The sequence below is a fragment of the Tiliqua scincoides genome, chromosome 2 (assembly GCF_035046505.1).
Source record: "Tiliqua scincoides isolate rTilSci1 chromosome 2, rTilSci1.hap2, whole genome shotgun sequence".
Taxonomy (NCBI): Eukaryota; Metazoa; Chordata; class Lepidosauria; order Squamata; family Scincidae; genus Tiliqua; species Tiliqua scincoides.
The window spans coordinates 130,323,552-130,376,979 of NC_089822.1; the positions used below are offsets into that span (position 1 = coordinate 130,323,552).

General features: G+C 46.5%; 1 protein-coding gene across 1 annotated transcript; it reads left to right on the forward strand.

Moving 5' to 3' along the window:
* Positions 1 to 2,953: 2,953 nt before the first annotated feature.
* MARCHF9 (membrane associated ring-CH-type finger 9) lies at positions 2,954 to 46,086 on the forward strand. Its single transcript, XM_066617706.1, has 4 exons — positions 2,954 to 3,337; positions 31,067 to 31,222; positions 32,751 to 32,943; positions 45,758 to 46,086. The coding sequence occupies exons 1-4, from the start codon at positions 2,954 to 2,956 to the stop codon at positions 46,084 to 46,086; spliced, it is 1,062 nt and encodes a 353-aa protein (XP_066473803.1).
* The last annotated feature ends 7,342 nt before the right edge of the window (positions 46,087 to 53,428 follow it).

Genomic DNA, 53,428 nt, shown 5'->3' on the forward strand with positions numbered 1-53,428 from the left:
GTCCACCAATGATTCACTTAATTAAAAAAAAAATCAAAAGCTTTTTTTTGTGTGATCATAAACATCAAGGCTACAATCCTGAGACTGCTGTAGTCAAATCCTATTCAAATCGATATGGCACAACTGATCACAATTCATTTGTCCCATTGATTCCAAGTGGAGTTTTCTCTGGATTGGACCCAAATGTTAGATCACGTCATCCTTATTAGGTCCAAATAACGTCAGTGATTTATCAGATGCTTCAGCTTTCTAATGAGTGCTGAAACTATTTAGGAAAGGCTAATTGTCAAATAATGAATGAGCCAGATATGTAAAAATCTTTTAAATGTCATGAAATAAAGTTTTGGTTCCAAGGCAGTCACGAGTTACAGCCAGGTAGAGGGCGGTCCCAGATCATCACACATTAAATCTGTGTCAGGGTGGAAAACAAATAGAGTCATTTTAAATGTCTTTGTTTTTAAACACCACACCCTCATCCACAGAGCTCCCTATGTGCTGTGATGCACGCATGGAGCTTCAGCACTGCACTGGCTGGTTTTCTCATTCAGCAGAATCTGCAGGATCTCAAAAAGACTTTTAGGTCAGGATGCAAATATTACGAGACCCTGCATCCTGATGCAGAAGAGAGAAATGTGACACTGATCTCTGTGGGCTCTTCTCTGGGCTCCATCATTCTAAGTGCAGAGGCTAGATGGGAGAACAATGGTCAAATGTCTGAGGGCTCAATCCAACTTTCCATCATTGTGCAGCCACAATGAAGCCCGGAGGGTTGTTCCCATACCTTGAGGAGGCCTCTGTGCCTGCCTCCCCAACATAGGAAGCAGTGCATACCCCCTTGGCACAGCAGCACCAGCACTGGAAAACTGGATAGGATTGAGCCCCCAATCCATTTCAAGTTTTCAGCACCAGTGCAGCCGCAATATGACCCAGAGGTAAGAGAACAAATGTTCCCTAACATTGAGGAGGCCTCTGTGACTGCCTCCCCACCAAAGGATGCAGCACACAGCCCACTGTCATGGCTGCACCAGCCCTGGAAAATTGGATAAGAATAGGCCCTAATGCTCCAATCCTATCCACACTTACGTAGGAGTAAGCGGCATTGACTACAATGGGATTTACTTCTGAGTGGATATGGATAGGATTGGGGCCTGAGGCGGCAATCCTATCCACACTTACTTAGGAGTAAGCCCCATTGACTACAATGGGATTACTTCTGAGTAGATAGGATTGGGCTCTCAGTGTCCCATATTTTGAATCCATGAGAAGTATGATTTTAGTATATATTTCAGAAATATGATTCTAGTGTAGAAATATGATTTTAGGATCAGTGCTAGATGGACATCAGTGCTGTGATCTCATTTCGTATCAGTGCTAGATTTATGTGATCTCATTCAATAAGACACATTTTTTTAAAAAAAATGGCTTCTCCCCACCCATCCCCAACCCCACCTAAGATCCGTGTCTGGATGGCGGGAAGGCGAGGGGGCACTTTTCACATTTCCCGGGGACTCTTCTGCTGCCCCCCCCCCGCTCCACGTGGTCGAGGTGGCTCCTGGACAGCCCAGAGTGGCGCAGCGGTTGCGCACCAGCCCCTCGCTCCCTGCCCGCCTCCGAGTGCCCGGGTCCCTCCCCATTCAGACGTGCACCCGCTCCGTTCTTCCTCTCCTCGCGAAATGTTTTATTTAACATGCTGTACCGGAAGGAGAAGCCATATTCCCTCTCCCCAGCCCTGAGTCTCCGCCGCCGCCGCCGCCGCCAGCCAGCCGTGCGCCCAGCCCCCGGACCCCGGGGGTGGCTGGAGGAGAGAGCGCAGGAGGGCGCGTAGGGGGCGCTGGCAGCCCCGCCAGGTGGTGGGGGGCGCCCGGGGACAAAGCCCTGTTGCATGCCGGGGCTGGCGGCATAAAGAGCCGGGCTGAAGAGGGGAGGCACAGGAGACCCACCGGCGCCCCTCCCCAGCACACAGACACCCGATCCAGGCGCGGGGAGGTCGGAGCGGCGGGCAGCCTGCCTGCGGGAGAGCGACCCAGCGAGCGCGGATGGGGCTGCTCCAGGCCCGGCGGCGTGGCTGCGGCTGCGGCTGCAGGAGGGAGCGGACCTGCCCGTAGCTCTGCAGACAAAAGAGCCGCCTGCGATTGCAGCTGCCCACCCAGCCAGCCAGCCGCCCGAGGGAGGGAGGCAGAGAGGGGCCCTGCCGCCGCCGCCGCAGGTCCCGGAGTGCAGAAGCCGCCTCCCCGCTGTCCCTGCGGCCGGCAGAAGGAGAAGACCCGGAGGAGGAGAGGCGCCGCAGCTCTCGCTCTTGCAGCGCGCCGGCTGGATTCTCCATCCCGCTCCTTCCTTCCCTCCCTCCCTTCGCCGCCGGAGGAGAGGCACCTCCCGCCTGCTCGCTCGCTCTGCCATGGCCCCGGGGAATCGAGGCGCGGGCTGTCCGCTGGGGGTCCGGGAGGGTCCCATGGAACGCGCAGCATCCTAGAGGAGCTACCTGGGGAGGAGGAGAGGGGGCAGCGCTTCTCCCCCACAGCCTCTGGGGCGCCTGCTCGTGCTCCCCGCCGCAGCATCACCTGAGCCCCCCATCACCCAGGTCCCTCGCCCTCCCCACCCTAAAGGGGGCAGCCTCTCCTTGTGTGGCTCCCTCACCCCAGAGGCCTCCCTTGCCTTCTCGCTCCCCCACCGCGGCCCCCTCCCCATTGCGGCCCCCTCCCCACACGCACACGTGTAAACACGCCGCTTGCAGCCAGGAGGACCGACCCCCCCACACACACCTTTTGTGCCCGAGATGTGCGGGGTCCCAGCAGGTCCTGCGCCCCTCTGCGGTCCCCGGGCCTCCCCCTGGCAGCCCCCGTCCCCCGGTGCGGGGCAGGGGCGCAGATAAGCGGCCCCCACCTCGCCCCTTCGCCGCCCCCCAGCCCAGCTCTGCCGCCGTGGTCGCCTCTGCTGCCGCCGCCGGGGGAGGTAAATGATGTTCAAGTACCGGATCCGCATGTTCTTCAACGAGCTGAAGCTGCTGGTGTTGATGCGGCGGGGCCGCCCGGAGCCCGAGCCTGGAGCCGGGGGAAGCCGGGGAGCGCTGGGAGGCAGCGGCTGCGGGTGGCCCCCCTTCGCCGACTGCTCCTCTCGGCAGGACGACGAGGCTGAATACTATGGCGGGGGCGGCGCCGACACCCGGCCCCGCAGCCTGGCCCTGGAGGAGAAGGACCTCCGACCGCAGCCCCCCGGGCAGCAGCTGGGGCAGCAGCAGCCCGGGGCCGGGGGAGCTTTGGACTCGGTGTCGCTCAGCAGCAGCTTGGACAGTGGCATGAGAACCCCCCAGTGCCGGATCTGCTTCCAGGGACCCGAGCAGGTCAGTGGACAGCGTCAGTGCCTGCCAGGTGCAGGGAAGGGCTGGAGGGTGGGTTGGGTGTGGTGGGACTGGATACTATGGGGGGACCTCTTGCACCTGGCAGCATGGCTGGGCATGGCAGGCACGTCAAGGTGTAGGCCTGACAGCAGGATCCCAGGTGATCTGGGTGCTAGGAGGAGGCATCACCCTCAGCAAATCGCCAACTTGGCCCGTGGTGCCAAGGTGTGGACTCCTGGGAGTCACATCTCAGTTGATCTGGGTACTAGAGAAGATGAGGCTGGGTTGTCGGATGTCATGACATGATCAAAGAGTTACCAAGGTGTGGACAAGGCTACCAAGGTGTGGACAAGGCTGTCGTCTTGCAGGTCATGGGAGGAGGACTTTGGTGTTGGGATATATACCTATGTGCTGGGAAGCATCTTGACCAGGTGGTGCTGAAGGGGCCAGGGCAGGCCACCATCTTTTCCTATGCGGTCTGCCAGGCTGTTAAGATCTCTGACCAATAGGAAATGGCTGGGGTCAGTTGGTACCTCAGCCACTTAGGACTAGGACCAAGGTGTAGGCCAGGCCATCTGCTTGAAACTTAGCTTCCAAATTGCCTGGCCTTTTGAGACAGTATTCCGTGGCATAGATGGGGTGATATGTGTCAAGACTTGTCCAAGTTGTTTTGTTTTTGAGAAATCAGTGGAATGGGTGGGACAGTGGCAAGAATAGTGTTGCAGTAGACTTGACCAGAGAGTTAACTGTCCGGATGGTGTTCCATGCTCATAAGATACTCCGTATGCCCAGGTGACAGTGGTCTTTGGACACTGATTCTCAGTACAATATATAGGAAAACTGTATTTATGTAGAAGTTTTCAATTCTCTTGCCACCTCCCCAATCCTGGAGGTATGCCTTCTTGCATTGTTTTGTTGTTGTTTTTAAAAAGGGAAACTCTTTTATAGGCTAGTATAGAGTATTCTTTGGGCTAGATTATCTAATCAGGGTGATAAGGAATTGGAGGATATGTCCACCTTGTTAGAGGACCAGGGAGAGCATGCCACCTGTGGAGACAGGCTGTGTAGGTGCATGGGGAGTAGAGGGTATTTGTGAAGTGATCCCCAAGGCCTCAGAGTACGTGAGCCTCTAGGTCACTGCTTCTGGGAGGTGCTTGCAAAGATTGCATCTCAGAGCAGGTAGGGACCAGAGCTCGAATCCTTTCTCCTTACATGGTGAACCATGAACCTTCTGTGGTGCTGTGTGCGCTGATGCTAAGATGATCTCTCCAGGAATTTCTCCTCCCTCCTTACCCCTCCCCTCCCTCCCCTAGACAGCCTTCAGGAATGTGGTGTGATGATAAGGCTTTATGCCATAAGACAAAAACCGGAGTCTTCTCCCTTGAATGTCATGCAAGGAGGGGTTCAAAGCAAGGGGGGCCTATTCTAAAAAAGACAGATTTCTATTAAGCTGTTGGACAAAGTATGATGGAGAATATGGGGGTTCTGGCAGACAAAAAGCAGTGGGGTGTTTAAAAGCTGGCACAGGGCCTCTGAGTTGTATATGTCAATGGAGAGAAGGCCACACCTCTAGGAGCAGTCTGGTTGGCTTTTATTGATCTCAGTTGCCACCTCTTGTAGCAGAGTGGTGTGTTTTCCTGCAATAACTGGGTTCTTTCAAGACATTTCAGCTCTGGTCACCAGTGGCCTGGGCTGGAGCTTTGAAATACACAGGCAAAACATCCATTTGCCAAGGGACAGGTTGTGTGTGCCTTCTGTTTCTTTCCCCTGTGCACAAGGTATTGTAGTACAGACAATGTGAGCACCTTCCTAAGGGTCTTAGTGCCCTAGTTAGAGGGGCTACAATCTATGAAGCTGACGCAGCCAATAGTCGCTTCACAGGTTGAAAGGAAGATGAGCATTGTTTACCTTAAAATCCTTTGGGTGGGTTTGAGGATATGTGAGGCAGGACCCTATCCTTATGCTGGGTTGCTTCATCCTTTCCTCATGGGGGGGACTCATTTAAACACAGACACTGGAGTGGAGATTAATTTTTGTGTGTGTGGTGGAATCCGTAATTAATCATGTTCTTAGAGATCAAGCAGCCAGTGTATTTAATTTTGGCAATTCCCCTTGCAGACTGTCTCTAGAACAAGGAAGGTGTGTTCAGATTCTACCTTTACTGCTTCATTTGAGAAGTTGGCCTGTAATTTGGGGTCTTATGTGTTTGGAAATTTTGATTTTATTTATTTATAGAATTTTTGAACACTCCTTGCAAGGCAAAGCTTCTCAGACTGGCTCTCAATGTAGAAGTACCCATTGACAATAAATAAAATCATATGAAACAGTGTCACAACAAAAGCAAAATCGGCAGGTATTCAACACGCACCAATAAAACAATATGTTGATGCCAGTGGCGGAGGTAAAATTCTTTTTTATTATTACAATTGCTATTAAATATATTTACTTGCCATGTTTCAGCTAAGAAGTTTGCAATATGGTTTATGAAAGACCAAAGAGATAGTCGACTTCACACACAGTAGCTTTTTGAACCAGAGGTGAGATCTGTATTGGGAAAATACTGTGTTGTGAAGTGGCGCTCAGATATCCAGAAACAAGTATAACATAAAATGTTGTACCTAAGGTGAGATGGTCTCTTTCAGGAAAGGAGCAAGGGGTGATAGAGAGATTTGCACCTTCTAAACTTCAGATTATTTAATCTGGTAGCTCCATTGCGCCGTGAACCACGTGGCTCATGGTTGCAAATGTAGGTTAGAATCACTATCCATCTCAAGCAGGCTTTGAAAGGGTTGATGCGTGTGAGTGTGTATCCAGCCTCATGTGTGAGTACAAGAGGATAGCTGAAGTGTGCTAAAGAGTTACTAATAGCAGGAAGTGCTTTGTGAATGTGAGGGAGGCGGGGTGGATATGGAAGCTCAGCAGGTGATGGGCTTGGTGGTGTGTGCTGAAGAAAGGCAGAGGAGTCTCCTTTATGGGGAACCCTTATTTACATTTTGCAACTGTGATGGAGGGAGAAGTTGGGGTTGTGGTGCATGCAGAAAATCTATTTCCACATCCAGACCCTTGCATAGCTATGCTAGGTCTAGATGCACTTTGAGGAAGGGACTCTGTTGTGGGGAAGACGATGCTGTTTGTGTCCATCAGCATATTGAATCAATGGGAACAACAGAAGCCCAGATGACAGTGCTGGTGTGTGTGCAGGGTGTGGTTGGCTTTTGTGTTTCCATAGCTGTGCAAGCTTGTATATGTGTGCCCATGTGTGAACAACTCTATGTGTGCATTGTTTGTATGCAGAGTACTGCATGAGCCTTTATAAACACATGCTCACATGTGGACATACCTTTGTACGTTGACTCAGAAGAAGTGTTTGTGAGACTGTGCTTGTGCAGCTGGGCAAATGTTTTCCTTTGTGCATTTTACATTTAGAGTTGGGAAATATTGGAATCTTTCACATCTGTTTTTGTGCTCATGGGGGTGTTGACACATGTCTGTTTATGTGCATGTTTACATGCACACTGGTACATACTTGTACTTCTGACCATTGCTCCTGGTTCTCAGCCATGGGTTGCATGTTCTCTCAGGTTGATTGCTATGTGTGTCCATACTTGTGTATGTGGTTGAGATCACATTACCAGTGTGCACTCCCATTCCCATATATTATTTGTATAAAAACAGACCACATTTGGGGGAGTATAGATGTGCCCATATGGACAGAGCTCTTTGTTTCTGTATAATATGTGTGTACTGTCAGTTCCCTTTGTGGGTGTCCCCGCATGTGCCCATGTGATCGTACTTCTATGTCCATTCATTAATATGAGTATGCACTTATAATGTACATGATATGGGTTTGTGTTCTCTTGCTGTTGGTCTGCCATGACTAGGGGAACATCTCTGTGGTTGAATCTGAGCCCAGGATTCCTGAAACTTACCTATCCTAACTATTCTGTGCTGTGTTATGTGAAATATTAATACAGGGACAGTAGCTCAGAATATTTGGGTGCCTGAACACTGGCGTCGCTAGCAGGGTGTGGGGGGTGCAGGCAGCACCTGGTGACGCGCCGGAGGGGTGACGCGCCCTGGGGAGGACGTGCTAACATCACGGGGTTAGGAGCTACCCTTTCATGCCATACACCATTGGATGTGGAATGGTCAGCGGAGTGCGGTGCAAAAAACAGAATTGAAATAGCTCCTTTCGTTCAAAAGTTATGGCCAAAAAACCGGAAAACAAAAAATGCATGGAGCCCAATGGAAAGGCAGGCAAAGGGGAATGTGAGGACACCAGAAGTGTCCTGATCCAATGGAGCTGCTCCAGAAGGCAGCCTCCCCCTCCTAAAAAGAACAAAAAGGAGGCTTGAATGGTAAGGGGAAAGTTTTCTATTTTGCACTTGCAGAACCAGGTGGGTCTTTATTCTGATATGGCTGAAACAGAAGAACTTTAAACTGGGCACTGGGGAGGGCTAGAAATCTCACTGATTCTTTTTGGGGGGGTTATTGCAGTCAGACTATGGAGTAAGCTCCATTGACCACTATGGGACTTACTTCTGAGTAGACATGCATAGGCTTGGGCTCACAGGCTGCAATCCTACCCACACTTTCCTGAGAGTAAGCCCCATTGACCACTATGGGACTTACTTCAGAGTAGACATGCATGGGAGTGGGCTCACAGGCTGCAATCCTACCCACACTTTCCTGAGAGTAAGCCCCATTGACCACAATGGGACTTACTTCAGAGTAGATTCACTTGGTGGAACAGGACTGGCTCCCCCTTATTTAATTATTTTATTTTGATTTAATTATTTATAATTATTTATTTTAATTGCTTGATGATGTCACTTCTGGCCATGACATCACTTCCAATGGGTCCTGGACAGATTGTCATTCTAAAAAGTGGGTCCCAGTGCTCAAAGTTTGAGAACTGCTGCAATAAGGTGTTAGTAAGTTGACACGGAGTGTGTGTGTGAGAGACTCTACAAGTTTTCAAAATCATTAAAATCAGAATTTGGAGGAATAAGACCATCATGTTATAGATCAATCAATGCGTAATTTCATGCAGAATGCAATGAAACAATCCACATTGAAATATCTGGGTTCTAACAAAAGGTACAGCCAAAAAACCAGTGGGGGTGGGGCGATGGTACATCACCATGCCCACCTGGGGCGTTGCCCCACCCACTGCATGGGGTGATGCGCAGGCCTCCCACACTGGGTGACACAAATCCTAGTGACGCCACTGTGCCTCAAGGAGACAGGCACCAAATTACACTTTCCCAATCTTCTACCTCTTGTGCAGCTCCACTTCAGCTCAATAACTCTCATGCAGGAGAACTTTCAGGTAAATTGAGCCAGGTAGTTCTGACTGTCTGATTCTTGTACCTTTACTCTGAAGTCCTATTTTCTTCAGTTGGGTTCCTTCTCAAGTAAGAACGCATAGGATTCCAACCTTGCGGTGCCACCTTCTGCAGATTTACTTGGAACTAAGTTCTGAGTGAGTCCATTGGGGCTTATTCCCATATCTAGCATTGCACCCTTACTGGATTTCAGCTGCCTCACCCTGCTTCATGATGCTGTTTCTCTCAGTGGTTTTGCACATTGATTCATCTATGTGGACCTTCTTTAAGCAGCCCTTCAGTTCAAGAGTCCCAGAGCAGCATACCATTTGGAATCAAAGCAAACATAGTAAAGCTCCACAGAACACCGAAAGTGTAGAGTGCGGCTCTGAGAAACAGGTGCTTTTGTTGACTTTATTGAAGAGAGTTATGTGCTGCACTTCAGTTTAAAAATGCTCGTTGTGGCTTACAGTTTAAAAAATAAAAACAACGGCAGAACAATAAAAGACTACTGTGTAAAAGACCACTAGTTGGCATCTTTCAGTCTTGAAAGACTATGGTATTATGTTCTGAACGATGGTTCTGGAACAGAGTGTCTTCTCCAGTGCGTGAAGCCTGGATAAAGTAGATATGGAGGATAGACTGCATAAAAGACCACTGAGCCACAAATATATGTCTGCATTAACAGGGCTGTATAAATCACTGGGAAGTTCAAATGGGTCAAGCTACACAGACTCCTAGTTGCCAGATTAACAGCCCAATTCTAAAGGTGGTGGCCTTTAGGTGGTGGCCCAATCCTAAAGATGGCTGCCAGGTGCAGTGGTACCAAAGCGGCTACCATGTCATCCTGTGGCCCTGCGGCAGCCTCCATAGGTTTCCTTGGGGGAAGGGGACTTTTGTCCTCTCCCCCTGGGTAAAGCCTCAAGCCCTGCAATGGGGCTTCTCAAGTCTGCACTGGCTATTTTTCCAGCACAGACCTGAGAGACTCCGTGTTGGGCCTTTTGTCCCGACTCAGAGTTCAGGATCCGGCAGAGCAGAGCTCAGGTGGTCCCACACCCCTCCCACCCCGTTTCCTCTCCCCACATTGCCCTTCCCCCGCTCCCAATGCTCTCACCACTGCCCAGAGCTCTTACCTAGCTCAGGGCAGCATACAGCCGGCAATAGGCTCAGTGCCCACTGAGGGTATCGCAGGTGTACCTTACGGCCCATTTATAGTACCCAGCACTGGCAGTAAAGAGCTCAGAATTGGGCTCTAAGAGACATGCTTAGAAGTAGAAGTGCCTCTTCTTTCATAAGAGAAGAGCTTGGGGGGGGGAGGCTGGTCCTGATGTGAGTTGCGGGGAACACTTTCCCCTCATGCCATTTTCCCACTGACAGTTTCCATCCCAAAGTGGCTATTTGCTGCGAATGCCTGCTTCAGAAGTAAGCACCAACTGGGGAGGATTTTGGGTGGGAAAACAGTGGGGGGCTCCTTCTCTATGATCCTCAACCCAGTCAGAATCCTTCCCCCCCCCAACAATTGTTTGTGGTGAAAGAGGAACTTCTGCTTTTAAGTGCACATTTTACATAGGTGGTTAGGAGACCTTGTAGTTGATCCTAAGATGAAGTCTCTGAATGTCTTGAACAAATGAAACATATCTTCACTTGATAGCAGAAGGATGTCAATTTGGCTCTCAGAGAAATTCCAGAGCCACGACACACCATAACTGAAAACATTGTGTTGTAGACCCTCATTCTCCTCCTCTTTAAAGACAGCAAGGCCTGGAGGAGGGTCCTGAGGATGACATTAGTATTTGGGCAGGTTCATGTGGGAACAGCAGTCCTTTATATCCCTGGGCCCCCTCCCTTTTAGAACTTTAAAGGCTGAAATCTGGAATTGTGCTTGGATATGGCCTGGAAGCCAGTATAGTAAGACAGATCCTGTTTATCTGCCCTGTCCCAGTCAGGAGTCAAACTTGTGTATATTGTAGTTTTCAAGCAGGTTTAGAAACTGCTTTTGGGGGGGGGGGCAGAAGGGATATATTGATCTTTTATCTGCAAGATGTTTTTGAGTGAGGGGGAAGTGGCATCTCCTACGTGTACTACATTGAAGTAGTACAGCCAACTCTGCTACCTCATTTTGGGACCATTCCTATCCAAGTTTCTAGCAGTGATGCAGCCAACGGGGTATGCGCTGCATTCTGTGGAAGGGGACAGTCCTAGAGGCCTCCTCAAGGTAAGGGAACTTTTGCGCCCTTACCTCAGGGCTGCATTGCATTAGTGCTGGAAGTTAGTTAGGATCAGGCCCTTAGCTGCATACACAGGCCAGACCTGAGACTGTTGTCAGGGCTTGTTTATTTAATGATTGGCAGCCAAATCCTATGCACGCCTATTCAGAAGCAAGTCCCATTAGAGTCAATGGGGCTTACTCCCAGGAAAGTGTGGATAGGATTGGGCTGTCATTCCTTTACTTTGATTTCTAGCCTTCCTAGCTGTGATTTCCTTAACCCATTCCTAGTGACCAGAACTCTATGAGATGGGGGCATCCCATTTCCTAGAATGAGTCCTGAGTGTGGAAAATAGCAAAAATTGCTGATGGAGGACTTGTGTCTGGTCACTTGGGACAGATTTAGGAACTCTCAGATCTTTTTGATGCTGTCTCTGATTGCTGGGAGGAAGATTCCCTGTTGTCTCTGCCCATCCTATCCAAACTGTCCATTGTCTCCACCTGACCAGAAAGAATTCTAAAAGGATTCTGGTTAGGCTGCCTGCAAGATTTAATTCCCAGTTCCTCACCTGGTGACTACACAGCACTAGTGGAGCTGAACCCACATCTCCTAGATTCACGTCTAACATCACTTTGTTTTCAACCCAAAGAAACTGACTTCTGGCTGTAACAGGTGCAGAGAAGAGCAAGTAGAGAGATTCTAGGAATGAACAATTTCTCCCATAGGGAGAGACTAAATGAGTATGATTAAGCCAGAAGGATGTCACCTTTTAGGGAAAAAAAGGATGGCTAAAAGCATTTCCTGTGGATATAACAGAAGGGATAAGACCATAAAGGGAAAGCTCTTTATATTAAAGAAAGCTGCAAGTACAAGAGATACAATGGGTACAAAATAGACAGCAATAAATTTAGACCATTATCCAGGACAAATCCTGGCCTATCAAGGTGCCTGACTCTGTGCAGGATTTTGGCTGTATGCTGGAAATCAGATTAAGGTAGTTGTCTATTAGAAGCGTGAAGCCCTCCAAAGACTTACAGCAACAAAGAATCTCAGTTGTCTGATTTATTTGTCTTCCTTGTATTCTGCTGTTCTCCAAAGAGCTTAAAGGTGCTTAGTTTTAGTTCCCAGGCAGCATTTAGGGTCAAACTTGCTCAGCTTCTCATGTGTCCTTCAGACTATTATTTGAAAGTAGAGGCTTTAACTGTAAGTCATAAGTTGATGACTGATACCTTTTGACTTCTGTCCTGTTTCCTCTATAGAGTCACAAAGAGTCCACCTTCATTAAAAAAAAAATCCTCTCTCTCTCCCTCTGGAGTCACTGGAGAGGCGGTGGAACTTCCATGTACAGGAACAGTATACACCCATGTGCCCTGCTTGTGATCTTCCAGAGAAATGTGACTGGCTGCTGTTGGAAACAAAATACACTGGACTGGACTGAGCTAGAGGGAGCTTGGTCTGGTCCCAATTCTCATGTTCTTGTGATTGCAGTAAGAAGATACGGCATGCTGAGTAGTACAGAGTTGTTTCCCGATAAAATTACCTTGGAGTGGGGAGTGTAAGGGTCTGCAGGATCAGACCCATAACTAATGGGCCATAAGCAGTCTGGTTCTGACAGATCATCATATGAAATATTGGAAGGATTTAATAAGGAAGCCAATAAGGAAGAATTTTCCTCTTGGTTAAATTAGTTTATTTTTGCTTTGGCTCCCTAGCCCTTTCTTTGTAACATGTGGCTGAGCTCAATTGCTAGAATGATCTATTAGTATTACTATTATTAAAAATAATATTTACCACTAACACATTCACAAAGGGTTTTTCAGATAAAATTAAATAAACCCAGAGGTATTTTTACCACAATAATGTAGAATAAGGTGCAGCTGTTCTCTTTTGGCATACTCTGGGTTGAGCTAAGTTGGTGTATCAAAATGGCTAACACCACAATCCTAGGTGTGTCTACTCACAAGTAAGCATCTTTGAGTATAATGGAAGTTACCGCCCACTAAGTGTATATAGGATTGTGTGAATTGGAAAATCTCAGGTTCAATTTCCACCACAGCTGCAAACTCTAGATGAAAGGCACTGAGGGAGGGAGGGAGGGGAGGGGAGTATGTGGGCTTCTAGAGCTTGGGAACCACTGATCTAGTTCAATATCAGTGGTTCCCAAGCTCTAGAAGCCCACAGACTACGGAGGCAAAAATTGGAATCGTTGTGGACCACATGCAACTCCCCCCCAGTCCCTGCACACACAAAAAACTACAATTGCATTTGTAATAATTAGAGAAGATTTATTAGAGATTTATTCTTTATAGAGAACATTTGTGGGTTGCTACTTTTGTTGTCAGCTGCGGCTGTGGGTGGTCCGTTCTCCATCCTCTCTGGTGGTCCATGGCGGGAGTGCTGGCTCAGTGAGACACTGGAAGTGATAGAAGGTGACCTTTCCTCTGAGATCTAGTGAATCACCTGTGAACTGTGTGGTCCATGGGTTGGGAACCAGGGAACTGGAGCTTCTGGTAGCTTGTCTCCTCATCCACCAGCAGGCTCTGGTTTCTCATGAAGTCTGGCAGGCTGAATGGGTAAGGACACACTCTGGGCTTCAAGACCATCCTGAACACTGTCATCTGACCTCACAGGCTAATCCAGGCTCACCAGGCCTCATATAAAGCTTAACCTTCAACCTTCCTCCTCAGTCTGAGTGATGAGTTACTAGAGTAATCTCTTCTTGTGTCAGCTGGCTGGCTGGCTCTTTGGAAGTCAACTTTTGGCTCAGCCTAACCATGCCCCAGCCTTTTACATTGTGATCTGCTTGCTCTGACTTCAACCTTTAGACTGCACCCTTGTCTTGGCAGCCAGAAACCAAGAGCAAACCCTTGCTGCTACGTAACCTTAAGGAAGCCACTCTTTCAGCTGCTCAGATGCAGTAGGGAGATAGGAATACTTGTCTACCTTCCAGAGTGGTTTGTAAGAATTAGAGAGAGAATTCTTTTTATGTTCTTTGGAACATTCCAAAAGTTATGTAGAAACATCTTAATTTTTTTCTTTTTGTTGTATATTATCTTTTTACTGATTTATCTCTAGGCAGTTTATATTAATGGCTTACAGTCTAAGGGCACAATCCTAACCCACTTTCCAGCACTGACATAAGCGCAATGTAGCTCCAAGGAAAGGGAACAAACATTCCCTTACTTTGAGGAGGCTTCTGTGAGTGTCACTCAACTGCAGGATACAGCATACGTCCCATTGGCACAGCTATGTCAGTGCAAGAAAGTTGGTTAGGATTTGGGCCTAAGAGGCATATCAACATTTTTTTCTCTAAGGAATGGGGAAGGAAGAGAAAGATAAGCATATTCTACCTACTGTTATTGTTGAATTATTGGCTAACCTTTGCAGGGTGTAGTTTTGAGGGATGACTCTTCTTGCAGTTCTGAAGCACAGACCTTCCATGATGGATGGGGGCTGCTTTCCCTGAATGCAGGACCACAGCTAGTACCCTTGGTGTGGTAGTCGAGGAGAGGAGCTAGCATGGACTTGACTATAATTTATTTCCTGATTCATCAGCCCCCAAAATGCAGCTCCTCCAGTGGAAGTTTTGGAGGGCTAAATTTAGTGCTGAAAACTGTCTTCTATGTTTTCTTCTGTCCTGCTAATGAAGCCTACAGAATGGATATCTCTCTGTGGGATGGAACACAAAGCTGAAAGGCAGGACTCCTGGGTTCTGAGTAGGAGAGGACTAGAATGATCTTTCAAATTCTCAGAATCATATTCTCATGAGGGAGCACCAAAATGTTCAAAGACCAGGCCTTTTTCAGGGGTGAGGGGAAAAAGAAGACAGGTAAATACTGTAGATGCTGCTACTGGCAGCATCAAATTATTCAGGACCCTGGGCTACCAGCATGTCCAATGGTGTTGGGTGGAGGTGGCAGCAAACTTTCTAACATGGCCTTTCCACAGAGCCAGCTAAATGCAAAGCAACATGATCCTTACAGGTATTTCACAATGGTGGTGATTAACATATGGAATTCACTGATGCATGGTGTGGAGAGAATGACCTCCAGCTTATATGACTAGACAGATTCTATCTGTTGGTAGGTCTATCAGTGGTGATAGCCCTGTTAGTTACAGAGCTTATACAGTTTGTACAGTATAGTTTGTACAGAGTCAAGCCATGTGTTGTTACCTCTCCATACCAGACACTGAGGCAAACAACAAGGGAAAACCATTGCTTTCGTGCCCTGCTTGTATGGTCAGCTTACCTTGCTTTTTGAGATTGTATGCTTCTGGCTGGCTTCTGCTAGATACCAAACTGGGCCTTTAGTCTTATCCAACAGGCCATTCTTATGCCTTCAAATGTAAGGACCAAGGCACAGTCATGCTCCTGATACCCCACAGTCCACATGATTTCAGCCACACTTGTCACTGCTGGTCCACATTGGCTGACAGGGATTGGCAAAGGCACCACCATCCCAAGATGGTTATCCTTTGTTAATAAAAGGGCCTGTACTTGTATAAGAGACAGAACACAAACCAATTACCTCTCCATAAATGTGCTTGGGAAGAGATGAATAGGAGTGTCAGTGTGGGGCCAAAAATATGTGCATCTAGGGCACGTATCAGGTGTTGGGCTTTGTTGGACTGTGTCTGAAGGGCCCACAGCCAATCCCTGTGATAAATGAATAGATAACTAGATGGTAATATGCTTTTCTTACCTTTTTCAAATCTTGCAAAGATTTTCAGTTCGATTTAGTCCAGCACATATGTTGTTTCTCTTAATTGCCAAATCCTCGTGACTGCTTTGAGTTCACAATATGATATTAGTGCCTGATGGTTTTTAGCAGATTAGCTACTTCAGACTACTGTTGCTGAGGCTTGGGGGTGGAAGACAGGCAGGTGCCCTGATCCAATCATTTTGGTCCAGCCTATGAGAATGTGCGGAGCAGCTGTGAGCCCAGTGAGAGGGCTTTTCCTCTGCTCGCTGGCTCGCACAGGCTACCATCACCAGAGGCTTTGCAGAGAATGGAATCCAGTGGAGGAATGAGTCACTGGAGAGGCGCAGTGCACACTGAAATGTCACTTTAATTGTAGACTTGATTTACCATGCTGGCTTCAGGCAATGGGTGAGACATTTCCCACCCCATGTGGAGCAGTCCCCCTGTGGGAGGCTTAGTAAACCATCTGGACTTCCACTGATCCAGGACTTAGTCCCAGTACCTATTCTCAGAGCTGGAGCTAGCCATCCCAGAACATGTGAATACATTCTAAAGCCTTTGAGGATGTACAGAGTGGCTCATAGCCAGTCCCTGCATTTCTGGGATGGAGGGGTAAATTGCTTGCTACCAGTGTAGAGATGCAACAGGCCTGCCTCTGTTGGAGTTCATCTGGACAGGGCTAAGCCATGGGAGTTACTCCCCTCCCAATGGGTAGAGGCAACTTTGCACTAACCATTAAACAGTACTCCAGTTAACATGAAAAGGGGAGTATCCACATGTCTGTGCTGTAAACTGATAGATCCTCCTCCTCTCTGACATTTGGAGAACAGAACAAAAGAGCTTTGTTTAGACACCCCCCTTTTTTTTGATCCCATGTAATTATCTAGGAGAAGGATTTTGGTTTCTTTCTCCATCACCATTCCCAATCAACATTGTGTTTAAGGATTTTGTGATAGTAGAGATTGGATACCCTGACATATTGGATTTCATGGGTGAGTGGGGCAGACTGAAGAATCTCTGCCTGCTATTGGTTCTTTGCTGATCTGATTTTAGAAAGGGTCAGGACAGGCAGGATGATCTGAAGATGGCGGGATCGGAAGAAAATACAGCTGTACGAGGGTGTGGTGCTGATAAAGGAAGGTTACTGGGTCAAACAAATGAGGGGAAAGCTGGATAGAGGAATCTGAGAGGCGAAGAAAAACTGCAAGGGAAGCTGGCCAGGGAGGAGTTGGCAGAGAGCAGGGAAGGCTTACAGATTAGCCTTTTGAGAATTATGATGAGGATTATGAGAATCTCTGCCCCAGCATGGTGTCCCCTTCCTGTGATGTCACAGTGTGCTTTTCATTGCAGTTGACAATATAATTGTTCAAGGCGGAGGGAATGAATGAATTTATCTTTTCCGGCTAGATTGGTCCTGCCTTGACTTGCTCTGGGAGCTTGAGGGGGGGGGGCAGGAAGAGATGCCAGGAGGCCCGCTGTTAATGGTGCCCGTTAATAACAATGATGTTAATGTGTGTTAATTTCCCTCCACTGTTCCCAAGTCTTTCTCCTAACTTAGAATTGAATAATCAAGACCCACTTACTCCACAAACCCCTCAAGCTGGAACACTTGGCTTTTAAGCCAATTAGTCAGGTGAGACTTAACAGTAGCTTAAATCCAAATGCTTTTTGTTGTTGTTTCTGCTAAGTGGCTTGTGGGTCTAGCTGCTTTAGCTACAAAAGCAACCTGTCTTCACACATGCGGATCAGGGAGTTGGGGTTTCTACCGTGTCAGTATCAACAGTGCCCCTCCCATAATTCCCTGGCCTTCTTTCTCACCCACCAAAAGGGCTGATTCTTCATTAGGGTACTATTGCTTGGAGGACAGAGCTACACCTTCCAAATGAAGGCTTGCTTTACTACCATTGGACATGTATTTAGTGCTAACGGCTTGCCAAGAGCTGTACAGAACATTGGAGTGACTGTTCTTTGCTGAAGGGGCTTTCAGTCTTGAGCTTACGGGTGCACAGTTTCTATAAAAAAATCTTGATGCAGTACGTCAAGTTTTGCTGTCAGGTGGTCCAAAACAGCAGTCTGCTACGAATACTGTGGTCCCTCCGCTGTGCATTCAGCATCCGGTGCTAACCCCCTGTCCGTTGTACCACCATGCAATTGCTGCAGGGCAACTGTCTCCAAAAATGGCATCAGCATGGGCAGGGTCTGTACCATAGTGCAAAGGTCTGAAATCTGCTGAACGTGTTGTTACATAGAATCATGAACACCTACAGCCCCAGCAGCATTTGAGTTCAGTTCAGTTCCTGCCAATACTGGCACTGTGAGGCTCAGATTCTCTGTCCATCAGCGAGACATAATCCAAATTTTCAGGGCAAGATTCTGAAATAGCAGGGGCATCATCCACCCAGGTTATTTAGCACCAAGGAGCTGGTCCAGAGAGATGTTGCACTAGCAGTATCTAGCGGGTCAGCAGTTTTTATATCTTTTCGGCACCACCTCTTCCTGTGGGGCCCTCATCCAAAGGCTATTTGGATTCATTATCCTTCCTCCTGAGTAGGACTAAGAGATGGAAAGCTTCATGTGATGCACATTCTGGTTGGGGCTTCAGCTCAGACTCGTCACAATCTCTTCTGTGATTTTGGGGTTGAGTAGTGGGAGTCTAGAGTGGGAGCCTGTGACCACTCAGGCTGCATTGCACCCCCAAATTTCTTGGGAGGGGCATCTTCTAGGGTGGGTATCCTAGAGTGCCCACCAAGTTGGATTATTTCATCCTGGACCCCACAGTTACTGGGATCTATAGTGGGGTTCCATTCCTAGCTAAGACTGTGGGGCCCATACTGGGGTGCAAGTGTCCCAGTGACTGTTCTGCCTCCTCCTCTTCCTCAGATGAGTCTTCTGGATTGGTGAGGCATGATAGTATGTATTGTGCTACTGTTCAGGCTTTTCATGTGATTCACCCTAATGTTTACAGAATGTAGTGCTGTGTTGAGGGACCTGCCACACCAAAGCAGTTTTTGCTAGCTACCAGGCTTCAACAGTAACCTGAGAAGCAAATCAGTACAGTGTAATGATGGGTAGTTGGCCTCGGATGGTGACTGGGGGGGGGAAGCAAGCAGAACACATGGACAGACTAAAATCTCTGCTCCGCCAAGAGCTCACATTCGCTTTGTCTTGGTTCCATAACTGAAAAATGAAAACTATAACCACCTGCCTCGCAGGGTGATTATGAGAATGAATGGGGTAGTTACTTGAACACATGTCTAGTTCATGACACTACAGAAATATTTGTATTATTATTAAGGGCTGTGTGTATTCTGCAGTCACACCACGCTGACACAGAATTCCACATTTTGAACATTTCAGTGTAAAAGTTTGTGGTGTTTTTGTGGTATTATGTATGTTTTTTTTCTTTTTTATTCTTTTGCATAAAATAAAAATAAAGCATTTAAAAAGTTTGTTTTTATTTTTAAAGAAGTTTCTAATCCCTAAGGATGTGCAAAAATAGTTTTGGAAATATGGGTAGATTGTAAGCAATTGACAGGAGCCTGGTTTCTGTTTAGCTTGTTCAGCACTTAACCCAACACAGTGCTAGGAACTTCATAAAGAATTGTTAAGTCTGCAATCATATACACCAGTGTTTCTCAAACTGTGGGTCAGGACCAGGCTCCTGTATATGCTTTTAACAATGATAGTCAATGGGGCTTATTCCTGGGTATGTGTGAGTAGGATTGCAGCCTAGGATTGTTAAAAACTTTCCTGCTTGAAGATGTCACTTCCAGTCATGACATCACTTCCGGTGAGTCCTGACAAATTCTCAATCTAAAAAGTAGGCTCTTTTTAGATTTAAATTGTCAATCTAAAAAGTAGGCCCAATCTAAAGTGCTAAAAGTGTGAGAACGACTGGCATACACACTCTCCTGGGATTAAGCCCCATTGAACATAGTAGGAGTTACTTCTGAGTAGACATGCCTAGGCGTGGGCTCTAATAATAACAGAATTGACAGTGGGAGCAGATAATGCCAAAGGGAAATTTCAGCAACTGGAGGAGGAACTAGTCAGGATTTTTAGCAATCAGGGTGAGACTTGCAGGCCATGTTTATCTTCTGGGCATATGGGAGGTGACCCTCATTGAACTTGGTGGGGTTCATTTCCAAATAAACACACACTTGATTGCATTGCATAAGAAGCAAGCTAAATTAAGGGGAACAATATGTGCCGATCTGGCTTGCTTACTTTTGTAAGTTATACAGGTTCATTAAAATTCAGCTGTTCTTGGTGTACAACTTGAGATCCTTTGGCACAGGTTAAAAAATCTTATTTGTGTTTATTGCACTGGGCGGAATAATGACAACTTCTGGTTTTGGCTTCTTCTTCCTCATCCTGAGAAGGCTATAAATCTAGGGGTATTAATTGATCTTCAGAGTTGCTGGCGGATGGTTTTGGTGACTTGAGAGAGATGCTACAGTTTGTTCAGAGCTGTGTCTGCTGGAATATGTGAAGTGCTGCTGGAATGTTCCTGGCTGTAATTGGAATGTTTGGAGTGGGGTGGTGGTGGTGGTGGTGTGTGCTTATTTTGATAGTTTCCAAGTGTGCATTGTGGCTAGGTTTAATAGAAGAGCAAGAATAAGATACCTGGTGACCTGACCAAATAGAGGCAAGGTTGGGAAGATGGAGTTGCCTGACTGGACATCTTCTATATCAGCCCCTATACACAGCCTCTAATGTCTTCATCTGGGGAACCCATATACCAAACTCAGAATAATGTACAAAATTTTATTCTAACTATTTTGAATTTCTGCTAATATGGTAATACTTTGAGTAAGCACTAAATGGCAAAGGAGAGAGGGAGAGACATTAGCGTAGTAGGGACAGAAGAGTAGGGCTGGGTGACTAGGGACACATAGTGAAGCACAGGTTGCTCTGTAGGGCAGATTGCTGGAAGCCTCATTCAAAGGTACCCTTCGGCACCTTATTCTTCAGAAACATACCCTCCCCCCCATTTCTTTTATCTGTAATCCTAAGGACTGAAAACTCATTTGGAGGTTTTAAAAGTGAAAGCATATGTGTCATCAGCATGCCATAGATGGCCCACATAGGAAGACAAAACTCCTGAACAGGACTTGAGGAAAGAGAGGGGGGAAACTAAGAAGTTGTCCTCAGTGAAACGAAAATGGACACACACAGAGAGAGAGAGAGAGATTGGCAGGCAGTATGAAGTCTCTGGATTGGCCAGGCCTAGTATGAATACTGGGAGTCAGGCCCCATATATACTTGTGTGTGTATGTGTGTGTAAGACCACACTTCAGACTCTGCGGGCAGGAAATACAACTAGTGTGTTAGGGTCAGATGTTATTGCCCACAGTTTTCTGCTTGTAGTGAGTTTTTCACATATGAGTCAGTCAGTATTATTATCATCCCTGTACTGCAGATGTAGACCTTAGGCCTGAGGTATTCAGTCTGTGTGTCCCGCCTCCCTGGTGAGTTGTGGCTAGCCTCCAGGGGCGTCACCAGGCATGGGGGGGGGGAGAGAGGCTGGGCTGGGCTGGGCTGGGCTGCTCAGCTCAGCTGCACATGCTGCCTTGCTGCTTTTTTACAACTGTGAATGAGGTGGGTGGAGCAGTGTGAGGCTGGGAGGGTATGTGAAACATGCTGGGGGGAGGTGGGAGAGAAGGCTGGCTGGGCGGGCAGAGGTGCCTCATCTCATCATGGAGCTCTCTCCATGTGCAACCTTACCCCAAGGACTACATTTCCCAGTGTGCCCCTCGCCCTGGGCATCCTGGGATTGGTCAAGGCTGGAGGAGAGAAGAGTTCAGAGGTGCTGCATCTCATCAGCACAGGGGTGCTCCTGGCAGGCTTCAAAGCGGGAGGGAAGAGTAAGTCCTCCACTTTGGGAGCCCAGCCTGCTCTTAGTGTCCAAATGCCCCAGCCTGCATCCCTCCGTCTTGCCTGGGGGGTGTGTGTTGGGTGTGTGTGTGAGAGCAGCCCCCATCTACTTTGGGGTGAGTTGTAATCTTGCTCTGTGTGGCTGCAATCCTTTCCACACTTTCCTGGGAGTAAGCCCCATTGACTCAAATGGGACTTACTTCTGAGTAGACCTACATAGGCTTGGGGGTCTGTGTCAGCTTAACCCAGGATCCTCACCTTTCTCTTTTTCCTCCAAAAAAGAAAAAAAAGCCACTCTTGATGGCTTTGTCTCCAAAAATTGATTAAAAATAAAAGTTCCCATTTCTTTTTAGCCATCCCCTTTTTCCTCCTGCCTCCTTTTGAGGGGGGGGGGGTACTCTGTTGGCTGCTATTGTAAGACAAAAGGCACAATCCTAGCTAGGTCTACTTAGAAGTAAGTCCTATTGTGTTCAGTGGGACTTACTCCCAGGAAACTGGGGTTAGGATTCCAGCCAAACAGTCTCTGGGTCTCAGTTTGCATCAGGTTGCAATTAGCAGATGCACACAAAACAAAGTCTTCCCCTCCCCCAGCAGATTCATCACTTCCCCCCTCCCTTTCCCAAACGCTCCAGGTGTGCTGCTAACAAACTCAGGGCACAGTCCTAACCAGGTCTACTCAGAAGTAAGTCCTATTTTGTTCAATGAGGCTTACTCTCAGGTAAGTGTAGTGAAGCTTGCAGCCTCAGAGTGCTGGCAGCTGTTTTTTTGTTTCTAGTTTATAATTATAACACCTTCATCCCCATTTTGGGGGTAACTGAGGTGAGATGTTGTAATGGGGAGCTGTGGCCAATGGCCACAAGGATCAGGGGAGGCGCGAGCCAGAAAAGTTCGAGACCACTGCCTTAGGCTGAGAGAGCGCAGTTCAAGATGGCCTAGCGCAGTGGTGAGTAGGCTTCCATCCAAAGTGTGAAATGGTGCCTTGGTGTGGTTTTCCCCTCTAGGCTAGTAAGCCAGGGAGGAGGCAACCAGGCAGTGTAACCCAGGAGAGCCAGACAGGACTTATGCCTGATTCTATGCCTTAACCAGGCTAGGCCAGACCATAACATCCTCCAGCATAGCTATGTCACCTTTCTCAGTGCACCTTCCTCTGTTTGTTTACATATGCAAGTTGTCGCTTCCCTTCTCCTCCTGATCTGGTCCATTGCTTTCCCATGCAGCATGTGTTTTGGCTCACTTGGTGCTACTTCCTCAGCAGATATATTTTCTCATGTATATCTGCTCTCTACATGTGGTAATTGTGTTTGGATTGTGAAGGTGGATATCCATAGAAAATAATCCTGCCTCAAAGGGGCTTAGACAAATCTCTGGTTCCTTCCATACTCTGCAACTCTGGTAGTGACCTCACATACCCCATCCCTGGGCTCAGGGATACCCCTGAATCCACACACACAAAAATCTTCCCTCTACCCTAACTCCTGTCCCCACCCTGCCCAGCACCCATATTCCCATCCTGAGAGCTGTCCTGCTGGCCCTGTTACCATTGTGAGTGAAGCTGTAGCTTCAGAAGAGAGCACAGCAGTGTGGAAAAGAGAGATTCCACAAGGGGACCTTGTTGGAGTGTTCTTTCTTGGGGGGATGAGCTAATTGGGGCATGGCATCTTAAACTGAGATTGAGTCTAGTGTGCTGCCTAGGATTGTGTGCAGTTAGGCACAGAAGGGGAATAGGGGCATATCATACTGGCTCCTGCAATTGACAGGGAGTATGGAGCCTCTGGATTGGCCAGGCCTAATATGATACTGGGAGCCTGGTCTTCAGTCTTTGCCTAGTTAACAGAATAGTATCTTCTGCCTACTTGCACTCAGAGTTCCAGCATTCAGCTCCGATTCCCTACTCCAGTTCCAGCAATGGGCAGCAGGACCTCAGGGTTGGCAGTCTCTCTTAGCCTCAACCTCTTTCCATTTTGCAATATGGGAATTGTAAAAATACTGATCTGTGTTACAGGGTATTGCTAGGATAGCTGAAAGCTGAGGCAGATCAGATGTCATTTCATCACAAGGAAACCAATCCTTATGATGTTTTTGAACTGTGTAAATCCAGACCATCGTATAATAGTGAGTTTCCTTGGCACAACTGCCATTGGAGTGGACCAAGAGCAGAGGAAGTTACTGTGTGGATGGCCCTGATCTGCACAGTGAGCTACTGTGCTAAATGGTGAACCTGGGAGGTGGGAAATTTGCCCACTTACCCACAACCTTATGACAAAGTAACCTCTGCAGTAGCAGAGGTCACTGTGATAATCTCTGTGGAACACTTTGTATTGTTGTTACCTTCCTGACCTACCTGTCCTTTTCCCAGGTTTACATAGCTCAACTTGCTGGAGAAATTGGGTGAGCACAGGGAATAGCCATTTGGGTAGGCTTCCAGTCAAAATCCCTTTCCCCCTACATGGGGCAGCAGCAAGGAATTCAGAGCATGGAGAGCAGAGCTGAGCAGGGCTGGCAGGCAGATGCCATGGGACATGGAGAAATCCATTCTGGGAGTCCCTGACATGTTTCCACTGATGCGTCCCACATCCCATGTGCTATCAGCAGCCCTGTGACTCTGCAGGGAAAGGGGGTGTGTGTAAGCGGGGCAGCAGCAAAGGGAATTATCCAGCCATGAAAATGCTGATTACAATATCCAGCGAAGCCAGTGGCATGTTTCTGGCTTGAACCAGCAGACTGAATCACTGGTACACCTCCCCAGTGAGGTACATTGTCGCTCACCAGCTTCTGAAGAAGGCCACAGAGGTCTGGGGCTTCTACCTCTGCTGGGAGGGAATCCATTCCAGTTGGCATTTGGTGGGCAGGGGGGAGGCTGATGGCCAGGCAGACCCCTGCTTGTATGACCCTAGATTGCTGCTGCTGCTTCCACTCAGAGTTGATTGTAGTTGGCTGTGGGCCAAATCCTATCCAACTTTCCAGCCCTGGTATAGCCATGCCAATGGGGTGTGTGCTGCATCCTGTGGTAGGAGGGTAGTTTTGGAGGCCTCCAGAAGGTAAGGGAATGTTTGTTCCCTAACCTCAGGCCTGCATTGCAGCTGCACCAGCGCTGGAAATTTGGATAGGATTGGGCCCTAAGTGGGTTATGAGCCAATGGTCCGACTCAGTATAAGGCAGCTTCAGAAGATCTAGGAATTAATTTGCTCATTTTACATGAAGGGTTCTCTGGAATCGATGAATGCCCCTGTTTGTTTTCTCATTCACAGCATCTACGTGGAGCAGGTTGGCCCCTATTGAAATGCGATGAGGCGGAGGCTGCAGGGCAACATTAAATGCTACTCTGAACCAAGTCTGCTTTTTCCTCCTTCCTAAAACAGTGGAAGATACATTTGTGTCTCCTGTGGCTTTGGAGCATGCTCCTTTTAGCCCACTGCTCTTTCCAGCCCACTCCTTATGTGTCATTTCCTGCTGTGTCACTACTGTTTTCGTCCTCAACTAATTGCATCCTCCAAGTGGCCGCCCCAACCTGCTGTTTCCTGCATTGCTCAAGCATGCCCTGCACTGTAACCATGGTTCTATGCGAAAAAGAAGGCAGTGGCTTGATCTGAGGGTAAAAACCTGGGTAGCTATGGAGTCAGCCTAAGGAGGCAGTTCAGACCAGGCCCAAATTGCCCCTATCCATCTTTGTGGCATAGAGACCTGGTTTGAGGACCATGCATTGTTTTTCCTCCTAACTGGTTCTGCATTCTGCTCCAGACTTAAAGGGATTTATCATCATCATTACTAAAAATGGATGACCAGTCCAGTAGCAAATTGGTGCCCACCACCATGGGGTGGATAGGGTCAATTTTCATTTTGTAGCGCTGAAGGCTAGGAGGGTGTGGTAATAATCAACCACACAGAAAGTCCCTGAGCTCTCAACTGGTGTGGCAAGTGGGGTGTTTATTTCCCTCAGCTTGTGAGATTGCTTGCATCAGTTATGGTGGCCCATGTGTGGCATCCTAGGACTTCAGGGCAACATTTGTCAGCCCTGGCAATTGTTTATCGTTGGTATCAAAACTGGAGTTTATAAGCTCTGCTCCAGCCCTGTCTTCAGAGCATGGCCAAGCAGAAGCCCCAGGTAAGACTCTGTGCCCATTTGTTCTGCCTACCCTATTACTCTCCAGTAGCCTCATCTTTTCTAGACACAGCTAGCATGAATGGGATTGAATGCTTTGGGTGTACACCAAACAATGTTTTACATGTACCCCATACATGTCAGTAATGTATATCCTACAGTGATGCTTCTCAGTCTTTTTTCTGCTGGGTACTGTGACCCACTTTGTCAGCCACAATGGCTATGTTGCACCCAGAATGTCTTACAGCTTCTGGGTAGCACCCCAGAATGCCTTGTAGCACCACAGCTGATACCAGCTGGCAACCCACCAAAAATCAAGTTGCGACCCATAGTTTGAGAACTGTTGTCCTACAGCTATGTGCATTAGGGAGCTAGGTCTGGCCATACATCTCCATCAGGTGTCTAGTGGAGGGCAAATCTAGGTTTAGATCTATATAATGTGTGAAACAGGCTTGAGCAGCTGCAGTAGTTGTGCTAACTTTGAAGAGGCTTCTGAAGTCTGGCCGAGCAATGGGGTTCTGGAACTTTTTGCAATCCTGACATCCTAGCAATCAGAGTCTTGACACACCGTGATGAGATGTGTTCTATGATCTTCATGTTAGGAAGGTGGGAACTAGTTTTCAACTCAGGTGCATGCATACCTGCTTCCTTCCCAGTCCATCTCATGCATCTGAGCATATAAGCCATTGGATCATATGGATAAGCCATATAAGGTGTAAATGAATATGGGAGGTGGTGGTGATTATGCCCTGTCCCTCCCTAAATTGTGTACATGGTGAACACAGGTCACAGGGAAGAGGGCTGCAATCGTGCAAATAATAATGCTTTGCATATGCAGTGACGTCACTATGCTTTGCATGACCCTGTGTGCATCACCCCCATGGTGGACCTCCTCCCATGCAGTGGGTGGGGCAAAGCTGCGAGCATTGGTCATGGTGATGGTTTTTTGGCTATACCTTTTGATAGAGATATTTCAGAGTGGCTTGTTTCATTGCACCCTGCACGAAATCACCGCAGGCACACACCTATAAGTCGAGGGCAGGTTTTGAGCCAACAATCATGGAACTTTCTATGACCCTCGGATAAGTCAGGGGTTAAACTTAGGGGGGTGTCTGACTAGTTTTGTCTGATTTTGCCCGAGGCCAGATCCTGAAAAATAACCCACCACTAATTGTTACCTAAGAACTGTAGTCTCTAATTTATTAAAAACATAGTAAAAGATCTTAAGATACATTTTTATTTATTTTTTTAATTCTGGTCTTCACCACCTTTCTGTAAACACTATCAGAGTAAGTGCACTGTAAACTACATACCAGTAAAACAGTGGTTCCCAACCTGGTATTCACGTACTCCCAGGGACACTCAACAGGACCTTTAGGGGTACTTGAAAAAGAATGGCAGAAAAAGGCAGACCGTGCTCCAGAATGCCTTGCAAGGCCAGAATGTTTTTGGTCATCAATTCATGTATGAACCAGTGATTGAAAACCAGCAGAGTAAAAAAGCTGAAACATAATATGGAAAGTGATCAATCAGCCAGAATTTCTCAGCACGTTTCTGGTGCAAAACAGTGCAAAGCCAGAGTCTTCTGTTCCTCAAACAGATAAAAAGAGAAAACACTGTGATGAATACACGAAGTCTGGGCTTTCGTAGAGAGGAGATGAGGGCTTGTATTATTACAAACATTTTGCTAATATGAAGGGTACAATTTATTATTGCCAAGGGATATGCAAGTGAAAATGGTTGGGAACCACTGCAGGAGATCCATGAATCAAAGACACCTTTAAGGTGTCTGGTGTGTTAAGCCAGAAGCTCTACATACAGCATATAACACATAACTAGGAGTGTGCAATTCAATTCACAGCAGAGAGATGAGATATTTGCAAGCCTTTTTACTCAGAAGTAGACCCACTGCTTTCCATGGGTGTTATTCTGAAGTCATGGTGCACTGAATTGTAGCCTGGGAAGGAAGGTCCCATCCTGGTGTTTGAAAAAACAGACCTGCTTTGCAAGCATTTGCCAAGCAGAACCAGAACCAGGCTGCAGCAGAAGGAAGGAGAATAAAAGGTTAACTTTGGCTGGAATGTCCTTGGAAAGTAATGATAGCAACTAAGGAGGTGCCTGCCTGAGCTGAGTAACAGCTCAACTGAGAAACTAAACTGTGCAGAGTTGAAAGGCTCTGCCCTCTGATTGACCAGGAGATAAGGCAAAGTGAGAATTGGAGCTTGATTACTTGGCAAAAATTTCACGTACTATACGTGAGTATCTACGGTACATATCGAATGACATAGCATGATGGTGTTGTTCAAAAAGTACCAAGATTTTAAAGATTTGGGTCAGTAGTGGTGTCACTCCCCCATGCGTGTCACCCAGTGTGGGCTGCACTGCCTATCGGCACCACTGGCATATGGAAGGTTCAAGTTTCAATCCCTGGTTTCCTCAGGAAGGGCTGGGAGAGATTATTAACTGAAACCGTGGAGGGCCATTGCTGTTCAGCATAGACAGCATAGTACTGATCTAAATGCACCTATGATTTAGGATAAGGCAGCTTCATATGTTCATTAGTAGTTCTATGTACACAGAACCGACATGCTAACTGGGACCCTTCCATTTTCAAGGATGCCGGGTCATGTGCACGGGAACCTATGTGCGTCTGGCCATCCGCACAGGATCCTTGAATGCACAAAGGTTGATGCCAGCAGAAGTGATTCCAATCATCTCCTCTCCGCGTCTTCAGTGCACATCTGAACAGGGCTAATATTAAGACTACCGTATGGGTGTGGCATTACTTACTGCACAAAGTCATGTGAGAATAGCAGCGTGGTATGGAAAGAACTGTGCCAGCTTTCTTTGTGTCTTGCTGCACTGAAGAATGAACAAATGCTCTGATGAAAGTGGTTATGCAGGTCTTGAATGGACTGGTGAATCAGAACACTTTTTTTTTTTTAGAGTTCTTAAATATAAGACAAGTTCAGTTCAGAAATATTTTTCGTAAGGCCACATGGAATTGATTCATGCATTGTGCTTTTTTTTTTTTTTTTACGCAGGAAGCACTTCTCTGTTGGAAAAAGCGTAAAACCTGTGAGAAGGCAGCTGTTTGTGGCAATTACATATTTTATTTCTAAGAAAGATGTTGACATCATTATCCCTGCAGACTCTCAAAGCTGCACACAGTTATAAAGCAAGACAAAATAATGAAACTCACCCTCAAATATTGTAATCCCAATATAAAGCAGAAACCAGAGCTGGGAATGGGACTAAATTAAAAAACAATGTTCTTTGCCTCCCAAAGGCTTTCCTAAATAAAATATTAGAATAAACTGACTGAAATTTGGGAGTGAACAGGCCATATGGGCTTCCTTTGGCAAGGAGTTTCAAAAGGAGGGTACCTCTACAAAGATGGCCATGGTATCTCAAAGCCATTGCCAAACCTCCAACAACAGAGGCACAGATGATCTTAAGGCACAAGGCAGAACGTGTAGAAAGAAGTGTTCCTTTGAGGACCTAGTCAAGAAACATGTCTCATATTCTGTTCGTGCAGTGTATACACTGAGAAGCCAATTGCAGCTTTCCCACATCTGTATAGGAGTCAAAGTATGTTCCTGTGTTTTCTGTGACTCATGATAAGTTGCAGGAGCCTCTCATGTTTTGTCCTACACGGAAACACATTATGCTTTACTTGTGTCTTTCTGGAGTGCTCTACTTACAACAAAATTGCCCCCTATTGGGAAGAGCCCCTAGACAGAGCACATGTTTTGCATGCAGAGGGTAGGTTCAATCCCCAGCTTTTCTAGTCAATGGGCCAGGTAGCTCACAATAGGACAGGCCTATACCTGAGACCCAAAATGTGTGTTGAGGTTTTTTTTCAGAATGAATGGAACTGGATACAAATGGGCTCCAGACTTGAGCCCTGCTATTCAGTTGCCTCCTTGTAGGAAGCCTTTCCAAAATCCACATGCAACATCATCTCAGGGCAGTATGGGTTTAAAAAAAAAAAAAAGCTGCTGAAAGGAGCCAGTTGTTTGGTGGAGCTCCTGTCCAGAGCAGTTGGTTACAAGGAAGAAATACTTGTCTCTTATTCTTTAAAAAAAAAAAAATCAACACAATTTAAAATTGCAATGTAATAGAAAAATATTTAATAAAACAACAAAGTAAATGAAGCTTGTTTTCCTACTGTCCACCTGGCGTCAATAGATAGACCAATGGTCTGATTTAGTGTAAGCCAACTTTGTATCTTTGTGCCTGGTACTCTGGCTCCTTGCCCTGTTGTTGCACAAAATTTTTCCTCCTTCCCATCACTTGTTTCCCTTTTCTCTGCTTCTGTCTTGATCCTGTTCTTCCAACTTGTATGACTGAAAACAGGATTTTCAGTCATTCCTCAGAGGCCCAAAACTGTACCAAGAAGGACATAATTTACCGTATTTTTCGCTCCGTAAGACGCACTTTCCCCCCAAAAAAGTGCGTCTTATGGAGCGAATACTGGGGGCAAGGTCCTCATTTGCACAGGCGCCAGAGGGGGAGGGCAGGCTTACTTTAAAAGTAAGTTTTCCTCCTCTAAAAACTAGGTGCGTCTTATGGTCAGGTGCGTCTTATGGAGCGAAAAATACGGTAATCACTGGAAGCCTACTTTCTTCCTGGCTATCTTCCTGGCCATCTTAGTGCCACCCAAAAGGACAATGTATCTGGGGCATGGGGGGGGGGTTTTCAAAACTTTTATGGTTCTTTTGTTCTAACTTTAGTTACAATTTGTCTCCTTTCATTTATATTATTATTATGATCAATAATGAAAAAAAAAACTTAATGACTGATAGGAACAGAAATATCTTTATAAGGAAAGCAAAAGTGTGAAGCAACTTCCACTAAGCTTCATGGGTGGCCAAAGATTTGAACTTGGGTCTCCACCATCTAAAAATGGTCCTTTTGCCCTCTGTATAATTTGCTTGACAAATGGGCGTAACCAGTCAATGACTTCTGCTATCTCTCCCCTGCCCTCTCCTCCCCTGTTGCTGCAATCTGAGCCATGTGAAGCTGATTGATCATATATCTGGAATGTGATGAGAGAACTAGTGGTGACCCCTGTGCTCCTGGTCCTCCAGCTAACAGGAATCTGCAGCAATTTCCTTGTCCAGGCATCTCTCCATAACACATCATTAATACTTCCTGCAAGTGGGTCTAAAATATTGATGTTAATTGCTCCTCTTGCTCTCCAGGCAGCACATTAAGCAGGTAGAACTAACAAACCACTCTTTTTAGAGGAAGGCGGCCTAATGGACTGTAGGCCCAATAGGCCCAAGAATGGTCAGTGTTACCCAGAATCTTCTTGGTGGACTTTGGGGGATGGCTTGTCCTGATTGGTCCAAGAAACTTCAGCAGTAGCTCTTCTATTCAGTAATCGGTTGGTAGCTTTTCTGAGGAATGATGTCTCCTTATTGAGGTCTAGGACATATGGGAGGGTGGCTATAGCTGATAAGCTCTCACTTGTTTTAATGAAGCTTCTGACAACCCATTTCTCTTTCTCCCAGGGGGAGCTGCTAAGCCCGTGTCGCTGTGACGGATCTGTTCGCTGCACCCACCAGCCCTGCCTGATTCGCTGGATCAGTGAGAGGGGCTCCTGGAGCTGTGAGCTGTGCTACTTCAAATACCAGGTCTTAGCCATTAGCACAAAGAATCCCTTGCAGGTAAGCATGACAGTGGCAAGAGTTCTCGTTGGCAAGCTACTTCTGCCTCGGCCAAAAGTGTCTGACAAAGTCTCGCACACCAGCCTACCAACAAGCCTAGCCAGCACTCCACCCTTTCCCTGATCTAATTTGCAGGGGCAGTGGGGTGGAGCAAGGCAAGTACAACCTTAGAATGTGCCCCACAAATTCCTGTGGCCTTGCAGAAGATCCTAGGGAACATTTGCCATTTGTGATTGCTGTGACACACCATTACTGCCCCTTCCCACATGTACATCCTTGCAGGCTTTCCCTGCCTCCAGTCTTGTTGATGACCCTGCCCAGAACTGGAGGGGTCCTTTACTATGATGTCAGATGTCACCCTTAGGGAGTCAGAATTTGTGTTTGGGCCATCAGTTGCTTGTTCACATTGATATACAAACAAGTCCACCTACTCAGCCACAAAACACAGATCACCACACGCTTAATGGGTCTCCATCCAGGTGGATTAAAGTGCACACATCAGCTTACTTGCCACCATATTGTGAAAGTCAAGCAGATGCACGTGTGCGCTTTAATACACTGGCGGACCTGTGCTTCCAGATTGGTGCTCACAGAGAAATATACCTTCAAGTCAGAGTATCTACCCATTTTTTGACCTAATTCGGTGACTTCTCCCCATCCATTTTTGGATGGTTAATTTCTCTCACAGCCCAGTCCTGAACTTCCCAGTGCCCACTGGAGCAGTGATGCCAAAGTAGCTACCACTGTATCCAGTGAGCACTGGGAAGTTCAGGAGTGGGCTGTGAGAAAAATTAACCATTTCTCCTCGGGTCTCCTCGGGGGAAGGTGACTTTTGTTCCCTTCCCCCGGGGAAAGCCCCAAGCCCCGCAGTGGGGCTTCTCAAGTCTGCATGGGCTATTTTGCCGGCATAGACTTGAGAGACTCTGTGTTGGGCCAGAAGGTTAGGATGCGGAAAAGCAGAGTTCCGCCAATCCCATCCTCCTTCCGCCCCAGTTTTTCCCCTCGCCCTCATTTCGCCGCTGCCCCCGCCCACCTAGAGGCTGCACCACTGCCAGTGATTACACTTACCCCCGCCAGCTGCCTGTCCTCTTCCTGCTGTTATTGGGCTAGGACTAGTAGGAGAAATGGAGGAGCCTCGGGGTGACCAGGAAGAGGCTGCAGGAGGCTCAGAAGGCTGCCTGCAGCCAATGAAACACAGCAGTTTCACTGCAAAAAGGTAAAGCAATATTTTTCAAAAAGGCATCCATGGTATCCGCAGATGACTGAAACTGTGGTTACCGAATCCGTGGATACCGGGGCACAACTGTATTCCCCTCAACCTCCTCCCACAAAATGTGAACCTGGCAAGTCACAGAACTTGCCAAATGGGAACACGCTGAGGGCCCAGTTCTAAAGTCGCATCACACATACTGTGCATTGGTCTCGTAAGGGTCTGTGCCCTCGATTAGGTCATCCCACCTTGGTGAGCCTCTATGCTGTTGACAGAAGCAACTCACTAGGTTTAACACACTGTTTTTCCCCTTTGTAGTGGCAGGCAATTTCCCTGACGGTGATCGAAAAGGTGCAAATTGCAGCCATCATCCTGGGTTCTCTCTTCCTCATCGCCAGCATTTCCTGGCTCATCTGGTCATCTCTCAGCCCCTCGGCCAAGTGGCAGCGGCAGGACCTGCTTTTCCAGATATGTTATGGCATGTACGGCTTCATGGACATTGTCTGCATAGGTAAGAGCTTTCTCTCCCTCCTTCCCTAAGCTCTAAATGGAAGAAACCCTCTTCTGACTCTTCCAGTTGTTGATGCAGGCAAAAGGCAGGTAATTTTTTATTCACTGTGCAATTTCCCTGTGGAACTCCAATGCAAAGGAATTTTATGATGCACTTCAGAAAAATTCTTAACCATTAGAGAAATCCAATTTTGCACTGTCCTCTCCTAGGTATAGTCCTCCTGAGAGCACAGTAACACACCTGGTTCCCAAAACTGGTGGGTTGCGATCCACCAGAGCAGGGGTGCCCAAACCCCGTGCCCTGGGGCCACTTCCGGCCTTCGAGCCCTCTCAATGCGGCCCTCAAGGAGCCCCCAGTCTCCAATGAGCCTCTGGCCCTCCGGAGATTTGTTGGAGCCTGCAGTGGCCAGACGCAACTGCTCTCAGCGTGAGGGCAACTGTTTGACCTTTCATGTGAGCTGTGGGAGGAGGGCTCCCTCCACTGCTTGCTGTTTCATGTCTGTGATGCAGTAGCGGCAGCAAAGGAAAGGCCAGCCTTGCTTTGTGCAAGGCCTTCATTCATTCATATAAGTTCATCTTTAATATATTCATTTATGTAAACTTATGTAAATTTATTCAAATTATAAATGTAAATTAATTCTTTTTTTTCTCCCCGGCCCCCAACATAGTGTCAGAGAGCTGATGTGGCCCTCCTGCCAAAAACTTTGGAGACCCCTGCACCAGAGGAACCAGAAAAGGGCTATTCCCCTTTAAGGGGAATGGCACATAAATTGGCAGCAATGTGATTGCTATGATTGCGTTGCTGCCGGGCAGGGAAGGGGTTTTTTCCACTTACCTGGGGGGGGGGGTGGTATGGCTCTCCGGAGGGTCTGGGAGCCTGCAACCCCCACTGCGGCCATCCCTACAGCTTCAAACTGCTGTTATAAATAAAAATAAACACTTCCTATTTTCTTCACAAAACCAGAAGTGGTTTTTTCCCATTTCAGAGAAGTTTGAAGCTGAAGGGAGGGCTATAGAAGGGGTTGTAAGCTCCCCAGATCCTCTGGAGAGCCATAGAGACCCCAAGTAAATGGAAAACCCCTTCCTTGCCCCTCAGCAACTCAATCATAGCAATCTTGTTGCTGCCTTCTCCCCCCACCCCAAGCAAAGACATACAGGGCTCCTAATGTCCGAGTAGTGAAATTGGCGAGGCTGTCTCAACTGAGGTTGAGAAAGGACTTCTCTGCGCGCCAGTTTTATTGCATCTATCCTGCTGTGGTTGCCCTGTGTTCTCCGAGTCATTTAAAAATAACTCTGCCAGTATTATTTAAATAATTGCAGAGTTACATGTGATTCTCAACTTAGATAAACACTCAGTTTTATATTGTGTGCAGCACACAGCTATTTTGGAAACTAAGCTTTTAAAAAACCATATAAAAAGTTCTTGTTCTTAAGGATGTGAAGATGGGGACTAATTACCAGTACCTGGTAAAATCCCAGAAGCTGGGACAGGAGGGGATTAATATAATTTCCAGTGCGATCAGATGGTTGGCCTCCAGTTCTTTGCATAGGCCACTCCTGTGACTAGAAAAAGCAAAATAAATCATACATAATGAACAAATGCATGCAAATATGCTTGTTTTGCCCAATTTGTGCAGGGTACAGAGTTTAGCTATTCTTAATACAGAATTTTTGCAGTCCTAAACTCCTCTTTGGAATTCAGTGCCAGCCCTCTAACACGTAGTCATAGAAAAGAAGGGAGCACTTGTGAACATGTTTAGAGCGCCTTGCTTTCACCCCAGAATAACTGTAGCCCATTGGGTATGGGTCTGAGATTAGGGATAACCACACTCAAGAGAGAAGACTTGGCTCCCTAGCTGAATTTAGCTTCCACACCTTTCAGTTTAGAAATAAAGCACTGCTGGTGTCATCTTTGGTTGTCCAAGGATCAGGATTAGTTCCACTGAGAATGGTTAGCTGCACATCAGCTTCACACTTACCCATATTCCAAGATTCTTGGCAGAGTTTTAGGAGAGTTCTTTAGAAGCAGAAGAGAGGGTGGGGGGAGACCCTGAACATTCCCAAGTGAGGCACACTGAAATAGAAAGATGTGTGTCTTCAGATTTGTATGGATAAATTGTCACACTGGAATTGGCTCGCAAAGCAGCCTAACCTACACAAACCATTTATTTAGGAGGTCTTGCAAGATGGTAGGCCCGTGTTATCACCTTGAGAATCCTGTCTTCCTTTTCCTAAAGTTTTTAGGCCTCGTGGCTGTAGAGATGAGTTTTGAAAATGCACTGGCAGGAATGCAGGAAGCTCTGAAACCGGGAGGCAAGAGGAGTCCGCTCTTGTTATATGGTTTCACTTTTTGCCATTCTTTGCTCATGTATGCCTGTCCCTCTCTCAAGGGCTGATAACTGGCTTTTGGTTTTAAAACAAGCGGTTAGAGAGTTTCTGGAGAGTGCAAAATAGCTGCGCGTCAGAGAAGTGATCCAAAAATTGTGTAAGTGATGCTTTCGTATGCAAATTAGCCAGAGGCCTGTGACTCACAAAATATTTCTGATGTGGCCTCTGAGCAAAACACATGGCTTGTCCTTGGAGGAAGGAGGAGCCGTCTGTCATAGCCTAGCTTTGTAGCCATCAGAACCTCCTCCCCTGCCCAGTCCTGCCCACTCCCGCCCACTACAAAACCTTCTGCTTCCATCTTCCCCCTCACTTCTGTTTCCCCCCTGCATGCCAAACAGTCCATTATGACATCATGCACAAGGGAGCCAATTACCACCCTTTAATCCTTGGCTGCTTTACATGCCGCCATTCCAATTCTTTTAAGCTAGCAAAATGCCCATCATTCCAACAGGAGGGGAACCGGTGGTGGTGGTGAAAAGAGGGTTTGACTATTGCAAGAATCTCTGGGTGGGGGCTACTGGGAATAGAGCCTGTCCCAAAGTGTCAGTGGAATGTCCAGGATTGTATTCACCACACAGCTTTCATAGTCTGGGCGTTACCATGAAGCTGCATCCAGTTGGTGATGCACCCATTCCCTGTATGGTCCCCTTCCACAGTCCCTGGCCATTTGGACCTGTTGTTGTTTCTGGGCAAAGACGTTAAGCCACACGGCACATTCACGTTCTTTAAAATGATAAGACCTTGGGAATTAATGAGACCTGATTGCTGACAGAAGAAAGTTTATGCTTGAACAGAACGGAGAACTGGAGACAACTGCTTACAACAGACTGTAGCATTGGGCTCAATATGGTCTAGCTGCCACAGTGCCATCAAAATCCGGATCTGCCTACCTAAATTTGGTCAAACCCATTTTGTAAGTTTTCCGAGCTCTTTAATCTGTGCCCTGGAAAAGATGAATCCTGTTAGCATGACTAACAGCTCATTCCGAATGGGCCACTGCACTAACAGAACTCACGTTTCAGTGCCACAGTGTGCCTTATGGCCGTCACAAAAGGTGATGCACCATACAGCTTGGCCTGGCTGCCACCAAAAGCAGCAAGCGGCCAGATCCACACTGCAGTGGCCTCTCAACAGGCCCCAGCACAGGTAGATCAACATAGCAGGGGATGGGTGGGCAGAACAGGCTTATCCGTGTTAGATATTGCTGTTGCTCTTTGATTATAAGTTATGGGAAACACAGCATGATGCCATTTGACCTTCCTCTGAAAGTCATCTATGGCCAGGGTTGGCATGAGGTTGCATTGGGCGCTGGGGCACCACTGAAGCAAAGAGCTCCCACCATCTACATGAAGCACACATGCAGTGGCAGCTCCCATTTTACTTCATTCCCCTGCCCCAAACATGTTTATTTTCCTGCCCACCAACTCAACAGTCTGGGCAGGTGAGCAGACAAGGACATCCCCATTTGGCCAGCAGGAAGAAGGTGAAAGAGGAAGCAGTAGCATGAGTTTCATGTTCATGCTCCCTCTGATTTCTCTTCCCTTTATGCCAGCTTGGAAAAAAGTCCCCTCTTGATTGGCCAACAGGAAGGGGAAGGAGGAGGAAGTGAGTGCACTTTCTCCACCCTCTCTTTCCCAACTGCCAATGGGACATGGGGACGTTCCTCCCAGCCAGTAGAAAGGCTGCCAACTGAGAGGAACACCCCTGTTGGCCAGCAAGGCGGAGAGGAAGGAGGAATTGTATTTGCTTCCTCTGCCCTTTATTCCTTGTCAACCAAGGAGCCTAGTGTCCAGTGCTAGGTCCTTCTAGACTCCCAGCACATACTCTGGTAGGTTTATCCGCTCGTGCCGCTGCATGGGACATGTGTCTGGGTAGGCTGCCATGCTGCCCTGAGAGCTGACCCACAGTTTGCTCCTTGAAATGACCTGCTTTGACTTTCTTTATCTTAGAAACTTTGACTTTCTTTATCTTATCTTTATCTTTCTTTATCTTATCTTTCTTTATCTTAGGTCTGGTCTTGGGCACACCCAAAGCCTGCTGTCCCTCTCCCTAGCAACTGGTATTCAGAGGCATGTTACCCCTGGACATGGAGGTTCTTCTGAGCCTTAGTGACTAGCCTGTGATAAATCTTTCAACCATGAATTTGTCTAACCCCCTTTTCAGTCCATCTAAGCAGCTGGCCGCCACCACATCCCTTGGCAGTAAATTCCATAAATTGATTATGCACTCTGTGAAGAGGTACTTCCTCTGTCTGTCGTGTATCTCTTGCCAGTCGGTTCTGTCAGATGACCCTGGCTCCTGGCATTGTGTGTGCGAAAGAGAAAAACAGATTTCTGCACACTTTCTCCACACCATGCATATTTTTTTAAGCCTCTGTCACAGGGGTGGCCAACCCACAGCATGCCATGTGCCACTTTTTATATAAAGCATCTTGAACATGCCACTCCACTTATTTTGGCCCTTTGCAGATCTGCTTGGGTGGTTTTGCTCGTCCATGTGATCTGCTGAGCCTCCACTCAGCTAACTTCACCTCGCCCCTGGGCTTGTAGCTCCCTTTCTGGGCTTTGTGCCAGGAATCAGGAGTAGTATCATGAGCTCGCGGCTGTGGAGTCCTGTGTCGGGCAGCGCAGCCATGACAGAAGACTTTGTGTGTGCCACTTAGGAAGTGTTTGTGTTCCACTCCTGGCATGTCTGCCGCAGGTTGGCCACCCCTGCGCTGTCATGTTCCTCTCTTGCCTTTTTTTCTGCACTAAAAAACCTGAGATGCTGTAGCCTTTCCTCCTAAAGAGGGTGCTCCAGTTCCCTTAATATTTGGGATATCCCAAATATATCCCTTTCTGTAATAATATCCCTTTCTGTATCCTTTAGCATCCCTCTGAGATGGGGGAATCACACCATAAATTAGTATGAGGGAATTATGAGATTGGCAGTTTTATGTTCAGTCTCTTTTCTAAGACTTCACTTGTTTCCCAGCTGGTGCACATCGAGTTGATGTTTCATTGCCTAATCCACCATGACCCCAAGATCTCTTTCCTGGCTAATCACCCCCCCCCCAGTTCAGATTCCATCTCTCTCTCTCTCTCTCTCTCTCTCTCTCTCTCTGTGTGTGTGTGTGTGTGTGTGTGTGTGTGTGTGTGTGTGTGTGTAAAGTTTGGATTTTTTTTGTCCCATCACTTTAGAGTTATAACTGAATCACCTTTGCCATTTTGTTTTCCGTTCATCAAGTTTGGAGTCATCCTTTCAAAACCCTTTACAACCTGCTGGAGTCTTCACCATCCTGACTAATTTGGCATCCTCTACAAATCTGGTGACCTCACTGCTCACCCCTAACTCCAGATCACTTATGAACAAGTTTGAACGTCTTGGTTCCAAAACAGGTCCTTGGGCAAAGCCACTTTTTACTTCCCTCTGTTTTTGAGAATTGATCATTTACTCCTACTCTCTGTGTCCTGCTTTTTAACCAGTTACTAATCCATCAGAGGACCTGACTGGTCCTCTGATACCATGACGACTAACTTTACTCAGGGTTTTGATAAAACACTTTGTCAAAAGCGTTTTGAAAGTCCAGGTATAGAATGTCTACCAGAACACCACTTTCCACCTGCTTGTTAATACTCTAAAACACGGGTGGGCAAACTTTCAACTTTAGGGATCCTGGACCTTTAACAATTGTATAGAAGGGAATTTCAGCAGGTGCAGCTTGTAATCTCACAAACGACAAGCTGCACCTGCTGAAATTCTCTCTCCTACACATTTGTTAAAGGTCCAAGATCCCTAAAGTTGAAAGTTTGCCCACCCCTGCTCTAAAAAAAAAAATGATTGTAGTCCAATCCTAACCGGCTTTCCAGCACTGATGCAGCTGTAATGGAGCCCTGAAGCCAGGGAACAATTTATACCTTGAAGAGGCCTCTGAGCAGGGATGGGAAATCAACTTGTAAAGACTTGAGTTGCAAAAACTTGAGTTTTTAAGAGTCATGGAAAACTCAAGTTGCGTGTGTCACTGACGGTTCCTGACTCAGGACTTCGGGGCTCTGACTCGGAAAAGAGTCATGATTCATATAAACTTGAGTCACAAAGACTCAGTGTTTTTGTGTCCACAATTCGGCTCATATATGTCTGTGCTTGCTTACTTTTTTTTTCCTGCTTCTGTGCTGCCCTGAAAGACTTTGTGGGCAATCCGGAAGTTGGCATTCGAACCAGCTTAAGCAGCAGACTTGGTGGGAAGAGGGTAGGTTGACTCCAGAAGGCAGGGGCTGGGGTGGGGGGGAGGAGGGAGGCAGGCTATACAAGGCTGGGGGGAGGAACCAGAAGAACTGCCAGGACACAGGAGGAAGCAGGCTCTCTTGTCCATCCTGGAAGGAACGGATGAATGGTTGCCCAAATGGATGGCCTGATTTTTTTCTCGGGTGACGGAGGGGAGAACGAGGAGCCCAATGGATGGGGGAGGGGGTTCTTGCAATAGGAAAAAAGTGCCTGGATAGCCCAAGGAGGTGGGCAGACCTGGGGGGAGGCATTTCCTTGCTATAGAAGAGGAGGAAGGAAGCCCCATTGACCGCAATAGGACTTCTGAGTAGAGCTGCAAAGAATTGAGTCATTAGCCTCCTGACATTTTTAGAGTCATTGGAGGAGAGGGGTGTGTCATGCCCCTCTCCTCCCATGGGGTCTGGCCTTGCTGGTGGCAAGTGGCCCACCTGCCTGGCTGCTTCCCCTCGTGCCACCACGTTCTTATAGTTGGAGGAGAGGGCTGCATCAGTCTCCTCCTCCCACAGGGTCTGGTTAGGGTTAGAGACCTTCCAGCCAGCTTACCAACACTTCAGCAGGTGTGGGTGAAGGGGGAATTGTTATGTAAGGTAGAACTGGGTGTCTCCTTGTGTTGCTGTTGCCACCACTCAACCAACTTGCTACCACCTTGTTGATCTGGGATCCATCCATCATCACGTCTGGTGAGGTCAACCTCACCTGCCTGTCTACTCACCCCCAGGCTGTCTATCCCGGGCCAATTCTTCACCTTCTCGGACTTGCTGGTTTCTTTCCTTATCTGTGGTAAACCTTGTATCTGGGCTTCTGTTACTGTGGATTTAAATTGACTTTAAATCAAAAGCATCTAAGGACCCAGTCCTATCCAGTTTTCCAGTGCCAGTGCTGCTGTGCCAATGGGGTATGCACTGCTTCCTATGTTGGGGGTGCAGTCACAGAAGCCTCCTCAAGGTATGGGAACATTTGTTCCCATTTCTTGGGGCTGCATTATGGCTGTACCGGTGCTGGAAAGTTGGATAGGATTGGGCCCTAAGATGATTACTGGGCTGGGGCTACGAAAAGGAAAGGCTACGGCGTTTGGACTTCTTCAGCCTAGAAAAGAGGCGCCTGAGGGGGGCATGATTGAGACATTCAAAATTATGCATGGGAAGGATAGAGAGATGCTCTTTAAACTCTCGCATAACACCAAAACCAGGGGACATCCATTAAAATTGAGTCTTGGGAGAGTTAGGATGGACAAAAGAAAATATTTCTTTACTCAGTGTGTGGTTGGTCTGTGGAACTCCTTGCCACAGGATGTGGTGATGGTGTCTGGCCTAGATGCCTTTAAAAAGGGATTGGACAAATTTGATGTGTATGTGCAACCTCCTGATTTTAAAAATGGACTATGTCAGAATGCCAGATGCAAGGGAGGACACCAGGATGCAGGTCTCTTGTTATCTGGTGTGCTCCCTGGGGCATTTGGTGGGCCGCTGTGAGATACAGGAAGCTGGACTAGATAGGCCTATGACCTGATCCAGTGGAACTATTCATATGTTCTTATGTTAAATAATCTCTAAGCACATTGGAGAGTTTTTGACCCTCTTTGATTCTCCCTTTCAATTTGCTTTTAACTGGTCTTCTCATTTTTGATAAATTTTCTCCTTTGGAAGTCAAATGTGACTTGGTTGGACTTACTTTGCAATTTTTCATTTAAATATATGGTGAATTTGATTGTAGTCACTTTCATGAGACACTCGGCTGTGTCTTGGTCACAGTTCCAAGTTGATTCAGTAACTTTTGTCTTGGGTGTCATCTAGGATTAGAGATTAAGTCTAGGGTTGCCTCTCCTCTATTCAGCTACATGACCAACTGTTTTTAAGGTGCTGTTGTGCAGTACATTTTCCTATAGGTATTTTAACAAATATATAATATCAGGTATGATCCAGCCCAAATCAGGCACTTTTAAGTCTCATTGATTACAATCAGAGAGCTAAGTACACACTTAAATCATTCCCATAGAAATCAATGGGTTTTATAAGTACTTAACTTTAGCTGGGCCATGGAACTATTATGATTGATTCCCTTTAGATGAAATATTAACTGTGCCACCTTTCACCTTCAGCTTGTCTGACAAACGGTTGGCATTCAGATTCATCCTCATTGCCCTTTTATTAGTAAGGTATTTCTAATTTAAAAGACATTGGACCAAACTTTATACCTGTTGCATGCTTGGGGCATGTGTGGTAAATACCATGGAAGTGAGCAGGGAGCACCTTCCTTATGATTCAAACATGACCACGGTAGGCAAGGGGCTTTAATCCTTTGACCTCACGATGGTCCTGATCCAAATCAGGCTCTTTGCCCCAGGAGTGAAGCACCTATTGGCTTCACTCCTGGGGCAATGGAAGCTTTTCTCCTTGGTCAAATATTACCTGCTGTGCAGAATCTGGTAAAGTCCCCAGTCCCCCTTGCCATGGTCCTGATCTTGATCAGGGATTCTGTATGTTCTCTTGTGTCTGTAAAATCAAGCAGGCAGGTTGTATCATCTGCTTTGGCCCTTGAGATCATTTTGCGGTTTTAACTGGAGACATCGTTTCTTCCAATTGCAGAGAGTCAGAGCAGAGCATGAGAGGAAACCAGCTGGCAATAGCTTGTTGGTTGAGCAAGTCCTATGAGCTGCAGAAGTATTTAAATTTGGTAAGGGTCAGCAAGGGCCAGTGAGCTCATTAACCTGTAACTCTAGAGCTGGAACCGAGCCCATCTGTATGCTATAGGTGGCCTGGAAGCCAAGGCCACTGGTTCATATGCCATGAACCTGGATAGCTGTGCTAAGTCACCATCCTTTAGCCATGTGTTTAATCTATTGGATGAGTAGTTGATCCTGTCACTGTGGTATGTCCTGGTAAGGGGATTGCCAGTGGCTTCCATGTCACATGCCTATTGACAATGGCCCCATGCAGAATAGGAGGGTTAGATGGCATCATCAGGGCTTGGTATGCCCTGTGGCTTCTTTTGTCCATGGGTGTCGAGACGGATGGCTTTTCTTTATCTCGCATGCTATGCATCCTCAGTTGCAGAAGAAGCCTGTTTTAATTGGAAGCCAATGACATTCACTAAAGAGATTGAGCCCTGTTTTGTGGCACTGATGAATGAACTCTGGTGAGGCAGAATGATAACAGCCAGGCCCTTGTGAGAAGGGAATAGTGTGCTGTCATTGGGAAATGAATGAATGACTTTTCCATTTCCCATTGATTCAACGGGGACACATGTGGCATGGTAATGACCCACGTTAGGAGCTCGATTGATTGTCACTGGGTATCAACCGGTCCAGAGAGTATATTTATAACTCACTGATGGAGTTTGAGTACATGGAGAGGGTTGGGAGGAGAGTGGAATTTAGAGAGCTTGCCTAATATTTTTTATTTATAGTTTTACACAGAAACATACTAATTCACGCAAATAACAAAACAAAAAAGTATTACCCCAATACAGAGAATAAACACTATTTATACATATGTTCTTAGCTTTGTATATGTTCATATAGATAGAGCACAGGTCTACTCAGAAGTAAGTCCTATTTTGTTCAGTGGGGCTTACTCTCAGGAAAGTGTGTTTAGGATTGCAGCCATAGTTCTTGGATTGTATGCAAAGGTTTAATATACAGTTCTTCTCCAACCTCTGATGCTCGAAACATTCTCATTGCACATCTAGCGGCCCAATCATAATGGGTCTCAGCGGTCAGTCAGTGCCAGTTGTAAAAGGTGCTCCAGCAGTGCGCAAACTCACGCTCTGCTGGAGCGCCAGCAGGAAGGCCAGACCCTTCCCTCATGCTCTGGAGCAACCAGAAGAATAGGTCTGGGCTGTAGATCTCTGTAATTTTTACAGTGTCATTGACTTCTTCATATGTATAGTGCCCCAAGACCAATTTAGCAAGTTTTCAATTGGAGGCATGTCAGCTAATTTTCATTTTCTTTCAATATTTAATCTTGCTGTTAGAAATATGTTTTCTGCCAGATTTGTAAGCATGACATTAATTTAACTTGTCCAAGAAAGAGATCAATGTGGAGAGAGATAATATTCTAGCGTCTTAGAAATAATTATATTTACTTCTACTCAAATGTGTTCTGGTCTTTCGCACTGCCACCAAGCAGGTTTCAGATCTGATACATCATAATCATAGTGCCAACATTTCCCAGATCTTTGTTTATACCCATTCAGTCTGAATGGCATTAAAGAAGACCTGTCTAACTTAGGGTGCAATCCAAAGGTGCTTTTGGGCTGGCGCAAGTCCCTTGCACAAGCCCAACATTGTCACGAAAATGCCATAAAACACTTTTGCGCCAACATATGGGGAGATAGGCTGGCGTACGAGTGTGCGCCAGCCTCTCCGCACCAATGTAGGGCCTGGGGACAGGTGAATTGCATTGGCCAAGCTCAGCTGGCACAGAGGTCGGGGGGGGGCATGGGAAGGCGGTGGGAGGGAGGATGGGCAGCGGGTGTTCCCGAGGGCGGGCAGGTGGGTGTGGAGTGAGAGGCTGGATAGTTATGCTGGATCCTAAACCTGTTCCCGGGCAGCCCAGTTCAGTCCTGGACTGCTCAGATTTGCGCCACCTCCTGATGTGGTGCAAATCCGAGTAGCCCTATTGGGACTGTTTTGGCTCTCCCGGGGGTAAGGGGGAAAGTTTCCTCTTGCCCCTGACTGAGCCTCTGGCTATCTGATACTTGCGCTGGATACAGCACAGGCCCGCTGAATTGCGTGTTCCAGTGCAAGCTAGAATTGGACTGCCCAAACGTTGACATGTTTTTATAATCCATTTATGCATTCTCATAGAGCCAGAGGAAAAAAGTGTCATTTTCACATGGAATAGGGCATTACTATCATTATTCTTTATATAACACTATAAGTATGTACACTGTGCATTGCACCATCATATAAGCAAAAGACAAATCCCAGCCTCCAAGGAATTTACAGTCTAGATCAGGGGTGTCAAACATAAGGCCCGGGAGCCAGATGCGGCCCGCGGAAGCTTTTTATCCGGCCTCAGGATCTCAGCTGCTGAGCAGTGCTGAGATGTTCATGCTGTAAGGGTAGCCCACATGAAAATTGGGCTCGCCCATATCTTGAAATATGATCAAGATTTGTGTGTTTTCTCTTCTGTCATTTGCAGCTAATGAGTTCCTAAGTGAGAGAAAGTGCTTATTTTTGGTTATGACCTGTTCAATGACATCACTTCCTGCCTAATGACGTCACTTTTGGTCCTCAGCAGGCATCATGAATGCTGTTCAGCCCTCGGTATGAAACGGGTTTGACACCCCTGGTCTAGATTTTCAATATGGGAGACACAAGGGTAACCAGTGCTGGGTATACTTAAAGTTACATGTTCTTGGGCTTGATTTCCATTAGTTTTATGGATGCCAGACAAAAATGGATTCTTGTCCTAGATAACTATTCCATAAAAAATGAAAGCTGATTGTAGGGAGTGAGGATAGGAAGTATCATGGGTTGGACAGAAAGGATACAATCGAAATTCTGCTTAAAAGAACGCCATATCTGATGCCCAGAAAGCACCAAATTCTGTGCTCATAATTAAAGTATACCAATCCTTATAGTGTATGCAGAAGTGCCTGTTTTGCATTGAGAATGTGCAATAGGTATGGCTTACTTTGAGCCTAATACTTGGATTCTTCCATGATTAGGCATATGCAGTATGAAGTCAGGAGGTGAGAAATAATTGTGCCTGGAGCATAGAAGTAGTAATAACAAGAGGCCATGCAAAAGAGAAACATGAGGAATCCGTCTTCTATCTAAGGCAGAGGATACTTCTTTCAGGAGTCCCTTCATCATGAGAACTTGAAACAGAAATAATTCCTTCAGCACCAGGGTTTACCAGGTTGCCCAGCTACTTGCATCTTGTTTTGAATTTCTTCCCTGGCTTATTTTAATGGATTACATTCTCCAGTCTAAGGCTGTCCAGTAAACTTTGAATGAATTTGCTAAGTACACCATGTGGGTGATGTGCCCTACATTATTATAAGACATGGAAAGAAGCAGAGGCATTGCATTGATGAAGTCCGTTTCCAAAGCTTTCTTCCTTTTGCAGTTGCACAATCTGATTCTGTTCATGTGGCTTCTAAACCCGCAGCCCTTTTGCTCACTCGTGCTCATCTCTCCTGGCTTCTCTCCACAGGTCTGATTATCCACGAGGGCTCTTCGGTGTATCGAATATTCAAGCGTTGGCAGGCAGTGAACCAGCAGTGGAAGGTGCTGAACTATGACAAGGCCAAGGACCTGGGGGAGCCGGTTGGTGGGAGCACAAAGCCCGGGGGGCGGAATTCACGGACGAATCCCTCCTCAGGGAGTGAGAGGACCTCCCAGCGGGGCCAGCGGGTTAGGACTATTTTGAACCATCACTGTGGCTATACAATTCTTCACATTCTCAGCCACCTGCGGCCTAATGAACATCGTGGGGGCTCCAGTTCCAGCCGTGAAGTTGTCATGCGGGTGACAACTGTATAACAGCCGCCTCTGGAGCCTTTGCCAGAGGGAGAGGCTCCACAGTTCCCCTGGAAGGAAGAAGCCGATGCCTTCACTTCCGCACAGGCTCCATTTTGAGCCCCAACGGGATGGGCCACACGCTGTATACTGTCCGAAGCAGAAGGTCCTTGGTTCTGTGGCTTGGCCGCAGACCCCACCTGCCTCTTCCTCCTTGCGTGTGGGGAGTGCCTCAACTTGGTTGCACCTTCCTACCCTCCCATCAATGTGAATTTTTTTCCTCTCCAGGCCTGTGGTGAAAGGAGAGACCCCTCCTCCGAGCTTCGCTTGTAAGACTTAAACCTCTTTGGAAGTGCGGTGGGGTTTTATTTATTTAATTTTTTAAAACAATCCCTGCCTGGTTCCTTCTTGACGAGTCTTGGCGCCAACCAATCCAGAAATTTGAAAACATTTTTACCTCATCTTTCAAAGGAAATCCTGCCAGAAGACCCATATCTTTCCACCCCATCCTATTTAGTCTCTCTACCCAGGAGACACCAACCAGAGAAGTTCTGAACTTTTACCCATCCCCCCCTCAAAATAATGGTGCAATAAACATGTTTCTTAAAGCAAAATGGCATCTCGCAATAAGATACCTGTACATTTCATCTTTAATTTAATGCATGAAAATCTGTTTTCTCTTCTTCCTCTCCTTCCTTTCTCCCTTTTTCCTTCTCTCCAGCTGTGGGAGGATAAAGAAACATTTATATACAAATAGGTGCTCTCTTTCCTTTGGATGTTTGTGCAATACTCATCCAGTGGGTATGTGGAATGTAGTGATTCCAGACAGGGAGGCTGGGCAGAGATTTAGGGCATGTCCTAGAAGGAGACTGAAGTCTTACACATGCAAACATTTAATTCTGGTTGTCTTTACATTGGTTTTAAGAATGCAATCAACTCATTCATAGACTGACCCTATGCTTGTTTACTTGAAAACAAAACCCATCAAGTTCAATAGGGCTTATTCCTAAGGAGGTGTACATAAGATTGCAGCTTTAACCTGCACAAAACATTAGCTCTCATCTCTTTCTTGTCTTACTGCATTAAGAGTAGAGGTTTTCAGCAGCTTGAAATGATTCATGGTAAGAATTTGTGAAGACTTCCAAGCGCACTTCAAGATTGGGGGTTTCTAGCTGTACATACAGGATTATTCCATGGGTTCATTTTGCAAAGAGAATCAAGTGTGGAACTTGGCACTTAGGAATTTCAGCTTTTGATTTAAAAAAGAAGTTTCTAGCCCTTATGATTATGCAGATAAATTTTACTACCTTGATTGTTTAGAAACCAAACAGATCTCTAGAGAGGCCTGTAGTTGTCAGTAGGCTTTGGTGCTCTACATAGCTCTGTGTTTCTGTGTTCTTCCTACTATGGTTTTGGTGATTAGCCTCTGCCATTCCTTCTATACCCAAATACCCACTATCCTTTGCCTTTTACCACCTTCCTTTGTAGGTCTCACCTCTGCAACTATCAAAAAGGGGCAATCCTAAAAGTTCAGAATGAACACATGGTGCAATCCTCCTAGCACAGTACCACTTTAGAGTACAGATGGGAGGACTGCATCATGGAATGCACCTCCACACCAAAATTCCCTGTCAGTGGAAAGCTGACATATTAGGAAGAAGGATTCTAGACTGATTTTCACCCTGGGCTAAGGGAATTTTTTTACACATTTCAACCTCGCATTCTGAAGTTATACAGTCCCCTAAGGGCTCTACCATTTTGATTGTGCAAATGGCCCTGAATTCTCCAACCTCTCAAGACTTAACTCAGGAGCAGCTTATGCAATGTGAATGCACATACAAATGCGTATAATTTGTAGAATTATTTTTGAGCATGCAATTTCAGGTGCATGGCAAATATTTGCACTTTTTAAAAGCAGGTGCACACATCTAGCCCTGTCTGTGTGCATAGAGGACCATTCACCACTAGGATCCAAATTGTGCAACTATAATTCATTTATGCAAATACTGTTATTATGTCATCAGGATGGTACTATTTCTGTTGGCTGTCAAAGCATGTGAATTCCCCCTTTTTTTTTTTTATAAATACAAACTAATAGACTGTGGATGGTCAACACAACTGAAACACTGGAGGAGCAGGAACAAGCCTATACTGTAAACATGGCCTCTGGGCCACATACCTACTTGCAGTCTGAAAACATGTAGGAAAACAGCCACAAACTGGCCTAAGGTAGACCAGATAGATCTTTGCAGTTCTATCTATTTTAGTTTGAAAATGAGTGGATGTGAATCTAATCTGAATCTCACTTAGCTGTCAGGATAGCCTTCCATATTTTGTGCTCAGATGTGAAAAACCAAATGGGAAACAAATTACCGTAGATACTCGTCTATAAGGTGAAAAATTTCTTCCCAGAAAAGCAGCCTGAATCATTGCCCCGCCTTATCTCCGGGGCAAGCAAGCAGCGAGGGTGGGGGGGAGGCAAGTGAGCCAGCCAATCACTATTGTGGGAGGGAGGGAGGGAACAAGTGATCTTCTGCTGAGAGGAGGCTGGCTGTGCAGGCTAGAGCATTCCAAGCTGCCTGCGGGTGTGCTCCACATTCTCCTTCAGGCTATTGCCCAGCTACAGAAGCTCCAAGCACAGGGCAGGGCAATTGCCACCACAGCCATCAGCAGCCTCCCTTGCTCAGCACCAGCGACCAAGGAGGCATCTCTGGAGCAGCACCCAAGACAGAACAGGAGACAATGTTGTGTGTGTGGGAGGGGGCGTCTGAGCGAGGGAGAAGCAGTCATTTGAAAGAGCTGAGTCCATCTCCTCTTTCCTTTTTGTTCCCCCTTCCCCTCTTCCTACTGTATTTAAACTTCAAGCACTTCATTGGAAAGCCCAACTTGCTAACCCCCTTCCCATCTCCCCACAGATGAAGTTGGACAGGGTGGGGAAGGGGGGGAGAGTGATCTATTTAAAGAAAGAGAGAGAGAGGCAGCCTGCAGAAGGCTGTAACTTTGTTTCTCAAGCCATTGAAAGGGTTAAGTCCATCTCTTTCCTTCTTGTTTTTGCCCCTCCCCCTTATTGAATCCAAACTTTAAACTCTCTGTTGCAAAGCTGAGGCTTGCTAGCCCCTCTCCCCATAATCATTCACCACTGATGAAATTGTACTGGGGGGGAGAGGAAGAGTTACCTTTTATAAAAGGAAAAGTTTGTGTGTGAGAGTGTGTGTGTGAGAGAGCACTTAAAACAGTTAAGGCTACAATCCTAGCCTCACTTTCATGGGAGTAAGCCCCACTGACTATTAAGGGACTTGCTTCTGAGTAGGATTGGGCTCCCAGTCTATTCCCTCCTCTTGCTTTCCTCTCCACCTCTCCCCTTACTGTATACAGTCACACTTCAGTCTCTCCTTTGCAAAACTTTTTGCAAACCTCCTTGCTCACCTCATTTCCCCCCTATCCTCACCAATGAAGTTGGACTGGAGGGGAAAAGTCCCTGCATTTGTGTATGTGGGAGGGAGCATCTTTGTGTGTGAGAGAGAAGCAATCTCCCTGTGTGTGTGTGTCCTTTTCACTGGGTGACCTTGCAAAGATGCAAAACACAGGAAAAGCAGAGAGTAGAATTTAAAGTAGAATCATTTTGCAGCAACAGGTATTTTAACCAGAGATCTTAGCTGCATGCTGGCAGGAGCTAGGAAGCACTTGCAACAGCTGCTTATGTAGTAAGCTTTTAGGAGAGCATGCTTGCTTCTGCAGTATCCCCAGGCAATCAGGCATTCCTCCTCCTCTGCCCCTGCTAGTCTTCAAAAGGACAGGAAAGGGGAGCAGGAGCCTGGAGCACGCCCCATGCATGTCGTCAATGGGCCTTACTCCCAGGAAAGTGTGCATAGGATGGCAGCCTTTGAGCCCAAGCTAGTGCATGCCTACTCAGAAGAAAGTTCCATTATTGTCAATGGGGCTTACTCCTAGGAAAAGATGGCAGTGAAGCTAAGCCAGCAGTGGGGGTGGTGGTGGTGGAAAAGGGCAGAATCACCCCACTTTTTTAAGAGTGAAACTCCCCTGATAGCCTTGATCCTGCTGTAAATCAAGAGGAGGAAACAGCCCTCAGACCAGGTGAGGGTGGGCTTGCTGCAGCTGCAGGATGCACCTTCCCTGAAAGTGGAAACACTCCCATCAAATGTCTCACAAACTACAATTCAGAGTACCATTACTTAGGAATAACACCCAGGGAAAGCAATGGCTTTGCTTCTGAGTAAATAAGGTTTCAGCTATGTGCAGCTGCACTTGATCACAGCCATTTGCTGTTGCTTGTCTCTGTTGATCACAACCATTTGCTGTTGCTTGTGTGAATTGAATTGCACACTCCCAGTTGTGTTCTAAGTTGTATGTTATATGGAGAGCTTCTGGCTTAAGAGCAGAAGACTCTGCCTTTGCACTGTTTTGCACCAGATATGTCCTGAGAAATTCTGAGTGATAGATCACTTTTTTTATTTTTTAGTTTTTTTCATGTGCTGGTCTTCAATCACTGGTTCAAACATGAATTGATCACCAAAAATTAGCTATTGGTGGGGTTTTCACAGTCAACTAGCTACCTCCCTTCCTGCCTTGCTGGCCCTGCAAGGCATTCTGGAGCACTGCCATTATTCCATTCTCTTTCAAGTACCCCTAAAGGTCCTGTTGAGTGCCCCTGGGGGTACATGAACCCCAGGTTGGGAACCACTGTTCTATTAGTATGTTGTTTACAGTGCACTTAATACTCTGGCAGTGTTTACAAAAAGGTTGTGGAGACCAGAATTAAAAAAGCTACTGAATACAAATGTATTTTATGATCCTTTATTTTTAATAAATTAGATGGTACAGTTCTTAGATAACAATTACTGGTCATTTTTCAGGATCTGGTCTCGGGTAAAACCAGACAAAATTATAGTCAGACACCTCCCTAAGTCAAACCCCCGACTTATCCGAGGGTCATAGCAAATTCCATGATTTTAGGCTCAAAACCTGCCCTCGTCTTTTCTGTGAGATTGACTTATAGGCGAGCATCTGCAGTATATTTTTATTGGGCCAGCCTGCAGATCTCAGCTAGAAATGCTCATTGATCCCAGTCTTCAAATATCCTATTGTTATTTGACTGGTTTCTTTAGGAAATTTGCAGCTAGAAGAGCTGCTGGAATTTTTAACTCTTTTCTGTGCAGCAGATGTCAGTTCACAGGATCTCTGAGCCTATATAGTTTTAGGCAGGAGTTTCCAAAGAGATGGAATTTAACCTTCACAAAACAATTTGTGGAATAAATTCAATAGAAGGATATACAGTAGCTCTATGGTGAAAAAAGGGGATTTGTAAGCAATGCAGCAAGGGATCTTGCAGAACATCTCCGGAATGTTTAAAAGGTAGGGTAGATACCCGTGTGGTATGGTTGAGGTAAAATTGATCTTCATGGCGTGTGGTGTGGACAGAAGTTAGTTAACACCCCCTTTATGAGTTAGTTGTGTAATGCCTGAGGTCAGCTCCCAATTTTATGCCTCCATCCTGGAACATGATATACATTGGGGGGAAAAAAATCTGGGAGATTACATATAATGGGTAGAGAAGTTAAATTGGAGTTACCCTTGGACTGACCCTTACAGAGTATGATTGGCATGATGCGGGGTGAATTATGAACAATTGTCCACCTTTCATGCTGTTGCTGTGATACTCCAAGTTCCCATTGCTCAGATAGATGATTCCTGTTCCAGAAGTGCAACTCCTAAAACCCCTGCCCCACCTGCCTTGCTCTGCTATCCAGTCAGCAGCATCTTGTCACAGTCTGGTTTTCTCCTGCCTTTCCAGCAGAATTCAATGGCTGAATGTGCTCTACTATGGCATGGAACTGCTGGCACAGAGCAGCAGACAGGAATGCCCTTGTGGCACTTTATATGGCATCTGGCCCTTCCTCATCTGTTTGGTTATACAACATGAATACAAATTTGCATGTGTATGCCTGGCATGTCATGAACCACCCTGAAAACATACCTGATGTTCCAGACTTTTTTGATTGGATTGAACATAATGTAAATAATTGTTACCTTATGAGCCTATTGTACCACTGTCTAGGGCAGGGGTGTCAACCTCATTTCATATTGTGGGCCAGATAGCATTCATGGCACCTACTGAGGGCCGGAAGCAGCATCATTAAGCAAGAAGTGACATCGTTAAGCAGATGATGGCCAGAAATAAGCATGTCATTCTCACATAAAAACTCATTAGCTGCAAATGAGAGAAGAGAAAATGTGCAAATCTTGTTCATAATTTCAAGATATGACAGAGCCCAATTATAATGGGGGGGGCAGAGAAATTGCATTCAGGGGCTGCATTTGGCCCAAGGGCCTTACGTTTGACAACCCTGGTCTAGGGTGTACTCCTATCTCTCCACCTTAGTTGCTCTGCTGTTATGAAGCTTTGGAGCTGAATTCTCTAGGTACTGCAATTCCTGCACTCAGAGCATCCTGACAGCGAGGCAGGAGGGGACTGAAAAATGCTGACTCTCTTTGAATGTATGTTGCCCTTTTAAGTGATGTCTGCTAAACAGTGCTAACAGTTTGTGATGGTCTGAAGCACCTACAAGGATTGGCTGGAAGAAGTTGGGGGGGCAGTGAAGATCGAGCGCAGCACTCTCTGTCAGCTCAGAGCAAACGGTCAATACACCCACTAGGGACAACACTGAGAGAGCTTGAAAATGCTGATGTGGTATTTGCAGCAGAGGAAAAAGGGGGTGGGAGGAGAGAAATAACATGGCATTTCTTTTTCCACATAAGCAGCATACTTGGTGTGGACCTGATTTGTGCTCAGTATTAGGAAGGCAATTTCATGATCAGATTCTGGTCCTGGGGGGCAATCATTCAAGCATAGATAGGAACATTCAGTGATTTTTGCCAACGTTTTTATCGTAATTCTCTGATTTGTTATACAAATTTGTCCAGTTCATGGTGTTACAAATCAAGCACCACCTTCTCGGGAAATGCTCACTCATTCAGAATGATTATGAGCATGTGCAGTGGGTATCCAGATCAGCCACCCATTGCCAGCTGTTTTCACTGTGCATGCACAAAAGTTCTTTAATGATAAATTTTTTACTCTCAGAGGTATCACTAGGGTTTGTGTCACCCCATGGTAACGTAAGAGCCCACGATGGACCTCCTCCCATACCAGACCATACAGAATAAATTACAATATCATACATACAGTCTAAATGCAATGGCATTGCTAGGGTTGATGTAACCCCCCTTAACTTTATTTATTTTAATATATAACAGTACAGGTCACCCAACAAATCGGTAACCAACAAAAAACCAATGGCCAACTTGATGACACACAACTGAATAAGAGTTCTAATATTAATTGATA

Coding starts and splice junctions, on each gene's coding strand:
- MARCHF9 (XM_066617706.1), top strand. CDS start 2,954: ATGATGTTCAAGTACCGGATCCGCATGTTCTTCAACGAGCTGAAGCTG. Junction 3,338..31,066: donor GCTTCCAGGGACCCGAGCAG/GTCAGTGGACAG, acceptor TCTTTCTCCCAG/GGGGAGCTGCTAAGCCCGTG. Junction 31,223..32,750: donor GCACAAAGAATCCCTTGCAG/GTAAGCATGACA, acceptor TCCCCTTTGTAG/TGGCAGGCAATTTCCCTGAC.